Source organism: Enhydra lutris, unplaced genomic scaffold, assembly GCF_002288905.1.
Source record: "Enhydra lutris kenyoni isolate GAN:26980312 unplaced genomic scaffold, ASM228890v2 scaffoldscaffold72, whole genome shotgun sequence".
Taxonomy (NCBI): domain Eukaryota; kingdom Metazoa; phylum Chordata; class Mammalia; order Carnivora; family Mustelidae; genus Enhydra; species Enhydra lutris.
Window position 1 is genome coordinate 5,548,765 of NW_019154156.1, and position 72,089 is coordinate 5,620,853.

Consider the following 72,089-nt stretch of genomic DNA (forward strand, 5'->3'; position numbering starts at 1 on the left):
TTCAGAGATTTGAAGGAAGAGGAGTTCTTTCCTGCTGGCCTTGGAGAAGCAAATTGCTGTGTTGTAGAGAGAGCCATGTGACAGGAAACTGAGGGTAGCCTGTGGGGTCTGGGGGCAATCCCCTACTGACAGCCAGTCAGAAAGAAGGCACCTCAGTCCCATAACTGCAAGGAATTAGAATTGGCAAACAACCAATGAGTTCAAAAGAGGACCTGAGCCTCAGATAAGATCACAGTCCCAGCTGATAACCTTGATTTCAGCCTTATGGGACTCTGAGCAGAGGGCCCAGCTAAAATGTGCCAGACTCCTGCCCCACAGAAGCTTTTTGTAAAATAACAATCTGTATTAGTTTAAGCTACTACATTTGTGGCAATTTGCTACAAGCCATAGAAAATGACTACAGTGGGTAATTTGAAGTATCCTTACACCATGTTTGTGAGTTCTGAGGTTTAGTTCCTGGTAGTACAGATGACTATCTCATTGATTCATTTGTGTATTTTCCCATGAGTGGCACAGGTATTGTTTCTGTCTCTGAAAACATTGAGAGAAGTAGAGCAACTATAAGTGTTATGAAATAAAGGATTTATGGTAGGAATCAGATTTTACACAATTGTCAGATGAACTGGGAAATTAAAGTTCAGAAGGGAGAGTTGGAGAATTAGAGAATAATGAGACTCACCAGCTCTGCAGCACTGGCAGGGATGGACCTCTTTCTTAGTGATAAGAAGGGACAAGGAAAACAACTTATTCCTTACCTTGAACCTCTAAAAACCTCACTGAGATGGTGGGCTGACATTTGTTTGAAAGCAACTTTATTGAAGTACTATTAAATACAACATTTTAGCGTTTGGTTTGATGCATTTTAGCAAATATATACACTTGGGTAACCACCACCACAACCAAGATCTAGAACATTCCATCACACTAGTTAGTTCCCTTGTGTCCCTTTGTAGGTAATAATTCTCCTTCCTTGGGCCCAGGTAACTATAACTCTCTTTCAGTCACTCTAAATTAGTTTTCCCTATTTCAGTATCTCCTATGTATAGAAGCACCCTATGCCCCCTTGGTAATTGGTTTCTTTCACTATCATAAGGTTTCTGGATTCTTCCATGTTGTTGTTTGTGTCAGTATTTTTTTTTTTTATGGTTGAATAGTATTTCATCATATGGATGTACCACAGTTTGTTTATTCTTTCAGCATTTGATGAATATTTAGGATTCAAGTTTTTGGATATTATGAATAAAGTTTCTGTGCACATTCATGCACAGTGAATACTTATGTGGAATGGCTGGGTACTAAGAAAAGTGTATGTTTGACTTTATAAGAGACTGCCAAATATCTTTGTGAAGTGATTGTACAGTTTTATACTTCCATCAGCAAAATATGAGAGTTTATTTGCCTCATTTCCTAGCCCAGATTTGGTATTCTCTCTCTTTAATTATATCACTACAAAATATAAAATACTATCTGGTGACTATCATTTTTATATCATTGCTAACTAATAATATTGAGTATATTTTTATGTACTTACTGACCATTTATGTGATTTCTGATGCATTTTCCCACCAAATACTTTCATATTTAAAAAATTAGATTGTTTGTCTTATTTTGAGCTCTAAGAATATTTTAGATTTAAATCTTTTGCACTGCAAGTATTTTTCCCCTGATATGTGGCCTGACTTTTTAATTTTTTAAAAGATTTTATTGATTTGAGAGAGTGTGAGAGAGCATAAGCAGAGGGGCAGAGAAAGAGGGAGAAGCAGACTCCCTGCTGAGCAGGGAACCTGACATGTGACTGGTTCCCATGAACTTGAACCAAAGGCAGATGCTTAACTGATGGAGCCACCTTGACTTTTCAATTTTTTAATAGTGTCTTTCAAAGAAAAATTTTTAAGTTTGATGAAGTACAACTTTTCTATGATTAGTGACCTTTCTGAGAAATCTTGGCCTACTCTAAGGTTGCAAAGACTTTGATGTTTCTTTCAGAACTTTTGTAGTTTTAGTCTTTATATTTTGGTCTATGATTTATTTTGCATTAATTTTATATGGTAAAAGCAAGAAATAAAGAGAATATCCTTTTCTGTTGAATTTCTTTGGTAACTTTTTCAAAAACAATTTGCAATAGAATTTGAATTCATCTCTGGACTTTTTATTCAGTCTCATTGGCCTGTTTATATATCTAAACATAAGACAATACCACACTTCCCTGATTCTTAAGCTTTATAATAAATCTTGAAATCAGGGTGAGTCCTCCAACTTTGTTCTCCTTTTACAAAATTGCTTTGGCTAATACAGGTTCTTCTGAATTTTCTCTAAATTTTAGAACCAGATTTTTAATATCTACAAAAAGAGGGAAAGCCTTCTATCTGGGGTTTTGATTGGGATTACATTATGTCTGAAAAATTCATTTGGAGAGAATAATATTTTAGCAATACTATCTTCCAATTCGTGAACTTGATATATCTCCCCATTTACTTAGGTCTCCTTCAGTTCCTCTTGAATTTTTTTTTTTTTACAGTTTTCAGTATGCAATAAATCTATATAGATTTCATTAAATATTAAATATATTTAATTAATTCTATCTATAGATTTCTATCTATATAGATTTCATTAAAATATTAAATATATTTTAAGTATTTAACATTTTGGATGCTATCATAAGTAATATTGTTTTATTTTATTTATTTTTAACAATTTATTTATTTATATGAGAGAGAGAGAGAGAAAGAGTGTGTGTGTGGGGAGGGGCAATAGGAGAGGGAGAAAGAAACTTTAGTAGACTCCTCACTGAGCTCAGAGCCCATGTAGAATTCAGTCTCAAGGCTCTGAGATCATGACGGGGGCCAAAACCAACAGTTGGATGCTTAACTTCATCACTCAGAGGTCCCAATAATATTGTTATTTTAATTCTATATTTAATTAATTTCTTTACTATTAGTACAGAGGAATATGGTTAGTTTTTGTAATTGCCTTTGTATACTGAAATCTTGAGAAAATCATTTGTAACTTTTTAAATATTCCTTGTGATTTCTACACACACAATCATTCAAATGAAGACTTTTTTTACTCCCTTTACAATATTTTTTACTTTTAATTCACTTTTCTTGCCTTTTTGCATGGCTAGGACCTCTAAGACAGTGCTGAATAGAAATGGTGAGAATGTGCATTCTTGTTTTGTTCCCAAAGGGGGAAGCATCTATTTTTTTACTATTGTTATAATCTTAGCAGTAGGTTTTTTGTAGATGATGTTTATCAGGTGGAAGAAGTTGACTTCTATTCCTAACTTCCTGAGAATTATTATCATGAATGTATATTGCATTTCTTTTCAAATAATCCTCTATATATCCTTCATTCTGTTAATATGATAAATTATATGATTGATGTTTCAAAAGTTAAACCCACCTTGTATTGTTGAGATATATCCCCAATTGGTCATGATGTATTTATACTTTTTAAATATTATTAGATTAATTTATTAATAATTGGTTAAGAAACTTTTTGTTTATGTTCATGGGGAATATCAGACTTTAATTTCTTTTCTTATAATGACTTTGGTTTTGATATCAGAGAATTCTGGCCTCATAAAATAGGTAGGGATATGTTCCCTCTACTACTATTTTCTAAAGAGTTTGTGTAAGATTGTTATTATTTTGTCTTTAGACATTTGATAAAATTTAGTACTAGAACAAATTTGGCTGGGAATTTTCTTTGTTGAAAGGTTTTTAATTTCAAATAATTCAATTTCTCTAACATACATGGGACTATTCTTCCTGTTACTGATTTCTAATTTATTTCATTGTGGTCAAAGAACATATAACTTCAATAATTACTATTGAAACTTCATTAATGACCCAGAATATACTATATTTTAGCAATCATCCCATGTTCACTTGCTGAGTATGCTTTCTGGTAGTTTGAGTGTAGTATTACATAAGTATTAAATCAAATTGGTTGTTAATGTTGTCATATATATATATATATATATATATATATATATATATAAAATTTCTATATTTCTCTCTCTATATATATACCTGATTTTTTTTTGTCTTCCTATTCTATCAATTGCTGAGAGAGAAGTGTTGCAATCCCCAGTTATAATTCTTGATTGGTCTATTTCAGTTGTCAGTTTTTGCTTTACATATATTAAAGTTTTGAAATCAGTTATACTCATGTTAGAACTATTGAATTTTATTTATGAGTTGACTCATCAATTATGAAATGTCCTTCTTTATTTCTGGTAATGAATCTTGTCTAATTTATCTGATTTAAGCACTAGAGCTTTCTTATGATTAGTGTTTTCATGACATATCATTTAATATCTTTTCACTTTAAATCTGTGTCTTTATATTTTATGTGAGTTTCTAATAGACAGAATATCATTGGGTCTTATTTTTTAGTTCAAAAAACATTGCCTTTCCTCCCAGCAAGCAGACGTCCAAAACTAGGCAGCATCACAGGGGAATTCTACCAAACATTTAAAGAAAACTTAATATCTATTCTTCTCAAATTGTTCCAAAATAGAAGAGTAAGGGAAACTTCCAAATTCATTTTGATACCAAATGATACCAAAACCAGATAAAAACACAAAAAAAAAAAAAAAAAAAAGAAGAAGAAGAAGAAGAAGAACATAAATGAAATAATCCTCACAAACTGAATCCAGCCATACATTAAAAAAAAATCATTCCCCACAATCAAGTGGGATTTATTCCTGAGTTGTCAGGGTGGTTCAGTATTCATAAATCAATCAATGTGGTACATCACATTAATAAGATAAAGTATAAAAACCATATGATCATTTCAATAGATGTAGAAAAGGCATTTGACATGATAAAAACTCTCAAGAAAGTAGGTTTAGAGGGAATATACCTCATCATAATAAAGGCCATTTATATATATATATATATATATATATATATATATATATATATAAAACCCACAGCTAACATCATCTTAATGGTGAAAAACAGAGCTTTCCCCCTAAGGTCAGGAATAAGACAAGTATCTCCACTCTCAGAACTTCTAATTCAACATTATACTGGTACTGGTACCATAGCCACAGCAATCAGACAACAAAAAGAAATAAAAGCATACAGATCAGTAAAGAAGAAGTAAAACTTTCAGTATTTGCAGAGGACAAGATACTATACATAGAAAACCCAAAAGACTCCACCAAAAAACTGCTAGAACTGATAAATGAATTCAGTAAAGTCACAGGGTACAAAATCAGTGTACGGGAATCTGCATTTCTATACACCAATAATGAAAAAGCAGAAAGAGAAATGAAGGAAACAATCCTATTTATAATTATACCAAAATAAGATATCTAGGAATAAAACTACCCGAAGAGGTGAAAGACCTATTCTCTGAAAACTTAAGCACGGTTACAAGAAATTGAAGACATGGAAAGACATTCCATGCTCATGGATTGAAAGAACAAATATTGTTAAAATGTCTATGCTACTCAAAGCAATCTCACACTTAATGTAATCCGTATCAAAATACCTCAGCATTTTTCACAGAACTACAACCATCTAAAATTTGTATGGGACCACAGAAGATCCCAAATGGTCAAAGAAATCATGAAAAAGAGAAGTATCAAAATTCTAGTCTTCAAGTTATATTAGAAAGATACAGTGATTGAAACAGTATGGTACTGGCACAAAAATATTCTATTTCTCAGAATAGAAAACCCAGAAATGAACCCACAACTGTATAGTCAATTAATCCTCAACAAAGCAGGAAAAAATATCCAGTGGGAAAAGGACAATCTCTTCAATAAATGGTGTTGGGAAACTGGATAGCCACATGCAATTTCAGTTCTAATAAACTGGACCACTTTCTTATACCACATACAAAAATAAATTCAAAATGGAAAATGGATTAAAGACCTAAATGTGAGACCTGAAATCACAAAAATCCTTGAAGAGAAAGATAAAAACCTCTTTGACATTGGCTATAGCAACTTCCTAGATATCTCTCATGAGGCAAGGGAAACAAAAGCAAAGATAAACTATTGGGACTACATCAAAATAAAAAGCTTCTGCACAGTGAAGGGAACAAGCAACCAAACTAAAAGGCAACCTATGGAATGGGAGAAAATATTTGCCAATGACATAACAGATAAAGGGTTATTATCCAAAATATGTAAAGAACTTATACAACTCAACACTGGAAAAACAAATAGTCCAATTTAAAAATGGGCAGAAAACATGAGTAGACATTTCTCCAAAGAAGACATCCAGATGGCCAACAGACACATGAAAAGATGTTTATCATCACGTACTGTCAGAGAAATTCAAATTAAAACTATAATGAACCCAAAATCATTTGGAGAAAAAGGAACACTCTTGCACCATGGATAGGAATGCAAACTGGTGCAGCCATTGTGGAAAATAGTTTGGAGGTTTCTCAAAAAGTTAAAAATAGATCTGTCCTATGATCCAGCAATCACACTACTGGGTATTTACCTAAAGAATAAAAAAATTCACTAATTTAAAGGGATTCATGCACACCTATGCTTATAGCAACATTAGTTATACAATATCCAAGATATGGAAGCAGCCCAAGTGTTGTTAATTTTTTTTTAAGATTTTCTTGATTTATTTGACAGAGATCACAAGTAGAGAGGTAGGCAGAAAGAGGCGGGGGAAGTAGGCTCCCTGCTGTGCAGAGATGTGAGATGTGGGACTCAATCCCAGGACCCTGGGATCATGACCTGAGCTGAAGGAAAAGGCTTAACCCACTGAGCCACCGAGGCATCCCGTGTTGTTAATTTTTAAGTCTTCTTTGACTGATGTGGATAAAGATGCAATACACACACACACGAATATTATTCAGCTATTAAAAAAGAATGAGATCTTTCCATTTGCAAAGACATGGGTGGAGCTAGAGAGTTTAATGCTAAGCAAAATGTCAGTTAGAGAAAGACAAATACCATATGATTTAAGAAACAAAATGAGCAAATGGGGAAAAAGAGAGAGAGAGAGACAAACCAAAAAACAGACTCTTAACTACAGAGAACAAGCTGATGGTTACCGGCGGCGTGGGGGATGGTGGTGGCAGGAAGGATAAGATAAATAGGTGATAGGAATTAAGGTATGCACTTATTGTAATGAGAATCAGGTAATGTATGGACTTTTTGAGTCACTATATTGTACACCTGAAATTAATATAACACTGTATGTTAACTAACTGGAATTAAAATAAGAACTTAAAAAAAAAACCCACAAAAAACACTGCGTTTCTATTGATAATTTTAGTACATTTGAATTTAACATAGTTAACAGTATGATTTTGTGATTGTGCAAAATATTCATCTCTAACTTATCACAATCTGTCTTTAAAAAGTATTATACCTCTTCATGTGTAATTTAGGAACCTTAAAAGAGTATAGTTCCATTTCCCCCATTTTTTGGTTATTGCTATCATATCTTTTACTTCTATGTTTATTAAAATCCCCCAGTACTTTGCTATTATTTTTACTTCAACTTTTCAATTAATTTCTAAGAAATGAAAAATGAGAAAGTATCTTTTATATTAACTCATATATTTATAATTTTGCTTCTCTTTTTCTCCTATATGTAAATCTGATTTTTCATATAATTTTATTTTCTGTTAGCCTAAAGAATCACTTTTAATATTTCTTATGATGTAGGTCTACTGGTGACAAATTCTCTCCAGTTTTTGGAAAAACTTTATTTTTGCATTTCTTAAAGTGAGAAGTCAGCACACATTATCTCTGCTCCTCTATGTGTACTATATCTTTCCCCCCATGTGGCTGCTTTTAACATTTTCCTCTTTATCACTGCTTTTCACCAATTTGATTATGGTATGTTTTGGTATGATTTTCTTTGTGCTTATCTTGTTTGGGCTCGTTCAGCTTCTCGGATATGTGGTTTTATAGTTCACAGTATATTTGGAAAATGTCCATTATTTCTTCAAATATTTTTTTCTGCCCCATTCTCTCTTCTCTTCCTGAGGCTTAAATATATGTTCAATCTTCTGATACTGTCTCACTTACCAAGGTTTTATTAATTTTTAAGCCTTTTCTCTCCATTATGCTTTGGTTTGATAGTTTCTATTCTCCAGTTGATAATCTGATACAATTATAATTATCATTATACAGTTAAATTCTAATAATCTAGCTGTATTAGTTTCCTATGGCTGCCATAACAAATAACCACAAAATGGGTGATTAAAAACAATAGAAATCTATTGTTTTCATAGTTCTGGAGGCCAGAAATCTGAAGTCAAGTTGTCAATGAAACCTATTAGGAAGAAACTTTTGTCATCTCTTCTGGCTCCTGGTGTTTGCTGACAATCCTTGACATTCCTTTTCTCATAGAAGCATTGCTCCAATCTCTCTCTCTCTCTTTCTTTAAGATTTTATTTATTTATTAGAGAGAGGGAGAGAGAGAGAGAGACAGAGAGCAATAGCAGAGGGAGAGGGAGGAGCAGACTCCCTGCTGAGCAGAGAGCCCAATGTGGGACTTGATTTCAGGGTCCTGGGATCATGACATGAGCTGAAGGCAGATGCTTAACCGACTGAGCCACCCAGGCATTCCAACATTGCTCCAATTTCTGCCTCTACTGGCACATGGCCATCTTCTTATGTGTTTCTTGTCTCTTCTTGTAAGAATACGTCATATTGGATTAAGCATCATTTTATTCCAGTCTGATCTCATCTTAACTAATTACATGTGCAATGACTCCATTTCCAAATAAAATTGCATTCTGAGGTATTGGAGGTTAGGACTTCAACATATCTTTTTGGAGGGCACAGTTGAAGCAGTGAAATTTTCATTTAGATATTACTTTTTTTTTTTTTTACCCTTTTAGAAGTTCTCTTTGATATATATTTTCCATTTTTTCCTTCATATTATAATAGATGTTTTCAAATAATTGTTTGCTAACTCTTTCAGCTCTAACATTTCTGACTCTGTTTCTGCTGACTGGCTTTTTTCCTGGAGTTAAGTCTTGTTTTCCTGTTTCTTGATTAAATGTCACACGTTGTGAATGTTCTTGTTTTTGAGTGCTGGGTTCTGATTGTCTTCCTTGAAACATTATTGAGCTTTGTTCTGGTAAGTAGATAGTTAGTTGTGGAATAGTTTAATCCTTTTTTAGGTTGTTGTTGTTGTTGTTGTTGTTGTTTTCAGCCTTTTTTAGGATGGGCCTAGAATAGCCATTACTCAAGAGCTAGTTTAATCCTACTACTAACACATGACTCTTTTGGAATCTCTATTGATTTCCCCCAGTGTTCAGGGAGGTCTCTCTTTTCTGATTGATCAGAACCTGAATAGCTCCCTACCCTGTGTGAGCACTGGGAATTGTTCATCCTGTCACTCTCTACTAGTTTGTCTTTGCCTGGCATCATGAAGATTCACTCTGTACGTATACAGCCTATTAATCAACAAAAGACTCAAGGGGACCTGTAGTCAGGTTTCTAGAGTTCTCTCTCTCTGCATATTTTCCTTCCTTCTGGTATTCAGTCCCACAAATTTCTACTCCCTTATCCTCCTCAAATTCAGATTTCTGTCTTTAGTGCTATAGGCTGGTAAGTGCTTCCAGGAGAAATCTAGGGTGATCCTAGACCTTATTTTGTTGTTCCCCTCTCTTAGAGACCACAGTCTTTGTTGCCTTTTGTCTTAATGTTTGATCAGTGTTATTTCATGTGTTGTATCCAATTTTATGATTATTTATGGTGGCAGAAGGGTAAGTCTTACACCAGTGACTTTTAGATGAGCTCCTGAGTATTTGTGGAATTGATTGCTCATCTTCAAGCACTTATGTGTCTTCTTAAGCTTTTTACTCACCACATTCAATCAACATATCTTTAATATATTGGGAAAGTGTTCTCTAGAATGAAGAGATGACCAAAGTCCTGTGGACTAAGTTATAATTGAGAGTAGAGAATTAATACAGCCCTGAGCAGTTGTAGAATATTGAATGTATATTGGTGATTCTTCAAGCTGAACCTTCAAGTTAAAAACAAGAAGCTTCTGGTGGTCTTTACGAACAAGCTCAAGAAAAGTAGTACAAAAACCAACCAAACAAATAAATGTTCACCAGCTTAATAACTGTGTACCGGAGAATGTGTTATATTGTTCCAGTAAGGAGATTACATCTATAATAGCAAGTGCAGTTTGAGTCATCACTTGATTAAGTTTATGATCATGCACTGTCGTTTTTCAGAATCCATCTGTCTTAGGTACAGGCTTAAGAGGTTATTATTTTTTTAAAGATTTTATTTATTTTACAGAGAGAGAGACACAGCAAGAGAGGGAACACAGGCAGGGGGAGTGGGAGAGGAAGAAGCAGACTTCTCACTGAGCAGGGAGCCCCATGCGGGGCTTTATCCCAGGACCCCGGGATCATGACCTGAGATGAAGGCAGACACTTAACAACTGAGCCACCCATATGCCCCTTAAGAAGTTATTTGAGGGATGTCTGGGTGGCTCAGTCAGTTAAGCTGCTGCCTTTGGCTCAGGTCATGATCCCAGGGTCCTGGGATCAAGTCCCTCATCGGGCTCCTTGCTCAGTGGGGAGCCTCCTTCTCTCTCTGCCTCTGCCTGCTACTTTGCCTGCTTGTGCTCTCTCTCTCTGACAAATAAATAAATAAAATCTTAAAAAAAAGTTATTTGAATAGCAATGTGTTAGGAATCACCACTTACATATCATTTAAGTCCTTGATGATGGCACAAATCTCTACAGTCCTTCTAGGCACATGGTGTTGCTCTCAGTTAATATTTTGGTGGGCATGGGAAAAGTTCTAGGGGTTTCCACCTGGCTTTTCTTACAATAATAACCTTCACTCCATAGGTCAGAGAACAAATATGCGGGCTTCTACCAGTTGCTGAGGTTATATATTTCAACTATGCCTTCTGAAATCTTGAAAAAAACTGTGAAGTAGTTTTGGAGACCCACTGGCCCATCGTGAGACAAACCTGGGCTAAAATTACACAGATTACCTGATCCCTATTAACCCCTACTTTAACTGGTGAGCCAGTGTCTTCGGCTCTAAAGAGTTAATGTCAGTTTAGAGTCAATGACAAGTAATTTCTTTAAAAAGTGATTATTTTCCCTTCTTCAGTCTACAGTGACCAGGATAAGTGGCTGTGGTTCCTTTGGGGAAGGCCAGGAAGAAAAATTATAGTAGTAAATCGATGGCAGTATTCCAGAGTTCTTCTTTAGGCTGAATGCTGGCTTCTCCTAGAAGTGTACAATATTCCCAGGCTACCTTTATCCCTAATATTCTTATACCTATATTCATATTTCAATATATTCCACCCAAACCAAGCTTTTTTCAAAGTGGGAGATAGGGATGAAATGCAATTATGTGAGTCTGAACTCTTACCTTACTCATTACTTCTCACAATCCTTCAAGCCGGATAGATTTCTGCTTTATTTTCCTCCATTATAAAGGGCCTTTTCCTACAGCATATCCATCTCTAGATGGCATCTCATCCTTCTCCTCTCCCTAATCTGTAAAGGCTGATGGGAAACAATGTAGATGGGCTTACATATGAGGAAAGAGGAAGTAATATTATCCCCATTACAACTTTATTAAACACTTACTAAAGTTTATTTTTTTCTCTTCCATACAGCACTTGGTGCCCATCACAGCAAGTGTTCTAAAGTTTATTTTGATGTAAGCTAAACTATGTACTTCCTAAGAACATGGAGTTGTTATTTCATTCTCAATCCTTATGCCTATTATACTTTTGGCACACGATAGGCACAAATTAAATTTTGTTGAATGCAGAGCATGAATGCTTGAGTGCAAATGTAAACTAGTGTTATTATCAGCAAAAAGCCCGAGTTCTAATTGCAAAATCAGGATGATTATCCTGGGTTTGTAATGACTGTGGGCCACTATATTGAAAAGGTTTTTCTTACTAGCCAAATCAGGAATTCTTCATGCAGCCTCAGGAAAAAAAGTCTTGATAAACTGAAACCAATTATGTGAAGAAAGAGTTATCCAAGCTATTAAAACAACGATGGCCTGCCTTCCCCATCTTTTGTAGGACAGAACTTAGAGAAACACTAATAGTTTTAATGATTCCATGTTTGAAGTCTGAAGTTCTGTGAATGAGTCACCTTTAGCATATTTAAGTTTATTAACTCTTTTGCTTCTGGCAATTTATTTTTGGAAGCATCTTCCTTATGATCCAGTTGGGGAGTCTGGTAAGCAAGTACTAGAGCTGTGTCAGAGTTCTAGAATCAAAGGGAAATGTAAGAACTGACTTCTGTGGGTGGTTAACTTCCTACTGAGGAAAGGAACTCTGAAGTTTTTTGGAGACAAGAGAAAGAGTATGGGAGGAATGTGTAGAGAATATGGTAGAGCCAGAGCTTGCCTCCTATCACTAAATGTCTACCAGTTGGGAACATACTATGTCCTTCCTTCATTATACTTTAATCCAAGGCAGAGGACTGAGGCATTAGCAGAAAAAAGATGTAAGTTTCCCTCCAAAACGGTAAATAAAATTCTACTTCAGTTTTTCCTTTATTGTGCCTCAGATTTCTTACTCTTTCTCTGCTTTGGGGGTGTTCAATCAAAAGTTTCCATGACAGGAGGGAATATGTATATTTTATTCACCATCTATCCCCACATGTTTGTTCATATAAATACAACTTAATATATTCAATTTTAACATTTTATTTTTTTTAAAGATTTATTTATTTGAGAGAGAGAGAAGAGTGAGAGAGTGGGTGCAAGGGCAAAGGAGGGGAGAGAGAGAATCTCCAGCAGACTCCATGCTGAGTGTGGAACCCCATGCTGGGCTCAGTCTCACAACCCTGAGATTATGACTTGAGCCAAAATCAAGAGTTGGACGCTTAACCCAATTGAAAATTTTAAATGAAATATATATCCATGCATTTTTTTAAAGGCAAGCAGTAAAGAAGAGTATGAAATACAAGGTGTTTTTCCCCACTTCCTTAGCCCCTTTCTCATTCCCTGCCCCAGACCACCAAACAATTCCTGGTTGTATTTCTTCAGGTGATTGCCTTCATATTGATATATCAGTTTTATATATCTTTGACTCTGCATTATAAAAGATGAAGACTCTATTTACCTTATACCATCTCAGTTTTTATAGTTACATTACTTACTTTGAACAAGTTCTGGTTGAATGGGTGAGTGCACAACCCAGCTTCCTTCTTCATTTCTTTACCCAAATAATGGTACCTTCCTTTCTAAACCAAAGAGCTTCCCATGCTGTGCCATTGGGTTTTTGTGTTGATAAAAACCCTCTAATATGCTCAGTGATCTCCTGGTTAATTGTAAACCAGTACTCTTCTAAGAAACATCTGAGTTTTATCAGGTCCCAAGCCATTAATTGAAAGGAGGAAGTCCTGACACTAGACCTTTAAAACATTTAGTCTTGCTCTTTAAATTCTCCAGGATGCCTTGTAGCTTCCTAGTGAGCTGCAGATTTGGGCTGAGCAAGACAAAGACTGTGGAAATTAGGCTTAGTGACTCTGGTTCATCAACTGTTTTTATTATGTCTGTATTCTGAGGCTTTCTCTTTGGCTGTTGTTGGATGTATCAAAACAAAACATCTCCAGGAAAAAATATCAAAGGGCCTAAAATTAATATGTTATTTCAGATTTCTTCTACGCCAGCAAAAGAACGTCCCTCTCTGACTAATGTCTGATAATACAAGCCTCACAGGCCAGCCCCTTTAACGTGCTGATTTAGGGCTCATGCCCGTTTTCCTCTCTCCTCTTTTCATCTTTGTCTCTCTGATGCAATCAGCATGCTGGCCTTAGGCTCACCTCAGTTTTGTTTTATTTTTTAAGGAAAAAAACTTTTGGTTTTTCAAGTGAATTTAAGATTAAACTTTTTCCCTCTTTTACAGCAGATTCTCTAAATCTTAGAGTTGGAAAGTTTTTATTGAACTTTTTGCCTTAGAGTCACAGAGAAGTAGATTCTCATCAGTGATCTTTGGTAGCCCCATTTGACTCTGAGCCATGGTGTCTTAAGAAAAGTGTACAACTCAGAATTGAAAAACCAGGTTTGGCCTCTTCACCTGCTGTGTGACTAGGGGTAGGTCACCTCAACTCTCTGAGCCAAAGCTGTCCCAGCTGAAAAACAAAGTTAATAACATAGTACTTAACTCACAGAGCTGTTGTGCTGGTGCACGGGGGGTGCTCAATAAACTTAACTCATTTCAAACTTCCTGTGTCTGCAATCAAGTTGTTGATCTTTTTCCCAATCCTGCCCTACCTCCAGTTCTTCTTATCCCAGTCAACAGCAACCCAGATCTGTTCATTTCTTCTGTCATGCTTGACACTTTCTTTCTCACCTCAGATCTAATATACCAGCAAGTCCTCTTGGCTCTGCCTTAAAGATATATTCCCAGTTTGATACCTTAGACCACTGCCTCTACTACCACCATTATCCAAGACGCCATCCTCTCTCACCTAATTATTGCAATGGCCATATAACTGGTCTCCCTATTCTACCCTTGCCTTTCTAGGGTCTATTTGAAAGAGAGATAATCCTTAAAAAAGTGAGTCTGATGATGTCATTCCTCCACTCAGACACAGCCATGATTTTTTGTTAAGGCTGATCTCCACCTGACTCATACTGGAACTAGGGGTCAATTGTTAAAATACTGAAATCCTTCCATCTCTATTGATAGATAGTCTTTCCCCAAAGTTCCCTTTCCCTGATGTTCCCCTTCAGTTCATGATCTCCCCACAGCACACCAACTCAAGGGATAAAGCTTGCACTTCAGGGGACCCTCCATGCTGCTTCCATGCTCTGACCAGACATCCATGCTGATGGGTTGCTGTCTCTGTTGTATCTGCTGTTAAGCATTTTGAATAACACCTGGGTTTGTCCTCTCATTCAAAATAAAAGCCAAGTCTCCACATTGATGGGATTCTTTGTTACATTTTTTACGTCATGTTCCACTATTCCCAGGCTTGTTCATTCCACATAAGCCATGAATGTCTTTTGGCATTTCTTCACTCAAGCTAAGTATGCTCCTTCCTTAGGGCCTTTGCCTTTGCTCTTTCCTCTACCAGTAGTGCCCCTGCACCACATATCCATCTGACTAGCTCTTGTACTTCTTGCAGCTATTTGCTCAAATATCACCTTCTCAACAAGGTATTTTTAGACTGCCCTGACCGTAAAATAGAAACCCTGCCCTCTTGCCTATTGGTATACTCTAACTATGGTTTTCCTTCATAATTTTTTCTCCACAGCGTTTATCTCCACCTGACATGCTTTATATTTTACCTGGGTATTCATTTATTGTCTGTCTCTTTTCTGCCCACCAACTAGAATGCAAATTCCCTCAGAGCAGGAATTTTGTCTGTTCTGCTTACTATTTTATCTCCAGTGCCTAGAACATCATCTGACAGTTAGTATGTTCTCAATACATTTTTGTTGACTGAATGAACTATTCAGAGCCTGGTTTTCTTATTTAAATGATACAGAACGTTATACATTCCAGATAAACTGTGAAGATTAAATAAATAATGAGCGAGTTCTGTGTAAGGTATTAGGCCCTGAGTAAAAGTGAGCAGTCATCAGTCTCCCCTTGTTGATAAATATCTGTGGACCATAAGTACCAACGCTAATAGTACTGCCAACAATAGTCTCCAGGTTTGAATTATCTCTAAGTATTCCGCTCTCATGTCCTGTGTGGCCCAGCCCTGAATGGCATGTTGTACTGCATGTTCCCTAAATCCTGAGTGGACCAGAGAGCCTTCCCAAGGCATCAAGACAAGTCGTGTGGGTCAGCGGTCATGGCAAACACATGGTACATTTTTACTGGCTCTTTAATGCTTCTCCTGTGGGCACGTGCAGGAGCGGGGACAGTGTCAGCAGACATTTGTGCTCTGGTACTTGCATCAGTAAGCCCTATAAAGGGAAGATGAAGCAGAAGAGGAAAGAGTAGACACCTGCTTTATTCTCTATGTCTGGGAAGAGAAGTCCAACAGTAATAATAGGTTGAGCATCTGGCAGTGTCTATATAACTTCACAGGAATGTTTTTAAAATTTAAAGATTTGCTTCAGGAGACCTTTTGGAGACGTGATTAAGGATCATAGGGAAAGCATGCAGGGAGCTTTGGATTGAAAAACATCTAAACCTACTGAATCCCCATATCACCGGTTCCACTGAACTCTATTATCCATTCTCATGTCTTTAAAAACAAACAAGCAAACACAGCACACACACAGAGGGAGGTGTACTGTGTGTTTGGAGTCTAGAAGGTAGGCCTTGTTCTCAGGGTAAATCGAAGTAAACCTACCTAAGACCTTGGAAGACAGATGGGCCATCCCACTGAAAGCATCACCCCTCCCTAGAACCTCACACCCTTTTTAATTCAGAAAAGAGATTTGGCATCTTTATTATCCTCTTAAGAGTAAACAAAGGAAAAGATAAAACACTCCTACTAAAGTTATTGAGAGTAACCTGCCTCGTTACAGATTCCTTTCTCCCTCTATACCTGAGGAAATGAGGGATTTTGGCATCCCTCCTGAATCAGTCATAAGTTTGTGGCAAAACAGCGTGATCCTGGAGATTAGAAAGTGAGTCTTGCTTCCCAGACCATTATCACAGGGTCTAGAGCCCACCACTACCATGCATACATGCATAGTTGACATGGGTATCCTTTCATCAGTTATAAGATAAATATTTAATTATGTAAGGGTCAGAGTCTTTAGGTTTGCACAATGATACATAGCTTTAAGTTAGTGGAAAATAATTTTGGAAAGCAGATCTTGGTTTCCATGTCATAAAATATTTCTCTCTAGTATTTTGTCCTGACAGCTCAAACAAATATAATATGAGAATACTACCTGTGGCTTATTTTTTTTTCTTTTGGTTTCTAATGCTGAATTTATAATCTTCTCAAACTTTGGGTGACCACACATATTTAAAATTCTTGTATCAATTTGATTCACTGCCACATTTCCTTCTGTGTGGAAAAGGAAGTTACAGACCTCAAATAGCTTTTACATTGTCTGTGTGATAAGTACACTATACATATGGGATATCAGATGCCTCATTTCAAGGCTGCTTTTGACATTGCTGCTGTTAATGATTCTTCCATTTGGGAATATTTCCATTCCATACCAAAAATCTATTGAAGGGGTGAAGGAAAGTGGTGAAATGGGCACTCCACAAATGCCAGCAAGTTTCCCAGTTGGCTAGGATCACTACATCATTCCAAAAGGGATGACGGGGTGGGGAGGTGGGGGGGGGTAGGATTTGGGGGTGAGGGTAGAAATAAAAACAAATTTTGGCAGACCCAAGTTTAGAAGAAAAACAATACTTTCACCGAATTTAGCCTCTGCTCTCTGTCATAGAAAATTATAATAAGTACAAGAGAATTGCATTCAATTTTGGTCAAGTATTATTCTTGGAATATGCATTAGTCAGAATTGGCCTCATTAGGAGGGCACTTTTTGAACAGCTATGTAGTGGTTCACAAAGCATGCAGACTCCTGAGAGGGTGTGATTCGAAGTTTAATAAGCTTATTTCACGTTCGAGAACATTTACATTTCAAACCAGGACTCAGACCTGGGCTGATCCTGGACCCTTACATGACCAGAAGAAGAGCAAATAACATCGACATATAAACATGCAGTGACGTTATCAGAACTGCCACACCCCATTAATTACAAACCGATCTCTTGACACCACAGCGTATGTACTAGGCTTCTTTTTTTCCCCTTCTTATAAGTCAACAAATGAACCTACAAATGCACTGAATTCACATACCAGTCTACACTGAAGCACATGTTTTTATTTTGCTTCCCTATTTATAATCTTTATTTTGAAAACAACAATTGTGGTTTGGATTTACTGGGAGGTTGAATGTTACACATGTAAGGGCTCATAACATTTTTTTTCTGGAGGCTCTTAAATCATTTTTGGCTATATTATCTGTTTTGTCATCATCACATCAGTGTAGAGTAGGTACAGCATGCATTTCTAAACACACTTAACGGATGAAGAAAATGAAAGGTAGAAGATTAAGCAGTTTGCCCAAGCAAACAGTCAAGTTTAGAGGTATTTGGGTGAGTTAAAACTGGGCTGCAGAGTAGATCCAGAGAGGCATAGATGAAACACTTGCCTACTTTTTACCCAGAGCAGAAAGACTCAGCCAATTCAACATTTATCATATCCTGTATCTTGATACTAAGGCAAATTCAGAAATGTGGAACCCAGAGTAGAGAAGGCCAAAGCTCCAAAAATACCAAATTCGTTTACCTGGAGGAGGTATGGGGAGAATATGGGAGCCCTCATCCAAGAGCAAAGATATTTCCAGCCGGTTTGGGCTTCTCCCTAAAAGCATTGCCGTTGCCCTTTGCTTCTACAAAGTGAACAAAGAAAGGTTCACACAGGTGCTGCCAAACTCGTTTATGTCTTCAGGACTGGTGCTGATTTCAACCCTAGCAGGAGGTACTTTCCTCGGTGACCACTTATAGAAAAAGCTTGACGTCCTTGAGACCACTTGAACTTCTGTCCAGATTTAAGGAGTGTACATAAGTTACTTAAAGCTTTTTGGCTCCCTCTGAGGTGGCAGAAAGAATATCAGTAAAGCTAGGTTCCTTCACTGGTGCTGATACACACAGCCTTTCTCACAGGATTCTAGCATTCTTGCCTTTGGCCCAAGCCACGACGTGCCCAGGTGTGTGTAACTCAGCACTAAAATTAATATCTATGAACCTTTTCAGTCCTAACATATTTGAGTTCAAGTTTATTTCGGTAATTAGGTTTCAGACAGGTTTTTATTTCTTTTGAACCAAGTCATCTAGCCTCTAGTTTTCATCAAAGAATCTTGGGTAACTTTGATTTTTAATTCTCAGACACCCAACTCGTTCAACCACCTATCCTGACTCAATACCCTGCTATTTTATTCCATATAAGGCCTTGAAATGTACTCACCTTACTCAGTGAAAATCCCTCTGGGATGGGGAGCTGCCAGCACGTTAGAAATGTGATCTAAAGTCGCTCTGCCCGAGGTTGGTCATATCCAGGTTAGAAGATATCAGGTATAAAATGAGAAAAAAAATATTATCTCCCAGCACTTATCAGACCATCTTCTTATAAGACTTTTTCTTGTTTAGTTTTTTAGTTCATTTCTTGGTTTTTCTGGAAAAAATGCTGCAGTTATGTTGCTCACGCAGCCAAAAATCTGCACTTAATTGGGCACATAAAAAAATAGCAGACAGGAAGTCTATTTCCTCACAGAGAGATATTGTGGTTTATGGAATCTGCTTTCGTACTGCAAAGCCAGCGCATTATTTTAATTTTTAATACACTCCTGGTAAGATGTCTCCGGCAACCCAAAAGCCATTTAGGTGCCCACCAGAATCGGTATCATCCCAGGTAGAGCTACTTGATTCTCAAGTATTAGTTTAATCTGGTTTGATTTTGAATCCTTCTTCAGTTCTTGCATTTTTCTGGATGCTGGAGAAATTGAGAATGTCATATTTGTGTATGCACTAAGAAAGTTATACACATTTGTGAGAGAGACTGCAGCATCCCCCAAGCAGGGCTGCATGGACGCTCCATCCATGAGTTCTGGGAAAACATTTAAGTTGCCTGTGTAACTTCCCCTGCACACACCCTCAGTCCGCTCCCATGGGAGCCAGGAAGCTCCCTGCAGTGTGTCAAGTTACAAAGGGGAAGGAAGCCTTTATCAAAAGTTAAAGATGCTTACTTTTCCAGTTGTCTTTCCATCTCCTTAGCCTTACTCTTTACATTGTTCCTTTGTCACATATCCCAACTGTATTGAAGTCATAATAATCACATTTCTAAGAAGACTGAGGAACTCAGTGTTTTAGAGCCCAGGGTCCCATGGACAGATGAGGAAAGGGAGAAAAAAGGAGTTCGTGATCCTCCTTTTTTCTGAAGACGCAGGGCTCCAGTAGCAGAGACAGGGCTACAACCTGATGTTTCCCCTGACACCACGCTGCCTTTGTGTGAGTGGAAAAATAAAAACGAATCTACTGCTGTCCTGTCACTCAGTCTGAGCCATAAGACAGGGTACATTTGGTTCCAGGCACTTTCTATCTGCTAGTCTTGGGCACAATGCCTCATAAACTGGAAAAATTATATAAGCCCCAGTCCTTCTGAGGGCATGTGAGGAACTGCCATTTGTTTTTAGCAACCTAGAGTCATAAAGTTAGTGTAGGCCTAATCCCACTTAAAAGTTAAATGAGAGCTTTGGTGTAATTGCCTTGCCTTTTAATTCAGACTAAGCCACAGGTAATCAGGTCTCTCCCTAATACCCTGGCTTTATAGAATCCCAAATCCATTGCTTTGTGCAGGTATCACTGGCCTCAAACTGCAATTCTCTAATGCTCATGGTCAACTCAGTCCCTGAAGGGGATTTACGTCATGCTGGTATTTTCATGTAGTGCTTTGGTCTGGGACTAATTTTGACCCTTTGCCTGCCAGGGAAGATAAAACTTGGGGTCTTTTCTCCGGTTGCTGCTCCATCCAGATTCGACCGGGCCCCTCATCAAGAGGATCAGAGAGCTCAGACTCAGTCTCAGTTTCTCAAACTTGTCTCTGTTTCTTTGGCTCCATCTTCAAAGGAATAAACCAAACAGGACCTATTGCATATGGTCATGGCTGGATGCATTTTAATTTTGTACTTTTTCCTCCTTTGGTGGTTATAGAAGGGAATCATATGTGGGGCTCAGTTATCTCTGCCAGCCGATTTGGGGATTTGGGGGTGGGAAGTAGAGCTCCCCTACTTTTACAGGAATGACGGTTCTGGATTTTCTTTGATTGTTCTGTCCTGACTTGGTACTAGCTACCTCATATAGAAAGGGAAAACTAATGATACTTATTAGCATTTATCATCAAGTTCCTACTACTCCTCAGGGCTGGTTCCAGAATCTTCATCTATATTATCTTCCAAATCACTGTAGAGGGTATGTTTCCTTATCTTTATTGTATAGGTGAAGGGGGAAAAATCTAGTTCTTTCCCATCACCCTTAGGATAAAATCCAAATCTCTTAACGGGAAGGATCCGGACAGTGTCATGGTGAAGGGTACAAATTGTACAGTTAGGCTGCCTGCCTTTGAATCCCAGATCTGCCACTTGGGGTACAAACTTAGGCATGTTCTTCAAGTTTTCTGTGCTTCAGTTTCTGGCTCTGTAAATGGAGACAGAACCTTATGTGGTTGTTAGAGAGTTAAATATTTAGCAAACTTAAAGTGCTCAGAATAATGCCTGGCATATAGTTCTAAATGTTAGCTAATGTGATCTTTGTCATCATCATCCTCATAATTCCTTTTGGTAACAGGAATGTCGAATAGACTTCATTATCTCAGGTTTCAGCTAAAGTTGGGAACACTAGCTGAAAAGTACCCTGATATTTTAAAGAGGAGCTCCTAGATACATTTCTATAGAACTTACTGACATATAGCTGAGTGGTCCTGATTCTATCACCTCTATCACCACTTATGCAGAGAAAAGACTAAAAATTCGAGAATACTTTGAAGTGGAAAATTCACAGGATTAGTATGTTTTCTTTTTTCTTTTCTATTCTTTCTCCAAATAATTCTTCTCCTCCCTTCTTCTTCTCCTCCTCCCCCTCCTCTTTTTCCCCCTTCCTCCTCCTCCTCCTCCCCCTCCTCCTCCTTTTCTTCTCCTTCTCCTTTTTCTTCTCCTTCTTTTTTTTGGATTAGTATGTTTTCAGTCTAGTGGGTAGAGCTGTGATATTTCCTTAAAACAAGTAGTTGGCTTTAAACATTGTGAGCTCCCTGAAAGGAGACTAGGACGTTTATCTCACCTAGAGGCTTGCTATGCTGGAGCACCTGTAGGTTGCTCGGGCATTGCCCCTGGATCAGACCATGAAGAGAAGATTCTGGGAAGTCTGACAACCTGGTGAACAGAGAATTTCATGCTTACTTCTTCCCCAGTGGATTCTTTCTTTTTTTTTTTTCTTAATTCCAGTATAGTTAACATACAGTGTTAATGTTAGTTTTAGGTGGACAATATAGAGATTCAACAATTCCATATATCACCCAGTGCTCGCTCCTTAATCGCCTTCACCTATTTCACCCATCCCCAGTCCCCCTCCTCTCTGGTAATATTGGTGGTTCTCTATAGTTAAGTTATGTTTCTCTTGGTTTGTCTTTCTTGCTCTCTTTTTTCCCTTTGCTCATTTGTTTTGTTTCTTAAATTCCACATATGAGTGAAATCATATATTATTTGTCTTTCTCTGACTGACTAATTTCACTTAACATAATACTCTCTAACTTCATCTGTCACTGCAAGTGGCAAGATTTCATTCACTTTTATGGCTGAATAATATTCTGAGTGGTGTGTGTGTGTTTGTGTGTGTGTGTGTGTGTGTGTATACATATCACCTCTTCTTTATTCATATCACCTCTTCTTTATTCATTCATCTATTGATAGATGCTTTGGTTGCTTCCATAGTTTGGCTACTGTAAATAACACTTGAATTAGTCCCCTTGAACTAGTGTTTTTGTATTTTGGGGGTAAATATCAGTAGTGCAATTACTGTACCGTTTCCCTGGTGGATTCTTAAGGAGGAGCCTGCTTTGGTAGCATGAGGAAAGACACAGTTTCATGTGGTGAGGACCTGTGAGGTTCCTATGTGTCAGGTGGATGCCTGGAAAGCTGGGTGGGCTTGCATCATCTTAAGATACTCAGCCTTGGGGGAAGACTGTCAACATTGGGAGACTGGAGGTATATGGCCAAGGTCAAAGAGAAGGTGACAGGAGTGATCTGGAAAGTTCACTAACCATGCAAACTGTGGCTGTGGAGTCCCAGGAAGAACGTGCATCTCTGTCCCATGAAAGAGCCAGCATCTGAATGCCCATGATAGCCAGCTAGTCAGCACTAGAATTCACTCTGGAGGAACTACAACATTAGGACCAGTTAGGTTAACATATGTACTTTTATTTGTATTTCTCTATGCTCCTCTTCCTCTTCCCTAACCCTAGAAAGACAATAGATGAAGAGGGAAAGAAAAAACCATGATACCTTATCCAGTGCAGATCACCAAACCACATCTCAGGTCATTTGAAAATTGAAATTTTAATTTAGATCTAACAAGGCTTTTCCCAATCTAAAAGTGAGTCCTAATTAATGAAATTAAGTTGTTCTTTAATAAAAAGTAATCTAAAAGTTATGAACTCTGCTTGAAAGGTCATCAAGGAGCAGGGAAGAAGTATGTAGCAGAATGTATTTGAATTCTTAATGTGAGCAACTATATATTCTCAATAACTTGCTCAAGACTACACAGCTTAAATGGCAGAATTTGAAAATGAACCCATGTCTGATTACCAATGCCATGGCATTTTTACTACATGGAATTTCCCCTGAAATTTAATGGTAAAATTAACCAGAAGAATTCTGTTAAAATGTACTGCAACTCATAAAAGGCTGGCTAAATTTGCATAACCTATTCAAAATGCCTTATAGAAATAAGCAGGGATGATTAAAGTATTTTGGCAGCCCCTTAACATATAAGCCATGGTACCTTAGGGAAGAATATCTAATCATAGAAGAAGGACTTTGGAATGACATCACAGCTAATAAATCTCACATACACACACACACACACACACACACACACACACTACATATGCGTGTGTTTGTATGTATATGTATATACTCACATTTATAAAAACTATAGAATAAAAGAATTGTAGGAAAATGGAGGCGCTAGTCAAACTTGCTATTTTAAAGATGACATTATTTCTAAAGAGGTGAAGCTGTTTCCTTAAAGTCTCAAGAGATTAAGTAGCAAAGTCTTTATTCCAGGTCAGTTATTTCCCCAGTTCATGCAGCTTAGGTAATGAGCAGAGGCAGAGGAGATGTGTTTTGGGCAAGATACCACAGAAGAACTCCTTTCTAAAGTCCTAGGTGTGACCTCTCACTCTCAGGTGGCTACATGGAATCTTAGTGAAAAGAAGCAGACTTAGCTGTAAAGTTGAGTTGAAAGAGTGATCATTCTTGGTCCACTCAGGCTGAGTCAACATATTCTTGTGGACCTAAGGACAACTTCGGATGCTGTGGCCCTACAACCAGGAGCTGAGCCTGTGGCTAGGATTAAGTGGATCACCCTCTTTTGACAGATGAGTGGGCTACAATTTAATACCCTTGTCAACATGGGGCAGGAAAGTGGCAGAGAGGCTCTACTACAAAGGAGTGTTTCCTTGGGGAATCTATGTGGCACTGAGGTCCTTGTAAAGACCAGAACACTTAGTCTTAAAATCTATATCAAGACCAGAACCTTCACCGTGATTACTCACACATGGAGCTGAACAGAAACAAATGGTCTGGAAGGCATTCTTATAATTATAAAGGAATTGTATTGCCAGAGAAGCCAGAAAACCAGCCTGCCAAAACCTGTGACAAATCAACCCAACTTCTAGATCTATAAATCGACGTCAAGAAGAAGCAGAGTGTGGAAGTTGTGGTGACCCTAAGGAAGTAAAATCTCCAGTGTCTGCTTCAGAGGCAGCCATGGGAGACAATGGACAAAAGAAATCCTCCCAGAGATCTAAAGCCATAGCTGCCAGATGGGTTGACTGAAAGACTCACATCACCAGCAGGACAGGAGTTTGCACAGTTCCTTTCCAACATGACATGATCATTCTCATGGATTGATGACAGCTGTGTGCTTCTCATTTTCCCTTTTCCAGTGGGAATTTTATTTCTGTCATCCCATCCCTACTCTTTCATTTTTATATTGGGTATTCAGGGTCAGATGATTTGTCTGTTAATTATAGATCACCATTTTATAAAGAGCCATGTTAGGATCCTTGATGTAGAGGGCAAATCTCATCCAGAGAATCCTCAACCTTGGCCTAGATGCAGGAAGTGGATGAGGCATTGGGTTTGTATTCCTTGGGAAGGCATGAGGATATTCTCTGTGGAGAATGAATAATACAAACATGTTCAAAGGGTTGGAATGTGGCCGAGATTACCAACTGTCCCTCAAGACCCGTCCTTTGCCCCCTTGTAGATGGGGCAGCTATGTGAAGTTCCACCTAATGGGTTGCACAGAAGCAAAGAACAAAATTTCATACCCATGTCTCCCTTAATGGAAGGGATATGTTCTTCCTTCCTCCCACCCATTGCTTGGAATGCGGATGTCATGAGGAGCTACCCGGGACCTTGCAGACAGAGAACACACTGGCAATAGTAGATCTGTAAGGCAGAGAACCCAAGTCCTTGGACAATCTTGTGGAGATTTGGACTACCTGTCTTTGGACAGTTACATGAGAAACAATTTTCTTTTTTTTTTTTTTTTAAAGATTTTATTTATTTATTTGACAGACCGAGATCACAAGTAGGCAGAGAGGCAGGCAGAGAGAGAGGAAGGGAAGCAGGCTCCCCGCTGAACAGAGAGCCCGATGCGGGGCTCGATCCCAAGACCCTGAGACCATGACCTGAGCCAAAGCCTCTGCCTTCGGCTCAGGTCCACCCAGGCACCCCGAGCCACCCAGGCGCTCAGAGCCACCCAGGCGCCCCGAGAAACAATTTTCTATTTTCTTTATGCAACAGCTATATTGGGGCCTCTGTTACATAGAGCCAAATTTTTATCCTTTCATTTATGCTTATTTTAATACAACCTTTAATACCTGCTACCAAGGAGTTTACATTTCAGACCTTTCTTTGAATCCTTAAACACTAAGACCAATTCCCCATACCTTCTGGACTAAACAATATAACTAAAATGTAAACCTTATGAGGTCGGAGATCTTGTCTGCCTTGTTCATCACCACTGTATTCCTGGTACATGGTAGGTACTCAGTCTTTGTTCCTTTGCTCCATACTCATAAATTATCATTTAATTAACCAGCTCAGACATGTTTATTAAGTACCCAGTAGGTGTGAGATTCTGTGTTTGGAGATTGGAAGAAGAAGAAGGAGAAGAAGGAAGAGGAGGAGGAGGTAGAGGAGAAGAAGGGGGATTTATCACTTACTGAATACTGAGCATCACTCCAAGTGTTTTACACACACAGTATTTATACATTTAATCCAAATCATAAATCAACAAAGCAGGGTCTATTAGCATCCCCATTTACATATGAAGAAATCAAGGCACTGAGAAGGTAAGTGACTTCCCTAAGGTTACACAGATAATATAGGGAGTATCTGGGGCTAGAACACTGGCAGTTTGCCCTGGAGCCTCCCTTCCTAAGCATAGCACTCTACTGCCTTTCCAAAGAGGAGGAGGCATCATTCTTCCCATTAAACAGTTGATCTAACCTCCAAAGACCATAATCTCTCTAATGCAAGTTCTGGAAAATGAAAGTTCATATTTGAAAATCACAAAGCCCATTTTAGACAAAAAGTATTTTGCATTTGGTTTAAATAGCAATTATTTTGTCAGATAGTAATAGAGCTTCCCAAACGGGTAATTTTAATGCAATGGAATTAACTTTCTAGTACATAAACCTATTTTCTAATTTTACAAACCAACAATTTGATTTCCTGGTCATTAAAAAAAAAAGGAAATTTTAGAGTCTTTACTAATTGTTTAATAATACTTTTGGCAAAATTATAATACCATTTTTTCTTTTGATAACTACTCTTTATATAAACCAAGTAAAGGAAATAATTCTCTTCCAAAAATGTCCAACATAATATAAAAAGGCATGTAAAAAATAATTACTTTCTTTAAGAAATTAAAAAGGATTTTTAAGAAAGATTAATATAGTTACTCAACGTACAATTCTCACATGAAAGACTGCTAAATATAAAACAGCTTATAAATTAGATGCAATTTAAAAGAGGTAGAAGACAAAGTGCTTATATTCAGAATGCTTAAAATCAATTGGACAGTTTCCATCATATAAATGCTCCCACCATGGCCTCTCTCAGGCTACCAAGGCAAGGTCACTGGACACAGAGTTGGGAAGAAAGGTGCTCAATCTGGGTCCATTGCTCGTATGAGTAGGCTCCAAGGCACCACTGGCTCATTAGTCAACCGCCACATTTCAGATACAAACACGAGTGCCGACTCTGTGTTTGGTGTTGTGCTACACATTTGAACAGAACCTACAAATAGAACATAGCCAGGACTATAAGAGTAAGAATGTTTGGTCTAAGTTCAGAGATGCATCTCTTGAGCAGAGGGATTTGGAAGAAAGGTAAAGGAGGCTTTGTCCTCCAGGAGTTTAGGAAAACAAGACAAGCACACATAAAACATTGCTTGAGCCATGTACAGACAGCATTAGTGAGCAGGGCCCACTGCACATTTCAGGTGCTCAAATGCATCGTAGTCCCAAATGAATATGAAATGCAAGCCACAATCCTTCCTGTATAGAAATGTCAACCGTCATCGGCATTTAAAATAAAAAGCATAGTTTTTTTTTTTTTTTTAGATTCTGTTAAGTACCCATTTTAATTAGTTTAGCCCATCTGCCCTTGCATTGTCAGAACTTGTGTTACTGTTTCTTTCATCAGCCTTCTCCCGCACCAGAGGTGGTAAAACTGATGTAGAAACTTCTTGATCTGGTATAGAGAGACAAAATCCAGATCCCTCTGGATTGATTTTGAGAGTTACCATCTGAGTTAATCTGGGCCCATTATATTACACAGTCCACCTTCAGTGTGAGAGCAGAAGTGGAGAGTACTGAAAGACTCCGAAGGATAACAATTGTGATTTGCAAACTGTCTTCAGAGATCACTTAAACGTACAACAATACCTCAGAGATATTGCAGATATGGTTTCAGACTATTGCAATAAAATTAATGTTACAATAAAACCAGTCAAATGAATGTTTTAATTTCTCAGGGCATGTAAAATCCTTGTTCACACTCCACTATAGTCTACTAAGCATGCAATAACACTGTGTCTGAGAAAACAAGGTAAATACCATAATTCAAATGCTTTATTCCTAAAAAATGCTAACCGTCAACTGAGCATTCAGAGAGTTGTATTGTTTTGCTGGTGGAAGGTCTTGCCTTGATGTTCATAGCTGCTGACTAATAGGGATGGTGATTGTTGAAGTGTGGGGTGTCTGTGGCAATTTCTTAAAATAAGACAATGAAGTTTGCCTCATTGATTGACTTTTCCTTTCATAAATGTCTGTAGCACGTGATAGCATGTGATAGCATTTTCCCCACTGCAGAGCTTCTTTCAGAATTGGAGTCAATCCTCTCAAACCCTGCAGCTTCTTTACCAATTAAGTTGATTAATATTCTAAATTCTTCTTTTCGTTTCTACAGTCTTCATGGCATATTCACCAGGAGTAGATTCCACCTCAGGAAACCCCTTTCTCTGCTCATGCATAAGAAGCAACTCCTCATCTGTTAAAGTTTTATCATGAGATAGCAGTGATTCAGTCCCAGCTTTAATCTTCACTTCTAGTTCTCTTGCTCTTCCCACCACACCTGCAGTTACTTTCTCCACTGAAGTCTTGAGCTCCTCAAAGTCATCTGTGAGGGCTGGAATCAACTTCTCCCAAACTCCTGTTCATGTTGGTATTTTGACCTCTTCCCATGAATCAGGAATGTTCTTAGTGGCATCTAGAGTGGTGAATCCTTTCCAGAAGCCTTGCAGTTGACTTTGCCCAAATCCATCAGAAGAATCACTACTTGTAGCAGCTATAGCTTTATAAAATGTACTTCTTAAATAATAAGAGTTGAAAGTCAAAATAACTCCTTGACCCATGGCTGCAGAATGGATGCTGTATTAGTGGGCACACTGTACATTGCACATTTGTACATTGGACATGTGCATCTCCATCAGAGTTCTTGGGTGACCAGGTGCATTGTCAATGAGCAGTAATAATTTTGAAAGATGTCTTTTTTTCTTCCTGAGCACTATGTCTTAACAGTGGGCTTAAAATATTCAGTAAACTATGTTGTAAACAGATGTGCTATCATCTGGGTTTTGTTGTTTCATTGATAGAGCACAGGCAAAGTAGACTGAGCATAATTCTTAAGGGCCCTAGGATTTTCAGAATGGTAAATGAACGTTGTCTTCAACTTCCAGTCACCAACTGCATTAACCACTAACAAAAGAGTCAATTTATCTTTTGAAGTTTTGAAGCCAGGCTTGGACTTCTCTAGCTCTGAGAGTCCTAAAGGCATTTTCTTCCAATAAAAGACATTTTGTCTACGCTGAAAATCTGTTGTTTAGTGTAGTCACCTTCATTAATGATCTTACTAGATCTTCTCACTTCAGCTTCTGTGTCAGCACCTGCTGATTTGCCTTGCACTTTTATGTTATAGAGATAGCTCCCTTCTTTGAACCTCATGAACCAACCTCTGCTAACTTCACACTTTTCTTCTGCAGCTTCCTCACCTCTCTCAGCCTTCATAGAATTGAAGAGAGTTAGGATCTTGCTTTGAATTAGGCTCTGGTTTAAGGGAAAGTTGTGGCTGGTTTGATCTTCTATCCAGACCACTGAAACTTTCTCTATCTCAGCAGTAAGGCTGTTATGCTTTATCATTCATGTGCTCACTGGAGTAAGACTTTTAATTTCCTTCAAGAACTTTTCCTGCACATTCACAACTTGGCTAACTATTTGGCACAAGAGGCTTAGTTTTTGGCTTATCTCCGTTTTCAACACTCCTTCCTGACTAAGCTTAATCATTTCTAGCTTTTGATTTAAAGTGTGAGATGTGCAATTCTTTTTTTCACTTGAATACTTACAGGTCACTGTAGGGTTGTTAAGTGGCTAATTTCAATATTGTGTCTCAGGAATAGGGATGCCCGAAGAGAGGGAAAGAGGTGGAAAAACAGCTAGTCAGTGGAACAGTCAGAACACACACACCATTTATCAATTAAGTTTGCTGTCTTATGTGGGCAAAGTTTGTGATGCTCCAGAACAATTATGACAGTAACATCAAGGATCACTCATCACAGATCACCATAAGAAATACAGTAATGAAAAAAATTGAAATATTGCAAGAATTACCAAAATGTGACACAGGGACATGAAGTGAGCAAATACTGTTGGAAAAAATAGACATGCTTGATGCAGGGTTGCCACAACCTTCAATTTGTAAAAAACATAGTATCTATGACATGCAATAGAGTAAGTACCTATATTGGGATTTATGTATAGTGGTAAAGACTCCACTTAAATTAGCAATGCAATATTTTTGTGTGTGGCAAACAGGCAAGGAGTAATATGTCATAGCTTTCTTCATCTATAAGGAATCTGACGTTTTGCCAAGTCTCTTTTTGCTGCAATTCTAGTATTTCCTTTTGGCTCTATAGAAAAGGATGATGAAAAGACAAAAGGAACAGCAATTTATTAAAACAAAACTCAGAACCTCTGCCCTCAACTTTTCAGTTAGGCTTGTGTCATAGCAGCTCCTGGACTCAATGACCACACCCTTTGACATGCTGTCCATGCTTTAGTGGAAGGGAGTGTTCAGCTTTCCTGGCCACTGTTGGCTCTGACAAGAGTCCATCTGTTATTTTGGAAATGCAATAGTGCTGTAAGTGAAAGAGTGAAAACCAGGGAGCAAGACTAGAAGCTGCTTGATCACCTGCCCCTTTCACCTTGATTTTCACCCTTGATTTTCCTTCCAAAATCAACCTTGGAGATTCCTAAACAGTGTCATTTAAAGACAGCTATCACCACCATCCCCTTTTCCAACTGGTGGGGCCCTCACTTCTTTTCCACTATCCAAGTAGAGACGTGAACACATTCCTTTTCTTCTTAGTTAATTAGAGACAACATTGAATTGTTCTCAAAATACCTTCTGCCTTCCCCATCTAAATAGTAGCTGCTGTATTAAAAGATAACTAATGATTTGAAGAAATTATTGGCAAACTTAAAATTTATCAAAATGTGAGTTTTCCAGTACAGATTTCTTATCAAAACCTACTTAATGTCTGTTCCACTTTAATTTGGCTGGAACATTTAATGGGGCACTTGGGTTTTAGCCTCTTTTCTCAACTTGAATTTACTAGCCGTTTGGACATTAGACAACCTTACACAAACCCATGTGGTGAGCGTGTTTCCAATGATCCCTCTACAAATAGATTTGGTGAGCTCCCCATCCTGCCAATAGCACCCTGTAGTCTTCCTCTGCCCTGTATTTGAACTCTGAGCTGGTTATGCCTAGGATTCCCCATATTTTTGCATTCTGTGACCTCCGAGGTCTGTGAGAACTTCTGGCTTACTGTATGCAGAAGGAATTTCTGGATCATCCCCTAAAGACTTCTCTCCTGGGCTTCCATCCACTATTACCCCATATTGGAGCCTTTACTTTCCTACTCCCTACCAACCCCTTTCACCTCCCTATCTCCTGCAAAGGATGCTCATTCTTCTTTTTCTTGTGCTTTTTCTTTTTCTTTTTTCCTCCTCCTTCTTTTCCTTCTGCTCTTCCTCCTTCTCCTTCTTTTCTTTCTCCTCTTCCTGCTACTCCTCCTTCCTTTGCTTTAGAAACATTTGTAATTTCCTTGTAGAAATAAGACATTTGATACAAAAATTTTAGCAAGTATTTGTGAAAGACTCCAAAAGCAGGTGCAGTGATTTGCTTATTAAACTAAAGAACAATCCTATTTAGTGCCCTTATCTGTAGGCAGAGATCTATAGGAATACATTCTGGAACCACAGTAGCAGTGTGGAAAAAGTTCTTATTCTTTTTAGTGTGCCTTCACAATCATTGTCTTACGTCAGCCACTCAGTGATCCGAAGAAGAAAGACAGGTACTCTACAGCTTTATAGATGAGAAAACTGAGGCACAAAGAGACTGAGTCACTTGTTCAAGGTGTCCTCTTAGTTCAGGAGCATGTTATTGCATTTAAAGGATTATTACCACTGTCTACCTCCCTGTACTATTCAGGTTGTCTGAGGCCTATTCACAAACTCTATATCCAGGCTGGCTCTATTCTTGAGTCAAGCCAATCTAGCCTTGCAGATCGTCTCTCTACCATCCAAGTAATCTTAAAGGCTGACACCATTTTGGAGGGTCCTTTTATTTCACATCACTGCCCCCTTACCCTCAATTCACCAAAGACTATCAACTCTACATAGCTCAAAGCTCTGTACCCTAGTGAATTTTCCATGTAATTATCTTTTTATTTTCTGTTTCCAGTTTGGTTTTTGATCTTCATAGCTCAGGTTATCTGCTTCATTGAATACCCCAGTACTATAATCATTGCATTATTTGCCTTTTTGGTTCTTCCTTTCTCATAGCAGGGAGAAAATTAAAAATAGAGAAGAAAATAATCTTTCATATACAGTAAAGACAATATATGAATAGCAGTAGGGGTCACTTGCACAATAAGTAAAATGATTTCAATTTTCAACATGTTGTATTTTGGGAAATTTTGGCAGTGTCTTGCAAGCAACTGAAAATTTAATCTGATAGGAGAGTAAATGGCTATCTCTGGAAGCACTGATGTATAGGAGGCAAACAAAACTGCATGTATGGTGAGTTCATTGGTGTAAATGAACACAAAGAGCAGCTGGTCAGTGTTGAATTATGTAACAATTTGTGGCTTAGACAACTTCCATTGTTAGTTTACATCATCTTAATATTTGCCACTATAGTGGTTATAAGATGATAAAGCGTATATGCATTTCACAGTGAGTAGGCTTTCAAGTCAAAGAGATCTAATTTTTAGATATTGAAGTACAATTGATATATGATAGTCTATTAATTTTAGGTGTACATTATAGTTATTCAGTATTTTTATATGTTATGAAATGATCCCTATGAGAAGTCTAGTTACCATCTGTCTCCATACTAAATTATGGTATTATTGACTGTATTCACTGTGCTGTAAATTACACCTCTATGATTCATCATATAACGAAAGTTTGCACGTCTTAATCTTCTTCACCTATTTCACCTGCTCCCAACTCCCCCTTCCCCCACAACTCTGGTAACCAACAGTTTACCTATGAGTCCATTTCTGTTTAAACAGACCTAGATTTAAAAATCAGTTCTGGGACGCCTGGGTGGCTCAGTTGGTTAAGCAGCTGCCTTCAGCTCAGGTCATGATCCCAGCTTCCTGGGATCGAGTCCCGCATCGGGCTCCTTGCTTGGCGGGGAGCCTGCTTCTCCCTCTGCCTCTGCCTGCCACTCTGTCTGCCTGTGCTTGCTCTCTCTCTCTCTCTGACAAATAAATAAACAAAATCTTTAAAAAAAAAAAAAAATCAGTTCTACCTTCTGCCAGAGTTATGAGCACAGACAAGTTAGCTTCATTCTTCCCAGCCTCAGTTTTCCCATCTGTAAGTAGGGGTAAAATAATACCAATTTTGAAGTGGCTTGTGTAACATTTGGAGGAAAGCAAATTAAATGATACAATGTACGTATAATGCCTAGGAGAGTGTCTGACACTTGGTAGCATTTAATAAATAGTAGATGTTCAATTAAAGATAACTAATGATTTAAAATTTTATAGTCCAGGGTGCCTGGGTGACTCAGTAGGTTAAAGCCTCTGCCTTCAGCTCAGGTCATGATCTCGGGGTCCTGGGATCGGGCCTGTGTTGGGCTCTCTGCTCGGCGGGGAGCCTGCTTCCTCCCTCTCTCTCTGCCTGCTTCTCTGCCTACTTGTGATCTTTGTCTGTCAAATAAACAAATAAAATAAAAATAAAATAAAATAAAATTTTATAGTCCAGATCTATATGTTTTTTCCCAAGATATTTGGTTTCTCACTTCATCATTTACTAAAGTCATGTTCCTACTCAAATACATGGTTGAGGGAAGAGAAGGAAGTCAAACATATTATTAGTTACATGAACATGCTGAACTGTTCGAGTGATTTTCATCCTACTGAATATTAAGAATTATACTAATTGATATTTTTCTAATACATTAACTATGGCATACTTTCCCATATTGTAATTTATTCCTCTCAAAATATAAGTATTAAGTTAGAGTTTAAATACAAATTTTCATTAATACCATAAATTACTAATAATTTTCACTTTAATGTTCATTATGGATAATGCATGACCTAACCACTTAAGAATTAATAATATTAAGGGACATCTTTTTCTTCCTGAAAAATGGAGAACTAACAATATTTAGAGGCATATATTCTTGTAGTTGGAAACCAGGTCTATCCTCTGTAAGGTCAATCAATAATTATTTAGTATGTATGGTAAATATAGATAAATAATAAGTAACTCAACTTCCAAGTTGGGTGGGAGGATGACAGAATAAAAGAAAACAGTTATAACCAGGATTTTTAAAGTAAGCATTAATCAATATTTCCTTACTTAAAATAACTCAAAATGGAAATATTCACTTAAAAATGTTTGTGTTCGTTATAAACTCAGTAACTGACAAATCCCAAAAACCCAAATCATCATCACAAGTAGGTAGTCTCCCATAAGCTATGAACAGTGACAATTTATGCTGGGTGAGGAAAATACTGATTTGATGCTCCTAATGCTCATGTATCTCTTGGGAGGGGAAAAGACTGTTAAAAATTTTGGTGGAATGATAAACGTTCTAAACTTCTTTTTAATGGGACTTATTGCCAGCTTCTTATGGCCTAGATTTCTCAGTTACCATATCTGAGAGTGATGGGGTTTTGTGGTATCACTCTCTTCAGGCCTGATGCCACAGAAAGTATTATAGGTGGAACCATGTGAGAGCAATTTCCTTTTGCACTTACAGTAACTGAATCTCCCTGGATGGGATCCAAGAATAAAACCTTGCTATACCAAACTTCACACCATCATGGGTTGTATTATATATAATGAGACTCTGATGTGCATGTAATGTTTCTCTTTGTTGATGGTTTATGAGAGGATCTTGATTCCTGGTGAGTAAATTTGTTGTCAAATCACTCACCCTTTGAAAATTCAGAATTTATTTCTTGCCTCAGAGGATAATTTCTAACCTGGAAGGTAAGCTTTTACATGACTATTTGAAAATGTAATAATCTTTTTCCTCCCTGCCCCACCCCATGCTCAGAGGAGAAATTGATACTGAGAGAATTTTCAGGTCTTGGAATTACTAGTTCACTATACCTCCCAGAACATATAGTGGTGCTAGTACTATCATTTCCATTTTGAAGGAAGGAGGGGGAAGAGAGCTAAGAAAAATAAACAGGTAGGCAAAGCATCACCTCCACAAGTTGTATTTTGTGTTGGTTGCCACAGTAGCTTTTCTCAGACAAGCTATTGTTCAGTGTTTGCTGCTAGGTTACTTCATTTAAATCCCATTTATACCTAAAATAAGCCACAGGGGAGTTATTGTTTGTATTTTGAATTTTTTTTTAAAACCAAATTATCCATTAATCTCTAGTGGCTTCTTGGTCTATTGTCCTCCTTCAAAATTGTCCATATGGATCACAATTCTAGTCATTTTTTTTTCTTTCCCTACAACAGTGATGTGAACATGTCAAATGACTTGTGGTTCATCTGGCAGAAGGAACTGAAAATTTGAATGCTTATCTGAACTTTATCTGAACTATCCTGAGTTTTCGTGGGTCTGTAAAATTGGAACTGAAATCTCATGGAAACTGGCTTTCTCAAGAAATTTTTGGTGAGCCAGAAATACTGTGAGAGCAGCCTTTCCCGTGGTGTTTTGGCAATTTCTACTTTGGCCCAGACAAAACCAGGAAGTTCAGAGGTGAATGAGAATGAAAAATAACGAAATGGTAACTGATCTTTTTTTTTTTTTTTCTGGTACTTTAGAAAGATTCAGTTCAAAATCTTTAAAGAACATATCAAGTCAGTCTTAGTAAATATAGGCTTCATGATAAGCATTAAGAGAGATTTGGGATGCTATTAACAATTTAGCCCTTCTGTGATAAAGAAGAAGGAAATTAAAAACTACTGTTTCTTCTTGTTCTTCACACTGTTTGACTAACCCATCATTTTTAGAATTGTAGATTCTATGAAATTATGGGTCAGTTTCTTTAGCATATTTCTCCTGACATTAGCAATGACATGGCAGATGGTTTAGTGAATTAATATCAATTTTCCTTACTGTCTTTCAATTCAAATTCTTACCGCCAGGTAGCTTGCATTTCCATGGATTTTCATATTTAGAGGTTGAGAACCTGTTGTTACAGTTATCCGAGATTTCGGTAGATGGATTACCACAGATTTTCAGGAAAATCAAGTTTCTATTTGTAAGCCAAATACATCTAGAAGATGCCTGAATTATATTCATAGAAGCATTCTGAAGGAGAGGGAAGAGATTCTTGTATAGTAAGCAATAGTTCTCAAACCTTGGTCTACTTGTGGTACTTTTAAGTAGAGATGCCCTGGCCCAACCCCCATCTACTACATCCAAATCACTGATTGTGGAACCCATGCTACTTTATTTTTATCTTGCTCCATTGGTTCTCATCATGTCCTGCAGACAAGCGTTCACTTAAGTGTCATGATTGTAAAAAGCAATTCTGCATGAAAAATTGCATCGATATAAGTCTTGAAGGGTCTATTTCTATCATTCTTGCTTTATGGTCGAAAGACTGAGGCTCAGGGAGTTTCAGTAATTTTCCCAGGTGTTAAGTGATCGAGCTGAAACTCAAATCCTGCTCTTTTGCCTCGAAGCTCCAGACTTTTTCCACTATAACACCAATGTCCTGCAAGCAGAGAAAGGAGGAACATCTGTTCCTATTTTAAAAAAATCAAAAAGGGATGTTTTGTCTGAGAAAGATCTACCATTCTAAACATCAATAACACAAGGATATGACAGACATTTATTTGTAAATTACTTATCTAAGGAGACAGACAGGTGACTGAGACCATTCACAGATAACTTCTTTTCAGATACCTACTCCTATTGGTGAGTGCTCAGTAAGTCCTTTGTGATAGACTATGCCTTGAAGTTTTTGTTCTCTCCGCAAGCCTTTGCAAATCTTGGCTATGGAAGTGCTAATTGCAGATTCTAAATTGTGGATTCTGAAGGCTGTTTTGTCAGCCCCTGGGAAGTGTCCACCTTTCTTCTTAGCCTCTCCGTTAATTGTGACTTCGTTTGTATGCAGAGGTTTGGACAGCGAGGGGATCAGAAGCCATGCTGAGTTATGCCATTTTAATGTAAAAACATATAATTCCTGTACCGTTCTAAAAAGCCAGAGTTTACAAATGCCAGAAAATGCCTGAAAATTCTCAAAAATTGTTATGAAATTAATGCCCCCCAAAGATTCTTACTTCATTGTTTTTGCTGGCTCTATTTTAAAAGCCGTGTACCTTCAGTGACCTAAGGGACTGGGCTTGGAATAAATGATGCCCTTTGGATCAGTTGTGTCTCCGTAATTTGTACAGCCTTGGCAACCATCAGCCTGGCCTTTATCCCGGGCATTCATTGGAAATGTAGTCACGTAAGATAGGGTAGGAACAGGAGGACGTGAGGGCAGAGGGATGATTGCCAAGCCCAGGGATAGTCAGGGGGAGAAGTCTATCCCTAGAGGAGAAAAGTAAGTGAAGTTTGTGTGTAACTAAAATAAAAAAAAGTATAGAAGGTTTCTGAAAAACACTGAAATGTATACAAGTTAAAACAGACCGCCCTTAGGGCAGTTTCAGCGAGTGCAACTGGCACTCTTACAAAAGATAACCTAACCTGACACTAACCCTGCCAGTAGTTCAGGGATAATATTTTCACTAGGATGAACTGCTCTTGAACTGTTTCTGTAATTTATTTGGTGCAAACAGGCTTTCCTTCAACATCAGACATGCATGTCTTATGGCCACCCATTTGTTTATTGTAAAAACATATTTGTTATAGCCAATGCAAGCAAAACCCTCCTTTCCACTGCTGTTTGAATTCCCCCTGAAGCCTTCTCATACTGTGTACCACAGCCCTGATGATGAAGTATACGCGAGCTTGTTCCAAACCATGTCCCCTGTTTTCTTTGGACTTATCTTCAAAATCTATGGCTAAAGAGCAACTCCTAGTGTTTTATGACCTTTTTGCATGATGGTGCTTATCCTTTGGACTTGAAATGATTTCCTTCTCTTGATGAAAATGTCAAGTGTGCCTGAGGATCCAGGCAGACACTGGACATTGGGCTAACTGCAAAGAAAGGAGAAGAGCTGGCTAGATATAACAGAACAGACATGTTTTAGGAGACCATGGGAATGTAGTAAAGATCACTCAGTGGAATCTAAGTAAAGCACTATAATGTATTGTTAGATTCATCATCATTATAGTCATGAATATGATAGTATATCCTACATGAGTTGCCAGTGCTTGGCTTCTAGACTGATCATGCAAATAGAGGAGACCTTGAATGATTCTAGAGATGATGGCTTCTACAGACACTAATTGATTCCAGAAATATTTCCTTGAGTGGCTACTATGGGCCAGTAAACAACCCAGAAAAAAAAAAAAAATCATTTCCTTTGCCAAATCCAATTATTCTTTTTGTATTTGGAATGACTCAGTCCCCATCTTGTATTAGTAAAGCAGATTGTTTTGGGTTTATTCCCAAACTTGTGGATGCCATCTTTTAGACTGTTGAAAGAGTCCAAAGACCTAATGAGCATTTTAGACTTCATTTATGAGTCTGATAGGAAAAGGAAATGAGGAGTGATTGATGCATCTGTTCTTGTGGCCCAGGAACTGCTTGGGTAGAGTTGAAGTGATTCTACAGAAGAATTAACACTTTTTAAATAATGCATATTAGGACTATTGCTAGCACATATGACACCTTTGAGCAAAGTAGGAAGAAAGTACCTCTTCTTTGCGACACTTTACTGCAGTTTGGAATATTGTTATAATAAGTAAGCAAATCCATGACATCCATGCTTAGATGTGCTTCCCTGTGCAATGCACAGCTTGCCCAGCTACCTGCAGTGGCGCTCTACAGTGGCTATCTCACACAGTTTGGAGGGACTGCGAACAAATTGGAACAACTCATCAATATTAATGTCTATCCTCCCCAAAAGGCACATGTGCTATAATATTCTGTCACCAAATTACTGTAACTTCCTCCTTCTTTATAGTTGTCTCCCAAACACACATATCACTGGGAAACTGAGTTTATCTCCCACATTTAAACAAAAGTTGTTTTTACTACCCTTCCTCTTTAATTTCCATAGATTTTTTTTTATCAGTTGAAAGCTCTGCATTTCTGATTAACCTAATTTCACTTTGTTCATGTGTTACAACCTGTCCATATTTTTGGCTAACTTCTTTTCAGGATATCTTCCTCAAAATCAAATGGATGATGAAGTCCATGCATTTTCTGACCATGCAGGACTAAAATGATATGTAGATATCAGACATCTATATGACCCCTATATATCTGAATACGGTGTCATGGAAATTCTAGAACCCCATAATTCTAAATTAAACTGAAAAATGCATAATTCTAAACTAAGCTTAAAAATTTAATTTCCTGCTTTATCCTAAGTGTGGTTTCCAACATTTTTGTTCTGTACTTACATGACAGAAAGAAGAAAGTGAATACAAAATAAATTAGCGAGGGTCTCATTTTCTTTTGTAGCTTCGACATCTAGTTCCTGGAAAACCCCAATATCTAAATCTTTAGGTTGCTTTTAAACTCAGGCACTAACCTCACAGATTTTGGTAAGACGAAACTGAATTGGGGCACCTGGGTGGCTTAGTGGGTTAAGGTCAGCCTTCAGCTCAGTTCGTGATCTCAGGGTCCTGGGATTGAGGCCTGAGTCAGGCTCCCTATTCAGCAGGAGGCCTGCTTCTTCCTCTCCCTCTGCCTCCTGCTCCCCTTGCCTGGGCTCTCCTACTCTCTCACTGTCAGACAAATAAATAAAATCTTTAAAAAAAGAAAGAAAAAACTGTACTGGTCTCTTAGAATTTGGTTCATTTCAAAGGCCTAACTTCTAAAAATGTGAGCTTATCTTATATTTACCACAATCTAAGACCTACATCCACGGGAATACCCTCATGTATACAATGCCTCCTACTAAAAACACCCAGCTTTCAAGTGTTTGCAGACATTTACATAGTATCCATCACACCCACAATTCAATATAGTCATTTGGGAAGAATTGAGGGACAAAACTGGCAGTAATTATCATAAAATGTCATCCACAGAAGTTTGGGTTTGGAAGGTCTGGTTTTTGTTGATCAGCCATCAATTGGTTAATGAGGTAATGAGAAAGAGGCTTTGTAAACTGTCATTCCTCACTCCTTTTTTATCTACCTCTTCTCTAACCCCCATTCGTTTCTACTTTAAAACTTAAGACTGTAGCATGGCTATTCCAACACATATAGCAGGAAATTGCTACCTACCGAAGGCTAGTATACATTAAATAGATCTGTTCTCAACTATTTGGACAAAATAAACGTATGTATATAGGGAGTAGGGATTAGAAACGCCTTCCCCCTCCCCAAGCTATGCTCAAAAAACCCCAGGAGCTTCCAAAGAGGAAACATAAAGGTTACATGGAGGTAAGATAAAGGACCTTGCAGGAGAGAGTCATGGTGTCCCATTTTTATTTTAGTCAGAGTTCTGCTTTCATGCGTCTAATAACTCTGACATATATATAAGATTTCATCTGAAGAAAGATCCAACAAATGCAATAAATTTAAAACCCATTTGCTTTGGAAATGCTTTGGCAAACAATCCTTAAGTAATTGCTGTGTGTGTTCTCCATTCTAACCTTTGCCTCCGCCTGTGTCCTCATCTTCTCAAGGGCAGGTGCTGGGTCATAATCAACTCTTTGGCTGGCATATTGCTTCTTAAATAAACAGGTCTACAATAAAAATGTTGGAATAATTTTATTGATATACAATGAAAGCAATCTTGCCATCACATTTTTGATGTAATTTCTAGGGGTATTGGTTGAATTTAGACTGATGAGGATTGGTCAGAGTATGGCAATCATAAAGTGAATAATTTCCAAAAAAGAAAATGGTTTTTAAAAGCTTTGAGGGATGACTGGTATGCTTCCATGGCATTTTATGCTCTGAAACACTGGCTGTCTCTAAAAACGGCAATATTTCAAAGGACAGTCTTATTACTTAGGTAATTACTACTTCTATTTCCTTCTACTCTGGTCCAGGTGTACTTATTTATTTGTCATCTGAGAGAAGAAGGAAATAGCTTTGCTTTTCATGTTTTGCAGAACATTGTCTGAAAAAAATGTTCTTATATCTCAAGTGTCCAGCCTGTTACAAAAAAAGAAAGTGGTAAATTGTACTACTCATTTCCAATATCCATCCCCTTGAACTCAGAGCCATGTGACTTGCTTTTACTGATGAAACGTGACGAGGAGTCTCATGTGTCCCTTCCCGTGTCAAAGCTTTAAGGGACAATATTGCTTCCCCCTCCCCTTTTCCTTCTGCTAAAGTCAGTCAGCAGTGCTGCATGTCCCTGCGGGAGGCAGATAATGAGAAGAGACCCTGCTGACCATCATAGGCATTGTAGTGTGAGCAGGAAACACAAACAATAGCAACAACATACAACAACTATGGTGTTTTAAGCATAGGAGTGAGGGTGCAAAAGTGGTTTGGGACGTATGTTTTTATTTTTGCGTGTAGAGTCTGAGTCAAAATGTGTTATCAGACTATTTTGTGGTCTTCTTGTGATCCAGGCCAAGTCACTATGTACAAAAACAAACCACACTGTTTCTAGACCCCCCAAAAATCAGAGAAGAGGGAGAGAGAACTGGTGCAGCTGTGGCAACAACCTTATTGTTAGAGAACGAGAGTATCTGATTTATAAGTGCCTAGGAAGTTTGGGTATGAAAAAAAAAAGAAGCTATGCCTATCAGGGCAGGGAGTTTTTCATTTCGTGAGAAACCATTCTTGTGTGCATTTGTTGATTAGTTATTTTTGTCTTCAAAAATTGAAATGTAAATGTAAATCTCTTATTTTTACTAATTTAACCAGAATTATTGAGTTCTAGAATCTGGATTTAATGCTAGCTTGGGCCAACTTGCTTTAATTTCTGGAGACCTAGCATTCAACCTTTTCCAGCCCACAGATTACATGTGGGCCTGTGATGGAGAATATCTGAGTGTTCTTCCTGGTAAGCATTAATTGCATTCCCATTGCCTCTCATGGAAAACATGCCAGGGGCCCAAGCCAATATTTAGACTATTGACATTAATTCTGTCCCTCTCCCTCTCTAAGGTGGTATACAGTAACTTCTAAGATCAAATTGTTAGACAAGCAAAAACATTTTCAGATTTCCGATAATTTTATCTTTCATTTTATGCCAAAGATATAAATTTACATCCAGCGTTTGCTATAATCACATGGCCCTCCACAGTTACCCAAGCAAGCAGCCAGCAGAAACAGGAGGTTTAATAAAACCCTATACTTCCATAAAATGGAGCCTGAAATGTGTCATGGACCTGGAACTCTCCCTTCCAAAGTGATAAACTAACATTTTATTTTCTAAAGTTGCCTATTAAAATCTAAATATATTTGATTCTTTAAATGACAAAAGGGAAAGACTCTTCCAATGGTTATAGACTTTGCTATGAAAATGTATGTGGACATATGTTTTCATCATTAATTACCATGGTATTTTAAAATAATATATGTTTATATTAGCTTCCCAATATCACACAAGCATAACTTTATACAATGATCTTTATGGTAACATGTATATTTTGGAATAATCTGTGACATTCCAGTTATGTTTGCTACTTATCATAAAGTTTTATACATCATCATGTTTGCTGCTTATCACAGAGATAAGTTTTTTCACAATTTCACTGTGGTCTTTCTATTGAACATATAGTTATAAAATTTTCTTAACTGCAATTCTATACTAAGAAGTGATAATTTAGAAAACAAATAAGAACCTGAAATATATGCTAGAAGTTGAGGGCAAGGCTCTAAAGTAAACTGCTGTTTATGCTTTGTAGGGACATGCCCTTATTTCTAATATTCAATTGTACAGGATTGAAAATAAGTTGTAAGTAGTCAAAAAGAAAGAAATGAATGTGACTAAAGAGTTAGAAATGAAAGCAGTGAGGAATTCAAAGGGAGTATTTAAAAGTTATCTGCTGTAGATACTCTAAAGTTTAAATACAGAATGTGCAGTTTTAATTTTTTAAAATTTATTTTATTTATTTATTTAAGATTTTATCCATTCATTTGACAGACAGAGATCACAAGTAGGCAGAGAGAGAGGAGGAAGCAGGCTCCCTGCTGAACAGAGAGCCCAATGCAGGGCTGGATCCCAGGATCCTGGGATCATGACCCGAGCTGAAGGCGGAGGCTTTAACCCACTGAGCCTCCCAGACACCCCGAATGTGCAGTTTTTAAATGGATAAAATGGAGGCACCTGGGTGGCTCAGTTGGTAGAGCATGTGACTCTTAATCTCAGCGTCATGAGTTCATGCCCCAGATGGGACATGGAGCCTACTTAAAATAAAAATAAAATAAAATATTTAAATGGATGAAATTGAAAAGTTATTCTCATCCTCTCTTCTTAGAAATTACACAAATGAACAAGAAAAGGAAATAAAAGCCTAAACCTCAGTTCCATTACACTGAGAGATACTTTTAACTTTGAACCCTGATAGGAAGAGGCTACCAAATCTTTTGAGACAGGGATGCAAGAAGATGCTGAGGGAGGGTCCAGAGACCATGGATCTAACTGAAGGTGGGCAAAGTCCAACTCTTCATTGGGACAAAATAGATGAATTGTCTGATAGCAAAAGCCTCCTTAGACAAGGTTTGGTAAAAAGAAGGGAAGGTAGGGCTGGCTGAGGAAATAGAAACCCAACGAGAAGCCATATTGTCAAAAGTTTTTTGGTGAGGCAGGGTAGAGAAAAAAGAATGCATCGTGAGAAGCCCTGAAATATCAATCTCTATCAGCTGGAGAGAGTAGCTAGCTCATTAATACTCACAGACTAGTATCATCAGAATGCTTTGTGGTTAAGAATATAGCCCTAGTCCCCCTCAAACATATCACCCTACAGAGGCTAGTTCTGTAAGAAATAACTTCATTTAAATAGGAATTTTAAAAACCTGTCATAGAACCATTCAAATATATTCTATATAATCATATGAAAACTGAACAGTGTTTGCCATGAATTTTAAAATGTTAAGAAGTTATTGCTTCCATTAAATAGAAATTCTAGGAATAGACATGAGAGTGTAGGAAAAATAAGGTGAGGCAACAGAATGTAATGTAATTTGGATTGGCAACTCAAAAGAAGTGGAAGAGAAAACAAAACTATCACAGAAATAAAGACCATTCTGGATGCAGCGCGAAAGAGAATAGACTATACTGAAAACACAGGAAGGGAGCTCAGGTCATGGTCTCAGGATTGTGAGATGGAGCCCCTCATCACTCCACACTCAGTGTGGAATCTGCTTGAGATTCTCCCTACTCCTTTACCCCTCCCCCATGCATACTCTCTCTCTCTCTCTCTCTCTCAAATAAATGAGTAAATAAATAAAATCTTAAAAAATAAATATTGTTAAGGGAACAAAACAGAATAGATAGTTAAAAAGAGATTAGGAGAATCAGAAAATGTGAGACCTGGGAAACAAATATGAAAGCTCTAATAGAAGAATATAAACACTAGAAATAATGCTGTCCCCAAGAATGAAACATAAATTATGAAAGAATAAAAATATTTAAAGGTATAATTAAAGAGAAGTTTATAGCAATAGAAGTAGCCTTAGATATTTAGATTAAAGTGTCTTGAATAGCATGAGCTAGAAAAAAAATTGCCTTAGAAAACAGAAACACACCCTGGTAAATTTTCTGGATACTAAAAATAAAGAAAAAAATTATTTGAGTCTCTTGTCAAGAAGATAATAATTAAGGTGAGCTACAGAAAAGTTTATAGAAAGAATAAATGCTATGCAGACAAGAAGTAAAAATGTAACCTAAGAATTTTATATCTCTCCAAATTTATTCAAGTATGGGTGAAGATGATCTAGAGGAAAACTTAACAGTGAACCAAGAACTGAATGGGAAAAAAAAAAGTAGTGGAATGGTGCATTGAATCTATGTAACTGTTAAACCCAGACTTAAAAGAAACAAAAGAGAGAGTTTCTATTTTGGAGAATATAAATATTTTAAAAACTGACAATGTCACAAACAGTTAACAGATAACAAAAGACAAATATGCTTAAACACCATAAAATATGCTCAGTCTCAAAAGAAAAGAAATAGAAAATTTGTAATGAACAACAAAGGACTCCAAACAGCCAAAACAATCTTTTTTTTTTTTTTTTCAGCCAAAACAATCTTGAGAAAAAAGAACAAAGCTAAAGGCATCACACTTCTTCACTTCCAACTATATTGTGAAACTACAATCATGAAGACAGTGAGGTACTGGCAGAAAAACAGACTCATAAGTCAATGAAACAGAATCAAGAACCCAGAAATATATCCATGTATGTCTGATCAACTAACATTTGACAAGAGAGCCAAAAACTCTCAATGGAGAAACAACAAACTGTGTTTTAAAAAACTGAATATTCAAATGCAAAAGAGTAAAACTGACAAAAGAGTAAAACTCACAAAAATTAACTCAAAGAAAAAAAAATTAACTCAAAGAGTATTAAAGACTTGCATGTAAGACCCGAAAACATAAAGCTCCTAGAGGAAAAAAGGGGAAGGTCTTCTTGACATTGGTTGTGGTGATGATTTTTTGGATATGACACCAAAAGCACAAGCAACAAAGCAAGAATAAATAACAGAAGATTATCAAATTTAAAAAACTTAAAAAAAAACTTTGGGGGGTTGGTGGGCAGGACACCTGGCTGGCTATCAGTGGAGTGTGTGTCTCTTAGTCTCAGGGTTTTGGGTTCCAGCCCCATGTTGTGTAGAGATTACTTAAAGATAAGATCTTAAGAAAAAAACAAAAAAACCACTGAAAAACTTCTGTACAGCAAAAGAAACAGCAAAATGATAGATAACTCATGCAACAGTAGAAAATATTTGCAGATCATATATCTAAGAAGAAGTAAATATCCAAAATATGTAAGGAACTCCTGTAACTCGATAGTCAAAAAACAAATCAATTTAAAAATGGGCAAAGAACATTAGACATTTTTCCAAAGGAGGAATACACATAGCAAATAGGTACATAAAAATGTCCCCAACATCACTGATAAGCAGGGAAATGCATATCAAAACCACAATGAGATATCACCTCACACCTATTAGAATGGCTAGTATCAAAAAAACAAAAGGTAACAAGTATCATTGAGGATGTGGAGTAAAGGGAACCCTGTGCACCGTTGGTGGGAATATAAATAAGTACAACTACTATGGAAAACAGTATGGAACTTCCTTAAAAATTTTTAAATAGAAATACCATATGATCCAGCAATTTCACTCCTAGGTATATATCCAAAGAAAATGAAATCACTGTTTTGAGGAGATAGCTGCACCCCTATGTTCATTGCAGCATTATTCACAATTGGCAAGACATAGCAACAACCTAAGTGTATGTTGACAGATGAATGGATAAAGTAAATGTGATACACACACACACACACACACACACACACATTTTATACACACACACACACACACACACACACACACACACACACACACCCAAACAGAGGAGTATTATTCAGTCACGAAAAAGAAGAAAATCCTACCATTTGCAACAATGTAGGATGAACTTGTGGACATTGGTAAGGACAAAATATTGGTAAGCAAGGTATAAAACAGGTCTAAAGGTACATGTCAATGGTGCAAAAAAGGGGGGGCAGAAAAAAGACCTAGAACATATTAAACACAAGATAAACATCTATGTGGAAAAGAAATTCAATAGAATGAGAGGGTCTGAAGATCTGGTCAGCTGGGTTCCAACATAGGAGGCACATGCCAGGAGTTGTCATAGTTTAGCATTTGAGAATGTGGGCTTTGGTATAGAATTGCCTGTGTCAAATTTTTGTATTTTGTGTGTTAGCCACATGACCTGGAACAAGTGTTATAACTTCTTCATGCTGGGAATTGAAGATATGGTAAAAGATATACCATACAAATATTAAGCAAAGCTGCTATATTAATATTAATATTTATATTAGTCAAGTTAGAACTGAATGCAAAAAGCATGAATAGAAATGAAGATATACATGACATAACAAAAATAATGATCCATGAAGAACATATATCATGAGCTTCACATTATCTTTAATAGACAAAAACCAAAAGAGATATAGAAGCTTTAAAATTTATATAGATGTATAAAAAATATATATATTTCTTTATATAAAAATAAAATAAAAATATGTAAAATATATAAAATATAATAAAAATATATATTTCTTTCAAGTACGTATGAAATATATATATATGCATATATGTATTTTAAAGATTTTATTTATTGATCTGACAGACAGAGATCACAAGTAGACAGAGAAGCAGGCAGGCAAAGAGAGGGGGAAGCAGGCTCCCTGCCAAGCAGAGAGCCCAGTGTGGGACTTGATCCCAGGACCCTGAGTTCATGACCTGAGCTAAAGGCAGAAGCTTAACACATTGAGCCACCCAGGAGCCCCCAAAATATATATTTTTTTAAGTTGACTATATGTTAGGCCACCAAGGATATCTCAATAAATTATAAGAAAATAATATATATAGATCACATTCTCTGACCACAATGCAATTAAATAAGAAATCAACATTAAAAAACAGTTTTAAAGAACCCATATATGTTTGGATTTTTAAATATTTCATGTGTTAGGCAAATACTTAAATATAAATAACTATAAAAGTAATACTGTATAGCATAGGGGTACATGGTGTTTAGAGTAAAGCCTTTAACATATCTAAAATAAAAGATTTAAACAAATCAGTTAAGCATTCAATTCAGGAATGTAAGAAAAAAGGAAAACAATACAAATAGCATACATGATAAGGAAATGATAAAGATAAGAGCACAAATTAATATGTAAGAGTAAAGAAATAATATAGAGAATCAATAGGCCTAAAAATTAGAGCTTTGATAAAATATTTAAAAGTAAAGAGTACGTATAATTAATAATAGAAAGGAGACATAAATATAGACATAATACAGATATAAAAACAATAGGAACCTACTAAATCAATTGAAAATTTAGATGAAACGTAACTTCCTAGAAAAATTAAAATTTCCAAAATTCACTGGAGCAAAAATAGAAAACATGAATAAACCAGTAACTATTAAAGAAATTAATAGCAAGAAATTTCTTGCTCCAAAGACACCAAGCCAAGACATCTTGATAGATGTGTTTTTTGTTTTTTAAATATTTTATTTACCTATCTGACAGAGATAGACACAGTGAGAAAGGGAACACAAGCAAGGGGAGTGGGAGAGGGAGAAGCTAGCTCCCCACCAAATAGGGAGCCCTATGTGGGGCTTGATCCCAGGACTCTGGGATCAGGATCTGGGCCAAAGGCAGACGCTTAACGACTGAGCCACCCAGGCGCCCCCTATAGATATGTTTTAATAAACTTTCTAAAAACAGTTATCTGCTACTTTATATAAACTGCTTATGATAAAAATAAGAGAAGAAAAGCTTGCTGGCTCAATCTATGAGGTTAATTTGCTGTTGATACCTAAACTAGTCAAAGACTTTATTAAAAAAGAAAACTACTGGGTGCCTGGGTGGCTCAGTGTTTAAGCGTCTGCCTTTGGCTTAGTCATGATCTCAGGGTCCTGGGATCAATCCCTGCTCAGCGGGAGGCCTGCTTCTTCCTCTCCCACTCCCCCTGCTGTTTTCCCTCTCTGGCTGTCTGTGTCAAAAAGAGAGAGCGAGAAAAGGAAGGAAGGAAGGAAGGAAGGAAGGAAGGAAGGGAGGGAGGGAGGAAGGGAGGGAAAGAAGAAAGGAAGGAGGAAAGAAAGAAAGAAAAAGAAAGAAAGAAAGAAAGAAAGAGGGAGGAAAGGAGAAAGGAAGGAAGAGGGAAAGAGAGAGAGAAAGGAAGAAAACTACAGAATAATTCTTAAATGGACATAAAAATCCTGAATAAAATGTTACAAATTGAATTTAACAGTTTATTAAAACTACACATTCATCATGTTCAAGTAGTATTTATTCCAGGAGTACAAAGCTGTTTCAGTATCAGAAGATCTATCAGCTCATACTAGCACATAATCAAATCATAGATGCAGAAAAAGGTATAAATATTGACACATTTATTTATTTGTTCAACAGATACTGATTTGATACCTACTTTGTGTTAAGCATTGCCCCAGATGTTGGGGAATATCACATAAACAAAAAATTCTCTGCCTCAGGAATTTTACATCAAAGTGTATGAATGGAAAGATAATCAAATAACAGATAGCTGAATTATATAATATCATGACATAATAATTGCTACAAAGAAAACTGAAGCAGGATAATGAGATAGAATGTGATGAAGAGTGCTATTTTGAGCAGATACTTGGGTAAAGTGAGAAAGTGAGGCAAAGTTTTTAGTGAAAGAACACATCAAGCAGAGGGAACTATGAGTGTGAAGGCTCCAAGGTAGGAGTCTGCTTGGACAGGGATTAAGGAGGAACATTTAGGATCATGCCTGGTAGTATAAGAAGAAATAACTTGGATGGAGCAACTGAGCAAAAGATAGAAAATGAGATTGAAGAGATTGCTAGAACCCTGATCAAGTATGGTTTTGTGTGCCAAAATAAAGACTTTGGATTTTTTCTGGATGTAATGGAAAAACTTTGGAGGGTATTCAGAAGATGAGTGACAAGATCTGATTTGTGTTCTAAATAACCTCTCTGGCTACTGTGTAGAGGATAAGCTATACTAGTGCAAGCATAATTTATGGGAAAGCCAGTGAAAGGGGATAAACTAGTTCTAAGAAAATGGCTGTACCCCAGATGAAATGCACTGGTGGCTTCTACTAGGGTAATTGCAGTGGTGAGTGTGATTAAATGGATTCATATATGAAATCTGGTAGCAAATGTATTGGTCAGGTTCTCCAAAGAAACAGAACCAATGGGAAGTATCTGTGTTTTATTATAAGGAATTGGCTTGTGAAATTATGGTAGCTAACAAGTTTCAAGATCTGCAGTTGGCAAACTGGAGACCCAGAACAGCTAATGCTGTAGTTCTATCCAAGTCCAAAGGCCCAAGAACCAGAGAGCCTGTGATATAGTTGCAGCCTGATGGCTTGTAGGGTCTCAAGTAAATGTTCCAGTTTGAGCCTGAAGGCAGTAAAAAAACTGATGTCCCATCTTGAAGGCAGTCAAGCAGGAGGAGTTCTTTTTTACTCAATGGAGCATTGGCCCTTTTTTTCTGTTCAGGGTGGCACCTGGTTAGATCAGACCATCCACATTAGGGAGAACAATCTGTTTTACTTACTGTTCTGATTTAAATGTTAGTCTTGTCCAGAAGCAGTATTGCAGACATACCCAGAATAATGCTTCACCGAAAAGTGTAGGCACCCCATAACCCAGTCAACTTAACACAAAATTAACCATCATGGCAAATTAGGAATACTCTCAAGTAGAGAGTATCTCTGAAAAACCTACAGATACCACTATTCAAAAATGAAATTTTAGAAGTGTTTCCAGCAGCAAGACAAGGATATCACTATAACCATGTGTAGTCAACAGTGTGTTGAAGATCTCATCCAATGCAATACAAGAAGAAAAAGATTAAGTGGCACAACATTGGAAAAGGAGACAAAAACTGTCCTTATTTGTAAACTATGTGATTTTAAACAAAGAAAATCCAGGAACTCTTCAAGCTACTAGAATTAATAAGCAAGTACCATAAGTTTACTGGACTGAAATTAGCATGCTAAAATCATTGTCATTTCAACAAACCAGCTAGAAAATTAAATAAAGAGAAAAACATAAAATTTGTGGCAATAAACCTAGTACATGATAGTTAAGAACTCTAAGAAGAAAATTAAATCTATCTGAAGAACAACAAACAAGATTTTTTTTTTCAAGATTTTATTTATTTATTTGACAGAGAGAAACACACTGAGAGAGGAAACACAAGCAGGGAAGTGGGAGAAGGAGAAGCAGGCTCTCTGCTGAGCAGGGAGCCTGATGTGGGGCTCAATCCCAGGACCCCGGGATCATGACCTGAGCCGAAGGTAGCCACTCAACCGACTGAGCCACCCAGGTGCCCTACAAACAAGATTTGAATACAGTTATGCACTACTACATTCAAGAATTATAAAGATGTAGATTTCCCTTCAAAATACTCCATAAAGTTAATAAAATTCTACACAAAATATGGGACTTTATGGAACTTGACAAGCCAGTCTTAAAATTAATATGGAAGCACAAAGAATCAAGAATAGCCAAGATAAATTTGAAGAAGAATAAGTTGGGGGGAGGGGGAAATTTGTCAGAGCAAATAAATCAAGAATTTATAGAGCTATAGAAAATGAGGCAGTGTGGTATTGGCATAGGAAGAGTCAAATAAACCAAAGGAACATAATAGAGAGCCCAGAAACAGATACTTGCATATATGGAAACTTGAAATATAACCAAGGTGGCACTACAAATCAATGAGAAAAGGCAGGACTATTCAATAAATGGTACTGGGACAACTGGTTAACCATATGGAAAAAATAAAGTAAAATTGGATCCCATTCTCACACCATATACAAAAATAAAGTCCAGATGGATTAAAGATCTAAATGTTAAAAGCAGTTTTGGGTAGAAAATATGAAATATCTTCATAACATTTAGATGTGGAAAAATTTCTTAGACAAGACACAGAAAATAGAGCCAAAGATTGGTAAATTTGATGACACCAAGATAAATTTTTTAAAAAACTCTCTTATGTTTAAAAAAGACACAAAAACAAAGTGAAAAAAGAAACCACAGAATGTGAAAAGTTACTTATAACTCATATAAATGACAAAGGAATTTATTTTTCTAAGTAACTGAACAGAAGAATGAACAAATTCCATTATCATGCAAATCAAAGAAAACATAACCTAACATTAAACATATGAAAAGACACTCAACTTACCAATAATTGGTGGTGGGGGGGTAACAGTTAGATGTTATGTCAGATCGGCAAAATTTTAATAATGACGGTACCAAGAGTAACAGTAATTCTCATAGATTGCTAGTAAGTCTGTGAATTGGTACCACTACTTTCAAGAGCAATTGTGAAATAGCTCATAAAGTTGACATCATAATCTCTAACTTAGCAGTTCTATTGGTAGGTATATAACTTGGAGAAAATTTTACATGTATAGAAGGAGATGGGTGTAAAGTTATTGCAGGTTTCTAATGAAAACAATTTAAAAGCAGAAATGTCATTCAATACAAGAGGAGATTAATAAATTATAATATAGTGATATAGTGGAATACTATATAGCATTTGAAAAGAACATGCCTGGGTGGCACAATGGGTTAAGCATTGGACTCTTGGTTTTGGCTCCAGGGCTCCAGTTGTGATCCCAGGGTCATGAGATCAAGCGCCACATCATTCTGTGCTGAACACAGAGTCTGCTTGAGATTTTCTGTCCCTCTCTCTCTGCCCCTCCCATTCCTGCCATCTCTCTCTCTTTCTCTTTCAAGTAAGTAAATAACTAAATATTTAAAAATGAAGAGAATGCACTGGAGATATGTGTGTTAAGATAAAGTATCAAAAGCATAGATTGAAATACAAAAAGCAAGTTGCAGAATGATACATACAATAGCATACCATTAGAGTAAGCTTTAAAAACCAGTCAACATTGCCACATTATGCAATATTATTTATATTGGTGAATACATGAATACTGAGTGAAGATATAAATTATACTTGGGATTTATAAAACATTAAATCTGTGATTATGGTAGGAAGTCATAAATTATACATATTTATATATAGTCATATTTGTTATTTATATATTGATTATATATCACATTTATTATACATACATATATCAAACACACACACACACACACACACACACTATACTCCCCTGGGATGGTTTCAATAAATTAAGAACTGATTGGAGGTGGTTTTTAAAGCACACAAGACAAGAGTCCCACTTCTCAGTACAAATACCACACATAATCCCTATCTTCAAGCCCCTCACTTGGGAGTGTAAAAGGCCAGAACCATTTTACATTTGTCTTTTTATCCTCAACATCTGATTAAATGAATAAAGGAAAGCTTCTCAAAGTATTCTCTACCTTTGAACGTAATTGTCCACAGTCCACCATGTTTCCAGGGTAAATGTCAGAGTATTTCTAGAAACCTGAACTATCTTTATACAAGATGTTTTGTTAGAGAGTCAGATGCTGCAGTTTTCAAATTAGATATATTTTAATTAAGATGATTTAAACTGGAAGTATCAAAGTCATAGAACACTTTGCTGGAATGACTTTTTCACTCTCAGCTGGAAATAAACTTGGAAGGTAAGGCTTATACTGAAATGAAGGAGAAATTTCCGAGTCTGAAAATAAATGAGCTGAACAGAGTCCCCCCCCCTTCTCTCAACTTATGACGACAACCTCCAGCTTTCATAAAGTACAAACTCATTGCTGGAATTCATTGGTTCTTTTTGCCCTTGTTTACTGTGTGGCATCAACTTGAGGATCTAGACTGAAAATGGTCATGTCAGAGGCCTTGATGAGTTAATGCCCCAGTGGGTTTCAAAGTCTTAATTCTTCATTCAACTAGTAATTAAAATCCAAAGCTTAACTCAGCTAAGACTTTTTTCTTCCATTGAACAGGTAGCATGCTTGTCATGGCAGGGGTTTCTAAACTCTTTAAGCCCTGATTGAAATATTTTTACAAACACAATACACAATCACCTGATAATATGTAGTTGTTTTATTTATTTTTTTAATCTTTTGGTAAAAATGTAAGCTGACAACAGCAAATTTTTCTTTCTTTTCTACTAATTTAACTCTACCAATTAATTTTACTGAAGATTTATTTCACTGAAAAAGTGACTCATACTATAGAAAATTTGGAAACTCCAGAAAAATAGAAAGTGGAAAATAGATAAAAATGCCATAGTCCACTCACTTAACAATAACTCCTATTTTAAAGTTGATGCATTTCCTTTATTTTTCAATTAATTGCTTCTGAATGCACAGCATTTTGGTTTGGTTTTACATCATTATAACACACCACAGCATCATTTTTGGGTTTTGTTTTGTTTTTAAGGAAGTGATACAAGCCTAAGACTTTCAGGCCAATAGGACTTACCTGATTTTTTTTTTTTTTTTTTTCCTTGAAGCAGGATAAATAAGTCAAACTTCAGCTGTATTTGCTTTGGCATGATTCTTAATTAGTTTCTTTGGTTCATTCTTCAGTTCATGTAGGACTTAAAAGCTGTATGTTGTAGCAGAAAGAACAGGGACTTTGGAATCTTACCAACCTGGGTTTGAATTCCAGTTTCTCTTCCTGGTAATTATATGCCTTAAGTGTGTTCTCTGTACGTGGGCCTTTTTTTTTTTTTTCTTTTTGTATGATAGACACTATTATTCAGTCTTGAAGCAATGTATTTAAGCTCTGGGCACCCCATTCTTTATTCTGTAAATTGAGAGTCATGCACCCTCTCTTGCAGGGCTAATGAAGGTACTAAAGGAAATGTAGAGGTATGCATCACCAAGTACAAATTTCACTGAATAATGCCAATTTTAGTCACTTAGAAAAATCTTCATCCATTTTAAACACACTAGCTTCAAATTACATGGGCCCTATTAATGACAGACATAAAAAAAAGTAGTGAACTCCAAAGGAGCTAATTCACCTTGAAGAAAGTATTTTATGTAAATAAAAAGGTTTCTGAAAGATTTCACACTAGCTGCTCTTTGCTCAGAAGATCTGGAGACCAGAGAGCTAAGACAAAGAGGAGGAGGAGGAAAAGGAAGAAGGAAGGACAGGAGGGAGGGAGGAAAGAAAGAACAGATTTGACTTTAATAGGGAGACTAAAGAAGTAGATGCAGTATGACTTGACTAGAAGAAATGCAAGTGTCTATAAATAGCGAAAAGATATAAATCCTAAGAGGAGATGAACATCAGATGAGAAGGAAATATTAAAGAACAGCTACATTGGCCGGTGGCAATAAAGGATGAATAGGTTCCACAGCTGGGTGGGGTGGTCATTGTGATTGTATTCCAATACACAAACATTTTAGTAATAAAAGCAAAACACCAATCGCCCTCTCCTGGCATAGAAATCTGGAAAATTTTGTGTTACCTCAAGACCATTGGGTTAAATGCCTTCTGGGAGTCGTCTAACCCTAGTGACAGCCTATCCTAAAAAGTCCTAACATCAGCCAGACCATCACACTCCACTCCCCTCCTCCATACCATTGTTTTCCCCAGAACAACACCTCTGACCGGAAAAGGAGCTTAGAGCAGGTGAAGAAGGGAAGCAGGGGTCTGCCTTCCTCCCCCTGAAGTAAACACTGATAATAATGAAATAAATAATCTCACCATTAGATCTGTCTTTCTGATCTTTTCAATAAACGGAAAAGTAATACACATTTTTTATAACAAATTATATTCGTTCATCAATACTCAGTGGCATCAACTTGGAGTTTTATTTTCTTTGCTGTTTCTAAAAGATAAAAGGCATATAAAATGGAAGGGTTAAAAGGCACACAGTTTGAAACGCTAATGAGGAGGTGAAGCTAGGGGCTTGCAGGGATAGGATCACGTGGACCAAAGACAAGACAGCCAGGACTCAGCGGCTCCTCTGCAGGTCCCTCCTCACACAGGCAATGCCGCTTCTACTGTAAAGAAGTGGAAGGTTTTCACCATAACTACTGAACCGCGTGCGGGGTACTCCTTGCCTAATTCTCTGGTTTTACAAGTTTCAGTTTTACCCTTTAAGAGGATTGCCAACGCTTGATGGCACATTTGAACATCTATTTTCCTTCCCCTTCTTTTGCCTTTCTCAAGTATGTTTGATGTGGTTCTAGATAAAGAATGAGCCCAAATCATGACTTTTTCTATCCCTTAATCAGTTATTTTCACCAACTGTAAATCCAGGGTATTTTTTTCTTTTTTCTTTTTCTGAAATGTGAAAAGTTTTATCCTTTACTTAGAGGACTTCAATCTGAGGCTCCCATATATTGTAAATGATTTCCTTTTATGAAATTTGGAAAATAGCCTAAAAGAAGACATTGAAAATAAAAAATTTAAATATACAAAATCTTTAAGTATCATTAAAATAAGACTACATTAGTAAGAAACAGCAAAACAAAAAAAAAACAGAAACAGAAAATAATTTGAAACAGAAAGGCAATTTCTACATGAAGCCAAACAATTTTTTTAATATTTAAATGCAAAAAGGTTCAAATAGGAATGTAAACAAAAAAAATGAAAAAAAAAAAGAATGAAATACATTTAGGGAATGATAACTCTTAAAAGAAGTATATACAAAAAAGAGGCAGATATAACAGTAGTTTTGGGATGTCCTATTTCTGTTTTCTTTAAAAATGAGGTTTTAATTATCAAAGGAATGTTTAAAATGAATTACTGATACATGTATTACTTTAAACAATCTATTATGAATACCATGTATCAATCATTCCATACCTTTGAAGTCTATACTTTGATATCCTTGAAGCGGTGAAGAAAAATCAAATTCAAGCCCGAGGGTACAAACAGGAACAGGGAAAGGTCAGGTTGAATTTTTTTCCATGTTAATGATGGTGAGAGTGGGTTTAAGTCTTTATTGAACAAAGTGGACCTTTGTTTTGATACAGTTTTTCTCCTTTAGAGAGTTGGATGAAAACAGCCGATTTAACAGCAGACGAGAGAATTTCTTGCTGTAAGGAACAAATGTAATGCTTAATCAAATTAAGAAGTGCCACAGAAATCCACACAGTTGGATAGAATGCCAACTGGCTTGGGCACAAAGCTCCCAGCTTTGTTGAAAACAGTGAGATGCAGTGAAAATATGACATTTCTTTAAATATCTTCCTCTCCCTATTTTATTGTCTTGCAGACATTTTGGTTATGGGTTCTCCTGCCATGCTCTCCCCAATTTACTAATAGCAGACAAATATTACAGTTCTAAATTCTTTGGCCTGTTACAACTGGCATAACTTGTTTATTCTTCTTCCAAGAAATATTTTATGTCTAACCTTTCTTCATATTCTGATGCATACTGATAACAAAAGGATCTCCGGTACTTTTTGTTTCCGATTAGAAAAGAAAAAAAAAAAATATCACACACATCATGTACACTCCAAAATAAACAGAACTGAAAGACTTTCAAGCATCTGGTTTGCTCTAGTTTTCAGAGTACTGGGACTTTAAAAGAGATTCTTTTTTTAAAAGCGCTTTAGTAACAGAGAAATTAAAGGAAAAAAAGATATCTATCATGAGAAAAGACAATTTTTTTGAACATTTCCTTTTTTTAGTCACTTATGTTCAGTAATTTATTTCTCCATTTTTATTTAAAAACTTGTGAATAGACAGGTCTTATTTCAGGGGCGCCTGGACGGCTCAGTCAGTTAAATGTCCCGACACTTAGTTTCGGCTCAGGTCGTGATCTTAGGTTTGGGAGATCGGGACCCCCTCTTGGGCTCCAGGCTGGGCATGGAGTCTGCTTGAGATTCAAGATTCTCTCTCTCCCCTAGTCCTTACCCGCTTTTTTCTCTCTCTCTCTAAAAAAATTTTAAAAAAGGTTCTTACATTGCAAAAAATGTTTTTCCCTGATTAATTAAAATAGTCCTCTAGATTAAAAACTGATGATGATACAGTTTATTGATTTAACACTATTTTAGCTTTCAGTTGAAAAGTAATATTTCGGGCACCTGGGTGGCTCAGTGGGTTAAGCCTCTGCCTTCAGCTCAGGTCACGATCTCAGCGTCCTGGGATTGAATCCCACATCGGGCTCTCTGCTCAGCGGGGAGCCTGCTTCCCTCTCTCTGCCTGCCTCTCTGCCTACTTGCGATCTCTCTCCCTCTCTCTCTCAAATAAATAAGTAAAATATTTTAAAAAAAGAAAAGTAATATATCATTAGTCTTAACTATTTTGTGACATAGAAGTAGCACAGGCATTTTTTTCCCCTTACTGTCCTCCCCGCGCCACCCCAATTTCCAAATTATGTTACTGTGTTCATTATAAAGCACTTGGTTTTTTTCCATTCATGTAAGGAAAAAATTGCAACATCAAATTCCAAGATTTATAGATTTGTCACTTTTAGCAGAAATAATTTTGAAACTAAAAATGAAATAATCCAGATCTCATTGCATAAATAAAATATACAATATTGTGTATCAAGAGGTCCCTCAGTTGTTTTATTTTACTTTTTGAAACTAATCACTAAGTAACATAGGACTTTCCAGTAGTTGTGGGTTCTTCAGATTTTAGTTGCTGATTATACTGTTTTTTAAATGTTTGGGTAGCTGTAATATTGTGATAGGCATTCAATTAAGAAAGAAGAAACCAAAAAGTTTTTTTATCCTCTAAGCATCTTATAGTTGAATTGCCATCACTAATCACAAAACAAGTCAGTACTGAATTTTAATACTATAATAAATGTGCTCTTTGGTTATAATTTTTATTATGATATGTAGAAAAGTTTTATCTTACTAAACAAACCTTTGCTGAGTTTCATGGGGAATTTATGTTTCTGTTTGCTGTAATACTCAGATGTAGGCATGTACATAGTAGGTGTTTAATGAACTGTTCTTTGGAAGAATGTAAAGCCAGTATCATTTCACATAACATGATCACATGTGAACTTTCCTGTTCACTTCCCAGAAGAAAGATTTTTTTGAATAACTCTTGTCTCCTTCTGGCTTTATTTCAACTGTAAACACTTCCTTTGGCAGCCTTCAGTGTAGATTTTCTGCAACTTTTCTTGCTGATTAATTCACTTCACAGTTAATGTTCCCTTATTCATGCCACCATGCATTCATTCATTCCCTATTCCCATGAAGAAATCATTAAGCAGGTAAGGACGATTGTCTGTTGGATTTATACCCATGATTCCAAAACTGGTATCTTTTACTTTCCTCTGCTTCACTAACTCTGGAAGAAATTAAAACAAGTATACTCCAAATGTAACAAAGGCAAAAATTACATATTTGTACCTCCTTCCTCTTATTATCTGATTTTTTCCAAAATGAGTAAGTGGTTTCCAGGGTAAAAAAGCACCAAATGCCTTGTACCACCACATCTTTTTCTTTTTCTTTTTTTTTTCCTTTTTACAAACACTTTTTCATTCAAAAATGCTGTAGAATTCTAAACTCTAAAGTACCCACACATCTAGAATTGAAATTCTAGAGTTATGGAAGAGAACCCCTGCATACCCCACCAGCTTCATGGTGCAGTACTGATGCTGTGCCTATGAGAACTAAGCAATGACTGAGGCCGGTGGTGGGAACAGCAAACACCTATTCCTGCATGACCTTGAGGAGACTGATAGGTGCTGATCCAGTAAGAACCAACACAAAGGAAAAAGCCATTCAGATGTTCTCGAGTTCACCCCCACCCCTCCCCACTCCCTGACTCACTGCTACCTTGGGTACGTCTAGCTATTTTGGGCATCATGCCATTCAAATGGAACTGCTAACTGAGGGATTTGCTGATCACCTACCTCACAGAAGTTCTGTGAGCTCAGCTATTGAGCTATTGTGTGGTGATCTAGAAACAGAAGGTGCTACGTAAGCATTAAGGGAACTGGCTCAGTGAGGAGAGGGAACACACTGCCCTTTAAATCTGAGGCATTGTTTCCTTCTTTCAGTCTTTTGTAGTCATTTCCAGATCAGAGGCTGCTCCTGGAAGGTCACTAAGGGGAACTGAATTTAAAGACCATAAAGCCATGGAGCATATTGCTTTCTTAAATGGGGGGAAATTAAGCTTTTTTTTTTTTTTTTTTTTTGAGAGAGAGAGAGAGAGAGAGTGCATGTGAGAGTGAGGGAAGGGGCAGAGGGAGAGCATTCCAAGCATACTCCCCTCTTAGCTCAGCTCAGAGCCTGAGCTGGGCTCCCTGAGATCATGACTTGAGCTGAAGCAAAGAGTTGGAGGCTCAACAGACTGAGCCACCCAGGTGCCCCAGGTTTTTGTTTTTGTTTTTTAATTAATAGAATTTTTTTTTCAGAGCATTTTTAAGTTTGCAGAAAAATTGATCAGAAAGAACAAGGAGTTCCTACACACACAGAGCACAGAGTTCCCCTAATTACTTACATCTTGTATTAGTGTGGTATGTTTGTTATATTTGATCAACTGTATTAGTATACATCATTATTGACTAAAGTCTACAGTTTATATTAGGGTTCATTCTTTGTGATGTACATGCTGAGTTTGAAAATCAATTTTTTGAGGGCTAAAATGGGGGAGAGGAATGCAGTTGAAATCACACAAATAACACGTGAGGAAACAATGACAAAAGAGACCGTGGTTGGTTTTTAGAATAGAGAATGCTTTGCATCATTCATTTATGCTGCAGTGGAATATGCTAGAGAAGAGGGGGAGAGGCTGGAATGAGAATGCATGTCATCCTAGTGAGGATGATACAACAAAATATTGATAGAAATTTATAATGAAAGAATATTCTTCTGGGGAGGGTGGAGTCCCACAAAATTTATTTCTAGCAAAGGAGTTAGAAGTCCTTAAAACTCTCCCTGTAAGGGGGCAATGAAAACCAAAAATCAGACTTAGGGTGAGCATTGGAAGGATACCAGGGTCACAAAGGATTTTTAAGCAAAGAATATAGTAGGGTAATTTTGAGAGTAATTCATGTCTATCAAAAATAAGAGCTTGAAAGTGTTTGAATTGTGACTCTGTGAAGCCAAAAGAAATCTTTGAAAAAAAGAAATATTCAACCAGAATGCTGACTTTCTTATTTGGTTATCATTTTTCTTATATAGAACCAGCCTTAATCTGTCCAGGGCAAACCCTTCACCTATTTCCCTCTGTGAAGTTTCAGCTTATGACTTATTATAACTATCAATGAAATAGAAAGCATTGTTAATGAAAAAGTGTTTTTGTGAGAGTTCTCATTCCTTAAGTTCATATAAGGAGCTTACTTGCTAGTAAATAAAAAACAATCCTGAAGGCTGTAATAATGAGATCACATGAGAAAGAACAAAACAGACAGAATACCCCACTCTGTGGGATCCTAAGCAGTCATCACCTGTAAACAGCACTATTATCTTATGCATCACCAAAGAAAAGAATGCTTGCCCAATTATAATTTCAATAAGAATCTTAATTTGAAATGTGTAAATATAAAAAAATGCCTTAGAGTTGATGAAATACAGCTTATGGAGTAATCTGGAAGAGAAAGAACTCGATTCTTTTAGACTCCGTTTAGAAACGTATTAGATTGTGGGTAACCTATTTAAGGGACCCTTAGTTTTGCACTTAACCCTCCACTAGAGAGTTTTCTCTCTTTTTTTTTTTTTTGCCATCTTATTTTTTTCTATTTAATATCAGTTATTTGCCAAAAATAGCATCAATGTGCTCAATTTTAATGTTCTAATTTTGAGATACTCTTCTCAGAAAAATTGTAGTTTGAATCAGTATCAGTTTCACTTAATTTTCAAGTGACTTGAACTCATTAAGTTTTGGTTTTCTGATCTGTAAAAAAGAGTATCATTAAATAATGTTTATTTTAAAAAGTTTTTATGAGGGACAGAAGAGCTCAGTGGCTGGCATCTCATAAACAATAATAAAATACCAGCTATTGCAATTATTACTTGGCATATAGGAACCTTTTTGTCTACCATTTTCTAGCCATATTAACTTGAACAAATTGATTATTCTCTGTGATTCAATTTCTTCATCATAAATGAAAATAATGACACTGGTCTTTCAGGTTCTTATAAGGGTTCAATGAAGTAACTAAAACACAACATATCACCTTCTCTATATGACACCAGCCATATTCTGCTGATTAACTCAAAATGGGATACTAGTACATGACATCTATTGAGCACTTATGTGTTCAAACCCTCTATGGTCGTTGATTCATTTATTCCTCACAGTAATCTTAGGAGGTGGCTACAGTTATTATCTCCATTTTGCAGGCACAGAAACTGAGGAAGAGAGTAGTTAAGTAACGTTCACACAGCTTTGGCAATGCTGCACATGGAGTCCAAGCAGCATGGCCCCAGGCTTTTATGCTGTTCAAGCTACTTCTTCACTGGTCTTGACATTGCCATTGGGAATAACACAAAGGAGACTTACAGGATGAACAAGGCCTTCTGCTAGGCTAAAACTCTGGGGAAATAACAATAAGCCAAGCTATGAGTGGCCGCCACGGATATGCTCTTCAGTGGAAGGCAAAGGCTCGACATAGGACACCCTGTTAAAGAGGATTGCTCACAGCTCCAGCATTTGGCACGCAGCTCAAGTTGAGTCACTGAGAACTCTGCATAGCCACATAAGCTGGGGAATAACACGGAAGGTATTTAACAATCTGTATGAACACGTAAACCCAGTGTAATAATAAGCAATCCGTCCCTAAAGTTAACAAAAAGAGAAATAGTTCTAGGCAAATCTGGACATTTATGAAGAAGACAGCCATGTTTCAAGATGAAAGGAATGTAATACTTGTACTTGGAAATATTTAATAGACAAGTCAAATAAAGTTCAAGGGAAAGCAAGCAAATCTGCTAAAATGGTATAGGGAGATGGAAAGATTTAACAACCCGGGGCTCCGAAAATGACAAGAGAGCTGCTAAGAATGGCAGTAGTATGCGAACTGGAAAATCACATTAGCTTATGAACTCGGACCTCCCATTGTGCTTGTAAGTTATAGTGCAGAGTTTTCAGCTTCCATGTTTCTTTGTTTCCTGTGTATTTATGTGGGTTCCTAAGCAAGATTGTAAACTCTGGTGAGTGCTGTGGTGCCATAGATCTAACTTCAGGATCCGAAAAGAGTTATCTAAGACCTGGCCTGCCTCCCCAGCCAAATGCCCACAGACACACCACTTCCTCTCTGGCAGAGTTTCCTCCCAGAGAAATGAAGATAAGAATATTCACTTAAAATAAGAATGTGTGTGGAAGAACTGTGTAAAATGTATACTCTGTCACAAGTATGAGGTATTCAGAAGGGAATCCAGCAACAATGACAGGAGATTAGAAGAAGAAAAACACTTAAGGTCTGAAGACCAAAGCCCACGACTTTGTCACTTGACAAGTCCATGACTTTGGCGCAGAATAATCCAATGATGCCACTTCACCTCTCTCCAGTTTTTTCTTCATCTGCAGACTGAGTTCAGGGTACTTAACTACTTCCCGAAGACGTCAGCGTGACATACGCCAACCCTACACAGTAGGTACAGTTTTCTATCCAAGAGAACTGTGAGATAGTGGTTTTTTTTTGTTTGTTTTTTGTTTGTTTGTTTGTTTTTCTGTCATCGTTGTAATGATTCTTACAAAATCTATAAAAGTTCTGGACGTGAAACAAAAAATCAGTCCTTGCTGGTTGACGAATGTAAGTGCATAGTTATCTTAGCGGAGGAGAGCCATATGTCAGCTAGAGAGAGGATCTCTTAACTACCCAAGAAGTGCATGTGGTAAAATGCCTTCATGGGCTGGTTGGTCCAGATGATCTCTCAATGTCCCTTGTAGTCATTTGGTTCTGGGAAATCAAGTAGAGACTGAACAAAGAACATAACAGCAGAAATGAAATTACTGCTTTTCTGTAGACAGTGCTATTTGTCTGAAAATTGTAAAATGTAGCTGGGAAGGAGGAAATAACAGGTCTGTGATTCATGACACTAAATGCTAAGAAAAGGTGGGTTTTCTTTGTGGCTATAAAACAAACAAAAAAGTATATAAACCCAGTGTTTAAATGTTAATTTGCTACAGCGCATCATATGTTTATAGCAAGAATTTGATAAAAGCATCAGATTGAAAAGAAATAAAAAAAACAACAGATCCTTTCCCATTGCTCCATGCCTATAAAGAAGACACCCAGCCGTCTCCAACAAGGCATATTTACATTTCTGCAGGGAATACCCTGACCATTTTTGCTGTAGCGATCATGAAACAATGCTTCCAGGATGGGTAATATGAAATATTTCAAAACAAAACAAAACAAAAAACCTTGTGGTTTCTTAGATAAAGAAAAGGATACCCTCTCTTGCATTTCTTGTACTTGCTACTATGTGCTTGGTTTATCTATTAGCCAGTATGTCCTGGGTGCTTTGTAAATGGCCTTCAGACTTGCTCACCTATCCACATTGTAAAGCATAAGATTAAAAAAATACAAAATGCTTAGTTTGGTACCTTAGATGTTACAGATTTTAGGGGAAATTTGGCAAACAGTTAAATTAACAAGATATTGATTATTCATCTGAAATAATATCCAGGCACATCCAGGCATGTTTCTCCCCCCAACATTTCTTTCTCCAAACACACTTTTATTCATTTCGAGTTTACCTTATACTGCAGCATAAATCAGAGAGGAAAAAAGAGCTCACAAAATTCCATAGCATTCCATTTTACAAACTGTAATAACTAGGCTGTTCTGTAAAATGTCTGGTCAGGGAAAAGGCTGAAAGTACTGACTAAAATTGAGGTCTGAGTTTCTTCTGAGAAGTAGAATTCCTTGGGCTCTTCCAAATCCTAGATGACATAGATAATGGAAAATTAATTTTAATGCTAATGATATGCTTAAATTGGCAAAGATCAGTAGTTATTATGGCCTGGTTTTTGTTCATGTCTTAATTTTGCCATTCTAAAAGTTTGAGCAGGTTTTAAAGTACTTCATACAGCACTCCCCAGACTCCAGTGTTTACCTTCCTCCAAAAATCCATCTTTCATGATTTCACTTTCCTTCCGCATACAGAAGTTAAGTAAGAGGGCTTTGGAGCAAGACTATAACTGAACTCAAACCCCAAGGTTTTTGCTAAGCTATGTGACTGGGAGAGAGTTATTTGACCCCTCTGAGGAATGGGATAATATCTCGTAAGACGTCATTTTATAAGTGAGGAGGAAATGAGACATCATATATAAGATGTTCTAAACAGTGTCTGGATTAATTTAGGGTTTCTAATAGATGTTAGTTACTATTACTCCATCTCATAAATGAAAGTATGTGAATATTTAAACTTTTTTTAGCATATGTTAAAAGTACTTTTGAGTTTTCTCACTTCTGGATTATAATATTATAATAAAAGTTGGCCTATTACAACTATGTGAAACTGATGAACTCCACCCAGAGGAAATAGATCATATATGCAAACTAGAAAATTTTTAATGAAACACAAATCTGAACAACCTTAGTAAACTCTTGGATTATTTGATTCCAAGCTCTTTTGTAAGTCTATAGAGCATGCCTTAGAAACTGTTATAGGTACCTGAGTTTGGAGTTGATTTGAGCAGTGGTGGTGGGAAGGACACTTTTGAGTAAAACAGAATTTTAGAATTGAAAAGGGCCTCAGATGTGCAAGTGTAACATGGCCCCTGGACTTGACACTGCCTGGGAGAGAACCCTGACTTATAAGCTTGGAGACCTTGAACAAGTTACTCAACCCCTTTGTCACTTAGTTGTCTCATCTGCAAAATGAAGATATTATTAGTATCAATCTCGTGGTGCTACTATAAAGATTAAATGAGCTAACATATTTGAGAATGGAATAGTGCCTGACATCTCCACTGAGTTCCCACTAAATGTTTGCTATTATTGTTATTTATTATTATTACTGTTTTACAAATAGGGCTCTCAAGGTCGAGAGAGGAAGTGAATTTCCCAAGGTCATATTTTAGCCAATGGTGAGGAGTAATGTTCAGTATTTCTGACTTTCTGTCTATTGCTCTTTTCACTCTAATACCAATTTGCTTTTCTTCTTGGCCTTGCCTCTAGATAAGCTTCAGTTCTCCCACCCTTGTCACCTATGGCTTAGCCCATGCGGATCTGGTAACTGATCTTTAATGCTGGTGATGTCCAAAGATTGACTTTGGACAGTGAAAAGGCCAAGTTCTATACTGGATAGAGTTTGAAATTTCTGCTCAGTTCCCATCCATGGCCTTTTCCTTACTTAATTACGAAATATGAAGAAAAACAAAAACAAAAAGCAAAACTTCAGCAAAGCAAGAGATGAATATTAAGAAAAATGTTTGAGAAGAAACACAAACTGTAGCTATTCCTCAAAGAATTCATGAGGTACTTGAGCAGACTACTTAGACTTCTCCCCAACCCTGCTAAACACGGACACACTATAAGAGCATTTGGGGTGTGGAGGAGCTGGGGGAGGGGCCTGTTTGCAGTTTCCCCTGAGGAAACTTCCTTGTAGGAAATGAGCTGCAAAGAGAAAGGGAGGCAAGGCATATGTTAAACCTCATTTTCTGTTTATCTCTTTGCACACCCTCTTCACCACCCACTGTAGCACCTACCTGTTTAATCTCCTGTGTCACAATTCCAGGTGCACTCATCAACATGCAAAAAAACAGGAAGGTGGATATATTTGCATATGAAGATGGATAAATCAAATCTGAAAATGGATAATAATATGAGCAAGTCATCAGTGTATGCTTGTAAACAGCTTTTCAGTTAGGCCTTGAGAACAACGACTATGATAGTCTTTCAAAAAATCAGTGTGGCTTTCTTTTTTTGAAGTAAGTCTTTTGGTTTTGTTTTGAGCAAATTTCCTGAATTTATTTTGAATGTTAGAAATTGGGGTCTGCTAATAGGATCATCCTTGATCTTGGATGTTTGTGCTAAGATTTCTGTAGTACAACTTCTCCAACTTTTTCACCAATATAGACCTGACTACAGCCAAGAGTGAATACCAACAGTTAGGAGCAAAACCTGAAGAGCTCAGACAGAAGCAGAATTTTTTTTTTTTTTTTTTTTTCAGATTTCCCATATGTGTAACATAGAAGTTAGGAATATAGATTCTTGAAACCAAATGGTCTGATCTTCAATCCCTATGACACCACTTATTAGCTTGGTGACCTTGAACAAGCAGCCTATGCTTCCTCTGCCTCAATTACTTTATCTGTTAAGTGGGGGTAATATTTTTTAAAGATTTTATTTATTTGAGAGAGAGAGAGTGAGCACAAGCGGGGTGAGGGGCAAGGAAGGAGCAGTCTCTCTGCTGAGCAGGGAGACAATGCGGGGCTCTGTCCTGGGACTCCAGGGTCATGACCTGAGCCAAAGGCAGACGCTTAACCGACTGAGCCACCCAGACACACCACGTGGGGGTATTAATAGTACCCTTTCCATGGGTCTGTTATGAGGATGGAATGAGTTTATTAGTAAAGTACTCACAGGAAGCCTAGCATAAGTTGAGCACTCAGGAAATGTTAGCTCTGACTATTTTGAAGATAATCACTTGCATTGTATGCTATGATATACTCTGGTTTGCTTAAAATAAAAATAATGGATTCCTCCCCTCAAAAATTGTCAAGTAATTTATCCATGTATTCAAGAAGAATATACTGAGGGCATATGAAGGACTGATGCAATGCTAGACATTGTGAGAGAGACAAAACATAAGTAAAACACACAGTTGGCTCTCAGCAAACTTAAGGTCTTCTAGAGAAAATGCATGAAGTAGAGAAAGGTCCAATAATAGAAACAAATATTTATCAAAAAATATGTATCGGGGCACCTGGGTGGTTCAGTGGATTAAAGCCTCTGCCTTTGGCTCAGGTCATGATCTCAGGGTCCTGGGATTGAGCCCTGCATTGGGCTCTTTGCTCAACAGGGAGCCTGCTTCCCCCTCTCTGTCAGCCTGCCTCTCTGCCTACTTGCGATCTTTGTCTGTCAAATAAATAAATAAATAAAATCTTTAGGAAAAAAAATATGTATTGACCAACTACCATATACCAAATTTTATGTGAAGTAGGTAGACTAAAACAGTCCTGCCAGGTAGATATTATTTTCACCATTTTACAACTGTGGAAACAGGAGCCCAGAGAAATCAGGTAACATGCCCATGTCACATGATTTGCAGGTACTGTCGCAGGTAATTTGCAGTCACATAATTTGCACAAAGATTTGAAATCACATTTTTCTGATCTCACAGCCTGTGTCTTTTCTGCTCCACTCCCGTAATTCCAATTCGTTAAATTTGTGGTCTTGGCTTGGAAGTTGGAAGCCCCAGATAATGACTGGTAACCAAGGAGGGGCAGAAATGGGAAATGTTGTGTAGGGATGTTTGGAAAATGAGAGGAAAAAAAGATCTCAAATCCAAAAGATCTAAATCCAAATCCTTGGCTCCGTATTGGAGAGCCTAAGCCTGGGCAAGGACAAAGGAGAGAGGTGGATGTGGTGGCAGCTGACGGGTGGTGTCTGCTAGGGACACTCGGCAGACAAGCGGTACTGATCACCTGGACTCAATAGGGGAGGGTCTTGTCCAATCAGCAGCCTTCTGTGGGCGCAAGCGTTGGGGGTGGCAGCATGGTATCTGCAAGTTCCAGCGGGGGATAAACAGTGAGCCAGAAAAGCGATTAAAGCGGAAACAGATGAGGATAATTAGAAGGGACAGCTCCAAAGGGTAGAAGGAGGCAGTGAAACTATAATAGAGGATTGAGCTATTTCTGTCCATCCCTTGATGTCTGGAAAAATGGTCTTTTTGGTCCAGACAATGGTACTACGCCCTAAATAACACCGCAGCTGTTCTCAGTACTGTCCCCTTAGTTTGGTTTCAGTGGCATCTCCTGGATTCTGTTCCTGAACTGCCCTGAACAGAACAATGGTCTTTTAGACATCTCCATGTGGATGTTCCATAGATTCTTAACTCTACTGCCTCAAAATTCAACTTCTCACCTCTTCACACAAAGCCTTCCCCTTTCTTGGTATTCACCATTTTAATTTAATGGCACCAAATCCATTGGCTCATCTAACACTGGAGTTAGGTCTTTGTTTCAATAATAAAATGCTTCTCTCAAGCTTTCGGTTTCTGTTTATGTGTTCCCCCTCTCTTCTCTATCCAAGGTCAAATGAATCTATTCTCTGAAGATATGTCACTGACATTATGGGGCTGGGTAAGGAGCTGTTGGCCCATAGATTCCCCAGGAAAGTGCTGCTGGCATGTTATGCCAAAGCCAGGAATTTGCCAGGGTTTTTTTTTTTGCCCCCATAACTTTATAACAATCTAGGAGAAATGCTGGAAAAGTGTCTTTTGGGAGAGAAAAGAGGGTCAGAAAAATTGGGGACATCCAAAAGCTTCCAAAAAGAGAAATGAAAAGGCATGAAGAAAAAGAAACCTTTCCCTGTTTGTGATTCTGTGTAGAGAACTTGGTCATAAGGAAATGGGCTTAGAAGCTTCTCAACACTGGCTACAAAAAGGTGAAGGCTGAAAATGCAAATTGGCCAGTCTTTTCTTCTTTCATTCTGCTGTCACCCCTGCTCCTTTAACCTCTTAGATGTGTATCTTCATTACGCATGACAAAGAGGTCATAATTGCGTAATTTGGCTTTTCACTAAAGCCCTTATAAATTGAACTTTTATTGATGTCGCCCCAAAGTCTTGGGGCAATATTTATATTAAGAAGCACTGACATCATTTCATATAATTTAGTGTTCTTGGCATACTCAAGAGCCAAGAACAAAACCTAGGATGCCACAGTTCAGGCCAGAGGTTTGCTGGCAGGGCTCTCTGTGGGAAACTCTTTGTGCATCCGATCAGATGTAGATTGAAGGGGCTACAAATTTCTAAATTGCATTTGCCCCAAGTTTACTGGAGGTTTTAAAGGTTAAATCATACAAGTCAGAGGGAAAAATCCACCTCCGAAATATAAGTCGATACATGAGATGCTCTTTTGAAATACATTGCTCTAGTAATATGTATATTTTTTAATTTGCCATGCTATCCTGCGTTAATTCTGTAAGCGGCTCCAAGCTCTGGTGTCCTCACCTGCACAGCAAGGGCAATAACTTTGCCTCATTCGCTCACCATTTTGAGGATTATACTAAGTAATTCCAGCACATGGTGTATGCTCAAATCATGTTAGTTGGGCAATAACAATAGTAATTCTACCAGTGGACTTCTAATTTTGAGACAAAGGAATGAACCCCTGGGAAACTTAACTAGTTCTGCTGTTATAGGAAGGGGTAGGGAAAGAATATCTGCAAATTCATAGAAAATACTTGGGTTTCGCCTTGTCTTTCTTAGCTATCCCTTCTATTTCTTTTTTTAAGTTAATTTTTAAATTTTTTTAATAAACATATAATGTATTTTTATCCCAAGGGTACAGGTCTGTGAATCGCCAGGTTTACACATCCTTCTATTTCTTTTAAATCAAAGTTCTATAGGCACATAATCTGAAAAGTCAAGTAGGACTTCCAGAATGATGGTGGAAACAGCAGCCACCTGCACTATCTCCTTTCTACTCAAATCCCTGCTCTGAGGTAATCCTTGAACTCTTCAGTTCTGGCATTATTAAATAACATGCTGGTGGTGCTATTTTTCTCGATTTCCTTATATTTCAGTATTAGGTTGTATCCATTGGCTTCTAAGTACAGGAGATAAGATGGCTGCTTTTTAAAAATTTTACACGCACACACACACACACACACACGCACTTCTCCTTATCTGCTAGGAGACTTACATTTAGCATCTCTATTTTTCCATTTCGGTCTCCATTGAGCCATATGATGTGCTGTGATTACATTCGCCTTATTACACATTTTAGTTGCCACACAGATAACACATACCATGTTTTGGGCTTGTTTTTTCAGCTTCTCTGTTTTCTAGGTACCTATTATTGTTGTACTCAAATTCTCGGCCTTATCTATCTATAAGACTGATGTAAATATAATCTCAAACATCGGGTAATTTATCAATTCCTTTTTTTTGCTTTGGGTCACGTCCCTTTCACTCTCTGCTACTTTGCTCCAATCTAAATGGGTTGCCCGTTGGGAGTACTACCGAGCTGCTCTTGGAATTTCCTCCGCCATTATCCTTATCCTGGAATTTCTCCCTTCCCTTGTAGCTCCTTGTTGTGGATGTGGATCCCACATCTTCCTTGTTTTTGATTTAGTTCCCTGTTTCAGTGGCAGGCATATATATATATATATATATATATATATTCCAGTAGCTATCCAACAAAGATGCAAGCAAGGTTTACTGTTTGAGCCCTTATAAGGCAGAAGCTTTTGGTTGCTACCAACTTCTCTTCTCTCAGAGTGATGGACTATTTAGCTGAACCCGTGACTAGCTGCCCAGAATGAAGATTACATTTTCCAGCCTCTTGAGCAGGTATGTGGGAATACTGTGACTAAATCCTAGAGAATAAACTAGGAACAAAAGCATGGGGACCTTCCATGAGAGAGCTGGAGTGCACCCTTTTTCATTCCTAGAAAGTGGGTACCACCCTGAACCATGGGGTTCTAGGGATGATGGGGCAAGAAGTTGTAAGGAGTCTGGGTCCCAGAGGGCATCATGGAATAAGGTTTTCATTCATAACCCTGTGCTTTTATATAAGAGAGAAATAACTTCTGTCTTCAGGAATAAACTGATCCTACGATTATAGCTTTCATGTGAGAATTCTTTATCTTTACATTTGACTGAAAATTTAGTTGAGTTTAGAATTCTAGGTTGGAACATTGTCCCTCAGCATTTTGAAGTTTTTTTCTTATTTTTATTTTTATTTATTTTTTTTTTAAAGATTTTATTTATTTATTTGACAGAGAGACCACAAGCAGGCAGAGAGGCGGGCAGAGAGAGGAGGAAGCAGGCTCCCCGCTGAGCAGAGAGCCTGACGCGGGGCTCCATCCCAGGACTCCGAGATCATGACCCAAGCCGAAGGCAGCGGCTTAACCCACTGAGCCACCCAGGCGCCCCTTGAAGTTTTTTTCTAGCTGCCTTCTAGCTTCTAGTATCGTTGTTGAGAAATCTGTTGCTATTTTGATTCTTTATACTTTCAATACAAGCTTCTTATTTTTAATCTCTCTCTCTGGAAGCTTTTATGCTCATTCTGATATTTCATGATGGCCTGTTTTGATATGGGTCATTTTTCATTTGCTGTGAAGGGAATTTGAGGGACCTCTTCAAAACAGAAATTCATGTATCTCTGTATTAGGAAACTTTCTTCTCCCTTCTGTATTATTTCTGGAAGTCCTGTTACCTGGGTATTGCACTGTTTAGATTGATCTTCTAAATTTCTTCTATGCTTTTCATATTTCCCATCCCTTTATCTTTTATAAATCTATATTCTTACACACAACCCTTCTGTTGAATTTTTATTTCTTCAATCATTTTTCACTCATAACACACTCTTTGTTCTCTAAATATACCCTTTTCAAATAGTGACCTATTTTTTTAAGGATACTGATCATTTTTTTTCATATTTTTTCTAGTTCCTGAATTATCTATTCCCTCTGAACATCTTTTTATCTTTGCTTTGGTCTCTGTCTGTCATGTTGGAGCTTTCTTTAAATATATTTGGCCATATGTTCATATTTAAGAATGATCTACCAA